Source organism: Amblyraja radiata, chromosome 22, assembly GCF_010909765.2.
Source record: "Amblyraja radiata isolate CabotCenter1 chromosome 22, sAmbRad1.1.pri, whole genome shotgun sequence".
In the NCBI taxonomy this organism is placed as follows: domain Eukaryota; kingdom Metazoa; phylum Chordata; class Chondrichthyes; order Rajiformes; family Rajidae; genus Amblyraja; species Amblyraja radiata.
In genome coordinates this window covers 33,962,015-34,022,962 of record NC_045977.1, presented here as the reverse complement: position 1 = coordinate 34,022,962, position 60,948 = coordinate 33,962,015, and the positions used below count along the sequence as shown (strand labels likewise).

The following is a 60,948-nucleotide window of genomic DNA, read 5'->3' as shown; positions in this document are numbered from 1 at the left end:
TGCTGTCGAGGGAGTGCAGCGTAGGTTCACGAGGTTAATTCCCGGGATGGCGGGATTACAATATGATGAAAGAATGGAACAACTGGTCTTGTATTCATTGGGATTTAGAATGATGCGATAGTATTAAGGGTTTGGACAAGCTTGATGCAAGAAACATGTTCCCGATGTTGTGGGAGGAGGTCCAGAACCAGGGGCCACAGTTTAAAAATAAGGGGTAGGCTATTTAGAACTGAGATGAGGACAAACTTTTTCACCCAGAGAGTTGTGAATTTGTGGAATTCTCTTCCTCAGTAGGCAGTGGAGGCCGATTCATTGGATGCATTCAAAAGAGAGTTAAATAGAGCTCTTAGGGCTAGCGGAATCAAGGGATATAGGGGAGAAAGCAGGAACGGGGTACTGATTGTGAATAATCAGCCATGATCACATTGAATGGCAGTTGCTGGCTCGAAGGGCCGAATGGCCTTCTCCTGCACCTATTTTTTTTAAAAGACCAGCTATGATTGAATGGTGGAGTATACTTGATGGGCCAAATGGCCCAATTCTTCTCCTATCACTTATGAACCATTACATAGTTCACCAGGCAATAGCTTACTACTCAAACTCTTTCTGCTTCTTTGCACACCCAAACAATGCCTCTATCCATTTAAGAATACGCTACTAACTGAAAGCACATGCATATTTCTGACAATGTTTTTAATGAAAGACAGATTGTGGATGGGCAGTTATATTTATCAGTTCTTTTGTTAATCTTGATGTGCGTTGTTTTTGAGGTCATGGTAACCTATCTCATTATGAGGGAGTGAAAAACAGTGCCTTTTTGACCTAAACCTTGACGTCCCAGCTTTTTTAAATTATTTCTCATTTAAACTTAAGCTCCTGTAGGTGGTATACTGGATTCAAGTGTCCCCAGGAGCCAAGTGATAAATCTCAACAGTCTAAATATACTGACATTTATTCCCGTCTGATGCTGTAGTTGTGACAGACCTCATGTTGCTGTAATACTTCCCATATTCTCGGGCTACCTTCGGTAAAGTAACCTGATACCTATTTCTGTACAGTTACCTGCCTGTGACAACTGATACTTTGCTAGATCATGTCAGATGACATGATAATTTTAAGTTCCCTAGGCAGTGGCTGTTTTGTTGCTCTCTGGTTAGTTAACATTAAGGCCTGGATAAGAGTGGATGTGGAGAGGATGTTTCCACTAGTGGGAGAGTCTAGGACTAGAGGTCATAGCCTCAGAATAAAAGGACGTCCCTTTAGGATGGAGATGAGGAGGAATTTCTTTAGTCAGAGGATGGTGAATCTGTGGAATTCATTGCTGCAGAAGGCTGTGGGAGACCAAGTCAATGGATATTTTTAAGGCAGAGATAGATAGATTCTTGATAATTATTGGTGTCAGGGGTTATGGGGAGAAGGCAGGAGAATAGGTTTGAGAAGGAAAGATAGATCAGCCTTGATTGAATGGCGGAGTAGACTTGATGGGCTGAATGGCCTAATTCTGCTCCTATCACTCATGAAGATCTTTGCAGAGAATTGAACTCAATTCAAGAAACTTAACTGCTTTAAATTTTTAAGTAATACCATCCAAATGCTATAGCTTTAGTACTGAATTGATTTCAATAATATTTTAAAAACATTTATGCATCTCTTGCTTGTGGTATATAAGATTTTCATCTCTCAAATTTCTCATGCAATCATAAATATAATATTTTAACAGTTAAATTGATCATTTTACGGCGAACCGTGATTTTATTCAGGAGTAATTTCTATAAAATTCTGATTCCTTACTAAATGTTCTTGAAACCTACTTTCTTCATCATTGTAATGAATGAAACTGTTTTAAATGATATATTGACATTTTATGTGCAAGGTTGTTTTATATGCAGAATAATAAATGGAAATGCAAGATTAATCTAATGGGCCTGTCCCACTTACACAACTTTTTCGGCGACTGCTGGCACCCGTCATAAGTTGTTACAGGTCGCCGAAATTTTTCAACATGTTGAAAATCCAGCGGTGACCAGAACAATCTATGACTCTTTGGGTGACTACTCACGACCATACAGCCTTCACCCCGCGACATGTCGCCAGGGTGTCGCCTGTATGGTCGTGAGTCGTCTCCTCAGTCGCCGACCTGCAACGATCTATGACGGGTGCCGGCAGTCGCCGAGAAAGTCGCGTAAGTGGGACAGGCCCATAAGCAATGACATAAAGCTACAAGATGACCAACATTCAAATGGGAGAAATTGAGTTCCTGAGGCAAATTTGTACAAATGTTGTCTGGGCTAATAACAGCACTTTGTGTAGATTTTGAATTGAGTAGAAAAGGGATATTACAGTCATTGAAAAGAAAGAAGGGGTTGAGGGATGGGGGAGATAGTGGTTGTGAAAAGAAGGAGAGATGTTTCTAAACCATCTTTCACAACATTAGGAAGCTCAAAGAGCTTTAGAGTCAAAAATGTACTTCTGAGAAAAACAGTTGCAATGTTGCCTTCACAATCTGATAATAGTCACCTGTTTTTGTGAGGATTTTGAAAAAGAAATAAGCATTATCCAGGATTACGTTGCTGCTTTTCTTTGAAATGGAGATAAGATTATTTTCTACCCGGAACCTCAGTTTAATAGTACTTTGGAAAGTTAGCCTCTCCAACAATGGTTCATGTTGTGAAAGGCCTGTGGATGTGGAGAGGATGTTTCCACAAGTGGGACCAGAGGTCACAGCCTCTGAATTAAAGGACCCGTTCCTTTAAGAAGGAGATGAGGAGGAATTTCTTTCGTCAGAGGGGGGGTGAATCTATGGAATTCTTTGCCACAGAAGGCTGTGGATGCCGTCAGTGGATATATCTAAGAGATAGGAAGGGGAGGAGACAGCAAGGGCTAACAAAATTGGGAGAATTCAATGTTCATGCCACCAGGATGCAGACTCCCCAAGTGAAATATGAGGTGCTGTTCCTCCAATTTCCGGTAGATAGATTCTTGATTAGTATGGGTGGCAGGGGTTATGGGGAGAAGGCAGGAGAATGGGGGTTTGGAGGGAGAGATAGATCAGCCATGATTGAATGGCGGAGTAGACTTGATTGGCCGAATGGCCTAATTCTGCTCCTATGACTAATAACCTTATGACCTTGACAGCAGCCGAGGCAGAGATCATTGTATCTCTTTATATATGAATCCAAAGAATATGTAAGTTACGTGGAGATCTTGAGTCAATCACATTAGTTGTGGAAAATTTTGGCTGGGATTCAGCTTGTGTGTATAGTCTATGGTATCTATCCATAATTACCTTCAAGATCATTCGGATCTGCATAATGCTGCTTAAACATTCTGGGTTTTCTTTTCCTGTTTTCAGTAATATTGTCTGTAATTGTTGTTTCTTTTAGACTGTGCTAACCAATTAAAGCAATAATACAACAGAAATAATATTGAAGCGTTAAAATAGTAATTTTAAATATTTTAAATAAAATTACATACAAATTAATCAAAAGTTAAAAAAACTGCAAAATAATCAACATTTTAATCAAAGAAATTGAGTACTCTATGCCAGTTAAAGCACGGTGGAGTTTTGGATTTTGGTCTAATGTTCAAAATATTACATTTTAAAATTTGTTTTCAGCAAAATGGCAGAGAAAGCTGATGAAATGTTCATTATCCCAAACTATGCTAGAAAGCAAGTAACCCATGCATTCCCTCTCTCCATCCCTCCCCCACCCAAGTCACACCATCTTCTCGATCTCACCTAGCAAACAGCTGACAATGGCCTGTTTCCTCTATCATCGATACTTTTTTGCATATCTCTCATTCATTTGTTCTACAGTATATCTCACTACATCGCCCGCCCGTCAATACCTCTCTCATTTCCCTTTCCACTGACTCTAGTCTGAAGAAGAGTCTCGACCTGAAACGTCACCCATTCCTTCTCTCCAGAAATGCTACCTCCAGAGTCCCGCTGAGTTACTCCAGCATTTTGTGTCTATCTTCTGGAAAGTTGACAACTTTGTTCTCTGTCCTGTTACAGATGGAGCTGTTCTTCTCAATCATCCTCCTTTCAGCAAACTTCAAATGTTCGCACTTCTCCAGTTCTGATAAGGATTTCTTGACATACATCATCGATTCTGCTTCTTCACCGCTCCCCTTTCCTTAGATGCTGCTTGACCTGTGTGAGTCCTTACAGCATCTAGTTTTTTTTTGTTTCATTTCTAAAATGTCTTCAGTGAGGTTTTGCCAAAAACCTCTTGTTGAAACTGAATCGTAAATCTACAATGAGTTCCTCATGTAGATGAGTTCCTCATGAATTACATCTTAATCTTCTACCTGTCTGCTTCAAAATTAGACGGTGGTGATTTCAACCAACTATAACGTGTTTGGTGATGGGCATTGCAGAATAAAGTAGTGGGATGCCAGCTATGGGGAAATCTGGAAGCTATGGGCTAGTCACTGGCTATCCAGTCTGAGAAAGTGGATTCCTAATATTTTCTTTCTTCCTCCAAACCCCACGTTGGAAAAGGGGAAGGGAAAAATGAACCTGTGTTCCTGGCTTCACACTCTGCTCCTTTGCCTAACTACTGAATAAGCCACAAAGACTTCCCCACTGCAGACTGTTCAGCATGCTTCAGTTAGCTTTGGGCAAGTGCTCATCAGGATTCACACGTCTTGAGGAATGATAATAACTTGAATTACTTTAATTGGCTACATACCAGAAATCCACCAAGTCAACCTGTATGTCCGCGACATGCTTGTGGTGCCAAACAGTTCAGCTGGCTTTCAGAGGGTGGCAGCCTAGACAGCGATGAATGATTCAGTCCGCACCACCTTCCCCAAAGCACTGGTAACAATGAAAAACAGGAGAGGACTTTGACACCGTTTCTATTGAAAACATTCCGTAAAATCCCTTGCCTATGACAAGCATTTCATGTGCTATTCTAGCAATTAATAATTTGATAAACTCTTTGAAGAGTGACATGCAGTTTAATTTGACATTGGAAATGTTTTCTTTAATTTAGTTTAGAGATACAGTGCGGAAACATACCCTTCGGCCCACCGAGTCCGCACCGACCAGCGATCCCCTCACGTTAACACTACCCTACACACATTAGGGACAGTTTTTACACTTTACTCAAAGCCAATTAACCTACAAACCTGCACGTCTTTGGAGTGGATGTCTAAATAAGGAAAAGATGCAAGATTAATAATAATGGCCTTTTATTTTCCTGTTTTGATAAACCACTGCAGACATGAAATGGCTTCTTGCAAGCACATGCATTTAGTTGCTTGTGACAATAGTGATATAAATGGCATTTTCTGCTTTCCCTGCGAAAGGAAGAAACAGTTTGCAAAATCTATTTGCATGCGGAATCTGCTTATTGGACCTGACATTTGGCCAATTTTAAAATTAGGGACCTCTTTATGGAATTTTGGAATCACCTACCAAGCTCAAAGGTAAAACTTTTGTGCTGTTGTATTGTATCAATGCTCCAGCTTGTGAAAGGGTTGCTGGAAATTGTAAAAGCACAGAAGGATATGTAGTTTATTATTAATTTATGTGAACATTTGCCATTTATCGCATTTTGACATTGCCACATAATAATAATAATAATAATAATAATGGATGGGATTTATATAGCGCCTTTCTAATACTCAAGGCGCTTTACATCGCATTATTCATTCACTCCTCAGTCACACTCGGTGGTGGTAAGCTACTTCTGTAGCCACAGCTGCCCTGGGGCAGACTGACGGAAGCATGGCTGCCAATCTGCGCCTACAGCCCCTCCGACCACCACCAATCACTCACACACATTCACACACATAATGGAAGGATGGAGATATAGGTAAATGGACCATATCCTTGGACATGGAAGAGTTGCCATTATTACATCCCTCTGAAAATTTGAGAGGGTTTGCCGGGTGAGGAGGGGGCTGTGGACCCCCAACAGGACCAAAAACAAGACCTGCCAATGGGCGGATGAGCTCCTAACGAGCCAATAGCCATCCACACTTCAGTAGAAGTTGCGATCATTGTCGTACATAGCATTGTAAGGAATGATGATAAAGCACACACACCAAAATCCTATACCTCCAGCGGCGGAAGTCCGCAGGAACTGGAGGACAGATGTGTGAGGCGTCCGTCACCGTTCCCGTTGGAAACCAGCACCACTGCGTCGCTAATGTTTTCAATGATGATGATGATGATGATGATGATGATGACGTAAATGGAGCCTACAAAGTACCCTTTTTTGCCCCAATAGTCCCCCCACACGCCACCCCCCCTTAGTTCTCTGCCCCCCCCCAACCGGGTCCCCCCTTTCTTCTATTGGTGAAATAGGTACACACACTATTAAACAATGTTTACCATTAACAAATGGTGAGCGATCCCCAATGCAAGTCTAACACTGTTGGATGGTCCGACTAGTTTCACTGATTCTATGCCTTCTTGTCACCTTCCCCTCAGCCAACAATCAACCCCGTTCTACATTTCCTTATCATCGTCTGCTTTGATCTGTCGTTTTCACACCTTTTTACCTTTCCATATCTCTAGACTCTCCCCTGACTCTTGGTCTGAAGAAGGGTTTCGACCTGAAACATCACCCATTCCTTCTCTCCAGTGATGCTACCTGTCCCGCTGAGTTACTCCAGCATTTTGTGTCTGTCTTCAGTATATTCATGAATGTGGGCCCGATCGTAATGGCTTACTTCAGTTTTCAGAACATTTTGCAAGTTGGAAACTTACAATTGACAAATGCTATGCGGGGTAAATTAATAATTGTAATAAATGAATAATACATCACCATGGAGGCTGAATTTGATGGCAGAGTGTGAATTAGTTTACATCAGGTAAGCCCACTTGCTAATATTGCTGGTTATTTAATTTTGTGTTTGTAATTTGATTTCAGGTGTAGTTAGTGAGTGGGAAGGTGCAGATTTGGGATGTGTAGTTTCTGTCTGAAGAAGGGGCTCGACCCGAAACTTCACCCATTCCTTTACTCCAGAGATGCTGCCTGACCCGCTGAGATACTCCATCACTTTGTGTCTATCTTCGGTGTAAACCAGCATCTGCAGTTCATTCCTTTAGAGAGTTTTTGAATGATTTTGGCTGGTATACATAGGTCATAGTTGATGACAAAAATACTGTAGCCTTCTGCTAGCGTGCAACTTTCTTCCTAAGAAAAACTTTCTTCAGAATAAAAAGATACAAAGCGAAAACTGCAAAAACAATTCACACGTGTTCAGTTTCTATGCATTGAGTAGTGCCTCACTCTAAAAGAGATACAGATTGCTGGAGGAACTCAGCAGGTCAGGCAGCATCTCTGGAGAACATAGATGGGTAACACTTCTGATCGGTTCCATACTCAGTAGTGTTCGTATCCATCACTAACCGAAACTCGTATGCTAATCTTTCCCCCCTAAAATAGGCCTTATTCAGAATAAAAAAACAACACCGTGGCACAGTGGAGCAGCGGTAACATTGCTGCCTCCCAGCGCCAGAGACCCGAGTTCGAACCTGACTACGGCAGTGTCTGTACGGAGTTTGTACAGTCTCCCTGTGTGACCATGTGATTTTTCTCCAGGTGCTCCGGTTCCCTACCACACTCCAAAAGAAGCGCAGGTGTATAGGTTGTTTAAGAAGGGACTGCAGATGCTGGAACATCGAAGGTACACAAAAATGCTGGAGAAACTCAGCGGGTGCAGCAGCATGCTGCACCGCTGAGTTTCTCCAGCATTTTTGTGTACCTTCAGGTTTATAGGTTAATTGTCTTAGTAAACATTGTAAATTGTTCCTAATGTGTGTAGGACAGTGCTAGTGTGCGGGTCAGAGCAGACTCGGTGGGCCGAAGGGTCTGTTTCCACGCTGTATCTCCAAGCTAAACTAAACTGTGCAAAGCTCTCCATACATTCCCAATATCTTTAATTGCAATAAGTACCGTTCGCACCTATTTTTACACAAAGCATCCTTGCCCCATACATGCAATCTCACCCTAAAGCACGTTGTATTCAGGATTAAAAAATAAATATTAAACAAAAACTCAGCAAAAACTTCCGATGCACTGTAGGTGTGTATGCATCCAATTCTGCCTCACTCAGTCGCGTTCGCACCTAAAATGCTGGAGTAACTCAGCGGGACAGGCAGCATCTCTGGAGGGAAAGGACTGGGTGATGTTTCAATCTGAAGAAACGTCACTCCTTCCTTCTTCTCTCCAGAGATGCTGCCTGTCCCGCTGAGTTACTCCAGCTTTGTGTGTCTAATCTTCGGTCAAACAATACTCCAGCATGTTGTGCCTATCCTCGGTCTAAACCAGATGGAAATAGGCGACGTTTCGGGCCGAAACCCTTCTTCAGACTGTCCTACACTTTATACGATTGGAGAAGTTTGGCTTGGTTAGGGGGAGCTATGCGGGTGAACGGGGGCAGGTTGGAGGACGGGGGGAGGGTGGGGTGTGGGATGGAGGGGGAGGTGGTGGGGGGCTGGGTCATTTGGAGACAGTCCCTGCCTTGCTGCTCCACCAGGCGTCAGCAGGAGTTATGAAAGGTGAAACCTGGACACGGGCGGCCAATGGGCTGGCCACGATGTGTTTAAAGGCGGATTAAAGTGCCCGGGCTGCCTGCCTGCCGTGTGGAAGCAGAGGTGACACTCCACCCCATCCTGCCTTTTATAACGCGCAAGCGGCGCAAATGTCAAAGCCCGTTGGATTCAACCTTTAGGGGCTCCAGGAGGCAGCTGTCTCTCTCTCTGCAACAAGCGACTTGATGCCAACAGCGCGCCAGGCACAGATAGCACTGCAGAGTATTTAAACTCGCACTTCGCCAGCTGGGGCAGTATTTGAGACACATCGCTAACAGGTGAGAGCGGTGCTTTTGTTCTTAAAAACGCAACAGGTTCTCGGAAATTTTAGAAGCATTTATAATTTAGAAAATTTAGAAGAACTTTAATAAGGATTCATTCCGAGACCCAAACTTCATGCTTTGTGAGTGTGTGTGTGTGTCTTTGCCTTTTAACACACTCCGACTTTTTTCGAGCCAACGTTAAAAGAAAGGTCTTAATACGGATCGTGTTCGAAGGCAGGCCATGAAATGCTAATTATATTTGATATAAACCTGGTTATTTTCTTACTCGCGGTTGTTTGTGGGCGCATGAGAGTCTGGTTGGTGTTCCCACTACTATTCACCGCCGTGCCAATCTTAACGTGAATTCGCTCTGAGCTTCAGCGGGTGATGTGACAGACACACAATTCTCATCGTTTTTCCTTTGGATTTTTTTCCCCCTTACAATCCGAGATTATTTTCTTCCTTGAAGATAGACGCAACAAAAAGATGCTGGTGTAACTCAGCGGGGCAAGGCAGCATCTCTGGAGAGAAGAAGGAATGGGCGACGTTTTGGGTCGAGACCCTGAAACATCAGCCCGTTCCTTCTCTCCAGAGATGCTGCCTGTCCCCCGCTGAGTTACTCCAGCACTTCGGTGTAAACCAGTACCAGCGGTTCCTTATTTTAGTGTTTGTTTTTTCCTTGCTGCCTCGTCTGGTTTACTGACCCTTGTCCGTCCTTTCGTTTTTCAGTTGCAGAGAGGGAGAGCGAGTGGGTTGACTCTCGCCAGCGCCGAGCCCGACGACCCCCCCCCTCGCCCACCCCAGACGATGCCTGTACTGACCACGCCAGAAATCGCCACCAAGTTCAAGGAGAATTGGATGATGCTGCACCCAGAGGATCAGGAGAACGTGAACGGCGCCGTCAACTTGGACGACAGCCTGACCAGCCTGCAGTGGCTCCAGGATTTCTCCATCCTCAACGCGAACCTGGAGAAGCCCCCCGCCGCCGCCGCCCACCTCCACCACCACCACCTCCTCCACCACCACCACCACCACCTCCTCAAGCAGCAGTTCCCCGGCTCGGATGGCCCCGCTTCGCCACCGGCCGGGGACACGGCCGCCACCGGCATGCCCTTCAGCCTGGGCAACCCCATCTCCGCGGCCACCGGAGCCAAGACTTTCATCCAGACCCACGCTCCTTCCCAGAGCCCGGTGGAGGACGTGGATTACAAGAGCAACCCGCATGTGAAACCGCCTTACTCCTACGCCACCCTCATTTGTATGGCCATGCAGGCCAGCAAGAAGAGTAAGATCACTTTGTCAGCCATTTACAACTGGATCACCGACAATTTCTGCTACTACCGCCACGCAGACCCTAGTTGGCAGGTAAGCGAGATCTCCAGCGGTCCCAATCCATCCACATGAACCTTCGATAATAGGTACCGCTCGACATAAAGATCACGCGTCTAGATTAATACCCGTGCAGAACAACTCGTACCTTTTGATAAGATCTCGGTGAATAGATTCCAGTTGGGGGGAAAAACAAAGTGCTGGAGGACACAGAATGCTGGAGTAACTCAGCGGGGCAGGCAGCATCTCTGGAGAGCGTGGATCTTTTAGGACCGAGATGAGAAAAACATTTTTCACACAGAGAGTGGCGAATCTCTGGAATTCTCTGCCACAGAAGGTAGTTGAGGCCAGTTTATTGGTTATATTTAAGAGGGAGTTAGATGTGGCCCTTGTGGCTAAAGGGATCAGGGGGTATGGAGAGAATGCAGGTACAGGATACTGAGTTGGATGATCAGCCATGATCGTATCGAATGGCGGTGCAGGCTCGAAGGGCCGAATGGCCTACTCCTGCACCTATTTTCTATGTTTCTATGTTTCGGGTCGAGACCCTTCTTCTGAAGAAGGGACTCAGTCTGAGACTTCACCCATCCACGTTCTCCAGAGATCGTCTTCAGAAGAAGGGTTCTCCAGAGATGCTGTCTGACCCGCTGAGTTCCTCCAGCACTTTGTTTCTGACTCGAATTTCCAGCGCCTGCAGTTCCCTTTGGCTCCTGCGTGGATTCCAGCGTTTAAAAAAAAGCCTGTATTTCGGTTCGTTGGCCGCCGCTGCAACAGGTGCTTTTATAAACATGGGTCTGTGGACAGTCCCAGAAGCTGATTAAGACCTCGCAACCCCCTGTTCCCCCTCCCTTCAAATCCACCTGAGCAGATTCAGCCGCGACTAGATCCAGGCTACACAAAAAATGCTGGAGAAACTCAGCGGGTGCAGCAGCATCTATGGAGCGAAGGAGATAGGCAACGTTTCGTACCGAAACGTTGCCTATCTCCTTCGCGCCATAGATGCTGCTGCACCCGCTGAGTTTCTCCAGCATTTTTTGTGTACCTTCGATTTTCCAGCATTTGCAGATATTGTAGACCGGGCTCCGGGCTCTGGGCCACAAAACTGCTGGAGTAACTCAGCGGGTAGGGCAGCATCTCTGGAGAAAGGGAATGGGTGATGTTTCGGGTCGGGACCCTTCTCCAGACTCAAAACCCCGACCCAAAGACTCGAGCAGAAACGTCGCCCATTCCTTCTCCTCGGAGATGCTGCCTGACCCGCTGAGTTAGTTACTCCAGCATTTTCCTGTCCGGCATCTTCGTTGTAAACCAGAAGTCTACAGCCCCTTCCTATAGACGAGATGTTGTCATTGTTTAAAATATCAATAAAACAGTACTTTCGTTTTCGAAATTGTGAAGATCGGCGCGGTCATATAATATACACGGGTTGTAGTAGCATTTCCCTCCAGGGGGTTCTATCGTATCGTATCGTAGGAGCCGATGCATGGATTAGCCCAGTATTAGAACAGTTCCCAGCTGCATTATCACTGAGTCTGCAGAAGGGTCCCGACCCGAAACATCACACACCCATGCCATATCCCTCAGAGATGCTGCCTGTCCCGCTGAGTTACTCCAGCAGTCTGTGCCCTTCAGGGTAAACCAGCATCTGCAGAAGCTTGTCGGCGAGTTACTCCAGCACTTTGTGTGTGTCTCTCTTTGGTGTAAACCAGCACCTGCAGTTCTTCGTTTCTACTCTGCATTCTTACATAAGTTCCAGGGGCAGAATTCGGCCCGTCAAGTCTACTCCGCCAATCAGTCGTGGCTGGTCTATCTGTCTCTCCCTCTCAACCCCACCCCCCCCCCCCCCCCCCCCCGCCTTCTCCCCATAACCCCCCCCCCCAGACACCCTTTACTAACATTGACACCAAATGCTGGGGTAACTCGGCGGGACGGGCAGCATCTCTGGAGAGAAGGAATGGGTGAGGTTTCGGGGTCGAGACCCTTCTTCTCCAAGGATGCTGCCTGTCCCGCTGAGTTGCTCCAACACTTTGTGTCTATCCTCGGCATAAACCGGCATCCGCAGTTCCTTCCTGCACCCTTTACAAAACATTATTGTTTCGTTTATAGCTACATCAATTGTTAAGGCTCGAAAACAAACAGGCTGCTTTAAACACAAACGTGGGCACAGCTTTTAACGCGGCGACGTGTGTCGTGATTTACTGTTAGCGCTTTGTTGGACAGTTTTCGCGCTGCTTATTTTGACTGGCGGCGAATGGGAAGGAATCGCGTTTTAAACACACACACAAAAAAAACCTGGCGGCCAGTTCTCAGGGAAGACAGAAGAAGAACAGTCTCTGAGTGCAATGAATGCCAAGACACCATGGCGGTAGTGTACACTGACACCTCGTCACCACAGCCGGTGGTCTAATGATGATGATGATACTTTATTGTCACTTAGGTCATAAGGAATAGGAGGAGAATTAGGCCATTCGGCCCATCAAGTTTACTCCGCCATTCAATCATGGCTGATCAATCTCTCCCTCCTAACCCTGTAGTAGACTCCTGCCTTCTCCCCATAACCCCTGACACCCATACTAATCAAGAATCTATCTATCTATATCTGCCTTAAAAATATCCAGTGACTTGGCCTCCACAGCTTTCTGTGACAAAGAATTCCACAGATTCACCACCCTCTGACTAAAGAAATTTCCCCCAATCGCCTTCCTAAAGGAACGTCCTTTAATTCCGAGGGTATGACCTCTAGTCCTAGACTCTCCCACTAGTGGAAACATCCTCTCCACATCCACTCCATCCAAGCCTTTCACTATTCTGTACGTTTCAATGAGGTCCCCCCTCAATCTTCTAAACTCCAGCGAGTGCAGGCCCAGTGCCGACAAACGCTCATCATAGGTTAACCTACTCATTCCTGGGATCATTCTAGTAAACCTCCTCTGGACCGTCTCCAGAGCCAGCACATCCTTCCTCCAATATGGTGCCCAAAATTGCTCACAATTTGTACCTAGGGGTCCAGTGAAATTCGTTGTTTTTGCGTACAAAGTACACAAAAGAGCGACCACGATGGCATTGGCAAAGTTACAAAAAGTTCTCATCCTTTCTTCGCTTCCCCCTCCCCCCCTTAGTTCTTGGCAACACCCCCCCCCCCCCCCCCCCCCACGCCTTGTCCGTCCTCAGTATTCCATCCACCTCGACCATAGCCTGACTCCGACCGCACAGTTTGGAATATCCTGCACTATATCCAAAAGGACACAAAGTGCTGGAGTAACTCAGCAGGTCATGTTGCATCTCTGGAGAACATCTCGACTGAAACATCGCCTGTCCATGTTCATCAGACACGCTGCCTGACCTGCTGAGTTACTCCAGCACTTCGTGTCCTTCTGTCTATCAACCAGCATCGGCAGGTTTTCTTATGTTTTGAATATAATATCCCACTGATTACAAAATGTAAGAGAAGCTTCATTCCTTTGGTCATCAGGAGACGGACATATCTCTGCAAACTAAGACCAGTGGTTAATGACCAGCAATTAGATGGTTACTAATTAATTTGATGAGAACAATATTTGGCAACAGAATTTTATCTCTACTAGAAAAATCATGGATGACGCCATCGGTAGGAAGCATTCAGTGATAGATACACACAAAGTCTGTATGTGTGTACCACACACGGTCAGGTAGCATCTCTGGAGAAAAAGGATGGATGAGGTTTCGGGTCTGAAGAAAGGTCCTGGCCCGAAACGTCACCCATCCTTTTTCTCCAGAGATGCTGCCTGACGCACTGACTTACTCCAGCATGTTGTGTCTCTGTCTTTGGTAAAAAAACAGAATAGTCATAGTGTCATATAGGGTGGAAACAGGCTCATTGGCCCAACTTGCACACACCGACCAACATGTCCCATCTACACTAGTCCCACCTGCCTGCGTTTGGCCCATATCCCTCTAAACCCGTTCTATCTACAGCATCTGCAGTTCTTTGTTTTTTAGCATTCAATGATAAATCGGTTTCAGAATTTAGATGAGTTTCCTTCATCCAAGATTGGTTAGGATGTAGGACTTGCTACTAGCAAGGAGGAGAGTGGATGAAGAGCACTAACTGAAGTAACCAAGTGTGATGGACAAAGGAGTAGGCAAGGGATGACATTACTCAGGAGGAAGCCCCCCAGCCTCAATGTCCTTCAGAAGAACCATTCCACGGAATTTCTTCTTATTCCAGCCTTCTTCCCCTTACGATTCTATTTCTCTTCAAATTTAAAAAAAAAAAAACTTATTTGAATCTTAAACCAGAGGTGAATTTGTGGAATTCATTGCCATAGAAGATGGTGGAGGCCAAGTCATCGAGTATGTTATAAAGCAGAGATTAGTAGGTTCTTGTTTAGCAAGGGCTTTATAAGCTTTATAAATTCATAAACATGTTATAGGTGCAGAATTAGGCCATTCGGCCCATCAAGTCTAATCCGCCATTCAAATTATGGCTGATCTATATTTCCTTCTCGTCCCCATTCTCCTGTCTTCTCCCCATTCAAAGGTTACGGGTAAAAGGCAGGAGAATGGGGTTGAGAGGGTAAAATAGATCGGCCATGATTGAATGGCAGAACATTCTCGTAAGGCCAAATGGTCAAATTCTACTCCTATGTCTATGAACTTGTAATCTGCTCTCAATGTCCTTTTTGGTGGTATATTCCAAATCACAATTGATTGCTTTTTGTTTCCCTAATGTCACATGTTTATCTGCCAGTCTGTGCACTCTGGTTGTCAACTTTGCTACCAAGTAAAACTCACATTATTTACTCTGTTAGTAAATGATGAGAATGGATGATTTTGAATGGAGGTATCATCTCTACCCTTCACCTTTTCTACCCATAAGTAGGAGAACCCCCGTTCAAGGCCCTTCATCCCTGGTCTTGCATTCATTATTCTCAACTGCATCTTCTCCAAGATTTTGCCACCTGTGGATCACGATCCAGAATATCCATGACATTCCAACCGGGGCCAAACATGTATTTGTACTCGCTGTTGTAACTTGCACTCCTGTTTGTGAGGCAAAAGATTCTGGCTACCTTTCCAACTAATCTTCTTACCCTGACTTGCTGCTTTCAGTTATTTGAACATACAGTACACACCCTGAAACACCTTTCCCATGCAACCCCCTCTTAAAAGTGTGCCCTTTAGTTTGCATTGCCTCAGCCTAATTTCCACCTAACATGAATCACTTTACACTTATCTATTACATTTCATATCCCATGGGTGTAGGTTTTTGCAATTCTGTACTGCTTTACCCCATCTCGCCTGCATTGAATTTATGGTGTGTGTACCAGGTCCAAGTCATCAATGTGGACATTTAGCGATACATTTAGGAAACTGGCCAGATTTAGGGTCAGTTTCTCCCCTGCTGTTATCAGGCAACTGAACCGTCCTCTCACCAGCAAGAGTGCGGTCCTGACCTCCCATCTATCTCATTGGGGACCTTTGAACTATCTTTAATCTACCGATCGGCCTTTATCTTGCACTAAATCTTGTACCCTTTATCTTTCTGTACGTTGTGAACGGCTTGATTGAAATTATGTATAATCTATTATTTGACTGGATAGAAGAAACAGAAGCTTTTCACTGTACCTCGGTACACATGACAATAAACGTAACTACATCACAAAGACTATGAGCATGATCCCAACATGACTCCACTGCGCACTTCTCTTCTGACTGAGAACTAACTGTAGACATTCTCCTTTCATCCGTCCCTTAACTAACTTTGTTTTAATAATATCTCTGCGGGTTTATCCCATGGGGATCTTATGGACTTTATCCAATGTCTTTGGAATGTTGACGCTTACTGTGTCAACCACATCATTATCATCTTTGGCTTATTTAGTCAAAGTATTGTCAAAACTGGGAATGAAAATGCAGTTGTGCAGTGGTAGAGTTGCTGCCTCACAGTGCCAGAGACCCGGGTTTCATCCTGACTACGTGTGCTGTCTCTACGGAGTTTGTACGTTCTCCCTGTGACCGCATGCTCTGTTTCCTCCTACATACCACAAAGCTACTGCAAATTGCTCTTGGTGTGTAGGATACTAACATAGAACTAGTGTATGGGTGATCCATGGTCAGCGTGGTCTCGGGGGCGAGGTGGGGGGGGGGGGCTGTTTACAGTCATATCTCTAAAACTAAAACCAAAATGGATATGGTGATGGGGTTGAGGTGAATAGAGGCGGTAAGAGGTTTGTGTGGAGCATAAACACTGAAGAAGGGTCTTGACCCGAAACGTCACCCATTCCTTCTCTCCAGAGATGCTGCCTGTCCCACTGAGTTGCTTCACCACTCTGACTCTATCATCAGCATTGAAAAGTTGACCTGAGTTGTTATAGTTTGTCTTGTATATTCTAGATAATACCCGTGACTTTTCATGCTAAAACTGCCTTTGGTCAAATTCGGTCTTTGCTCCTGCAACCAGTTGTAATCTTGCTGTATATTCCATTTACAAATACATTTTACATATCTTTAGATAGTTCAGATTAATCCTCCCCCCCACGACTCCCACCCCTCCACACTTGTTGAGTTGGTCATGTTGTTTCTGAGTTGCCAAATATCTAATAATGACTGGACAAACATCAGATAAATATCATAGTTCATGTGTCGGCAGATCAGTATCTACTGGCACGAGCAGTAATGGTGTTTGCGTGGAATGAAAATCACATGATCATCTCAATTAGCACAGTATCTAGGAGTTAACAACAGATGTAAATAGTGATGAAAACTGTAAGCTAATCACGCTATTCTAACACGTGGGTATTAACTTTTCATGATTCCGTCCTGCCATACTTAATTATATTTTCTAACACTCTCCAGTCACACAATGGTAACTGAGACCATGGTATGTAACATGATATGGAAGAAGATGCTTCTTATACACCGTGGAAGGCTGCTCACTCTTAGAACGAACTTGCAGTTGATGGTCGTTTGAGGTGAAGGATAAACAAAACGATTCACGCTTCAAATTATTAATTTCTTTCTTTCCCCTCCAGAATATAACATGTCTCTTTTAATTCTGAATCTTCTCATGGCACTTAGGATTCTTGCAACTAAAAGGCCATTCTCCAGCATAATGCCCCTGTCCCACTTAGGAAACCTGAACGGAAACCTCTGGCGACTTTGCGCCCCACCCAAGGTTTCTGTGCGGTTCCCGGAGGTTGCAGGTGGTTGCCGGAGGTTGCAGGTAGTGGAAGCAGGTAGGGAGACTGACAAAAACCTCCGGGAACCGCACGGAAACCTTGGGTGGGGCGCAAAGTCTCCATAGGTTTCCGTTCAGGTTTCCTAAGTGGGACAGGGGCTTAACCCTTTAGCTGACCATTTAAAAAAAAACGTTTCCAAATTATTGATTAGTACGGGTGTCAGGGGTTATGGGGAGACGGCAGGAGAATGGGGTTCAGAGGGAAAGATCAATCAGCCATGATTGAATGACGGAATAGACTTGATGGGCTGAATGGCCTAATTCTGCTCCTATCCTATGTGCACATGAACTGATGAACAAAGAATGCTTCCCAGCTTCTGATAATCCAAATTAGGAAGGAACCTCCAGCCAGGAGAATTCTGCCATCTTTAGATAAAATTACATAAGCTGAAACAAACAAGGCTTAAATAAGCTTCAACCTAAAGATGTTAATCTTAAATCTTAGCTCTATCACTTAATAATGTTTGGACTCAAGAGTTTTTGTTACTAAATGTAGCAGTTTGAATTTGACACAGTGATGTAGTCATAGGGTCGTACAACATGGAAACATGCCCTTCGGCCCAACTTGCCCACACCAACCAGGATGCCCCATATCTACACTAGTCCTACCTGCCCGCGTTTGGCCCAGATCCCTCTAAACCTTTCATACCCATGTACATGTCCAAATTTCTTATATTGATTTATGTTAAAATATTATTCTAATATTTTTTAATGATTTATGTAATATTTTAAGCTGATTCTTAATTGCGAGGCCCTATTTTTTTAACCAAGGGCTGGCTTCTATGAAATGGAAAAAAAAGACAGAAAATGCCAATAGGATTCAACAATTTTTTTAATTTCTGATTTCAGTAGCACTGCTCACCTGCTGACTGATGGCTAGATCTATCGACAAAAAGCTGGAGTAACTCAGCGGGTCAGGCAGCATCTCTGGAGGAAAGGAATAGGTGATGTTTTTGTGTCTGAACCCTTCTTCGGGCTGAAAGATAGAGAAGGCCAGAACAAAGCAGGACAGGCAACAGATGACCTCAGGATGGGTGGAGTCCACAACCCAAACTGATGCCCAGTTTGGTTTTGTGCAGAAACACTTGGCTCAGACCTCATCACTGCCTTGGTCCAAACATGGGACAAAGAGCTGAATTCAAGGAGGGGAGAAGGGAATGAATGTCTTGGATATCAAGCCAGCATTTGCCTGAGTGTGACATCAAGCAATCCTGGTAATACTAAAATGTAATGGAAGTCAAGGGAAACAAGTCAACAACTGTGGCACAGTAGCGCAGCCGGAGAGTTGCTGCCTGACAGCGCTAGAGACCCGGGTTCGATCCTGTCTACGGGAGCTGTCTGTACGGAGTATGTACGTTCTCCCCGTGACCTACGTGGGTTTTCTCCGGGTTCTCGGATTACCTCCCACACTCGGAAGACGTACTGGTTTGTAGGTTAATCGGCTTGGTATCATTGTGAATTGTCCCTAGTGTGTGTAGGATAGTGCTGGTGTGCGGGAATCGCTGGTAGGCGGGGACACAGTGGGCCGAAGGGCCTGTTTTCACGCTGTATCTATAAACTAAGAAAACGAAACTAGACTGGATTTATACATCTTCTGAAGGGAAGTTATCGCGGTTATTGGAGATTAATTATCTCAGTTCCAGGAACTCCTCAGAGCCATGTCCTTGGCCTAACTAACTTCTTCAATGACCTCCCTTCAATCAAAAGATCAGAAGTGGGGGTATGGGCTGATGAATGCACAATATTACATTCTATTCACAACACATCAGATCAGTCTGAAGTCGGGTCTTGACCTGAAACTTCACCCGTCCCTTCTCTCCAGAGATGCTGCCTGTCCCACTGAGTTACTCCAGCATTTTGTGTCTTTCTTCGATTTAAACCAGCATCTGCAGTTCCTTCCCAGGCAACAGGTAACGAACCCATGCATTCCCTCTCGGACCATCCCTCCCCCACACAAGTCGCACCAGCTTCTCGTTCTCATCTAGCAAACAGCTAACAATGGCCTGTTTCCTTTATCATAGTTGCTTTTTTGCATTTCTTTCATTGATTTATTCTCTATCCCTCTACATCACCATCTATAATCTCTCATTTCCCTTTGCCCTGACTCTAGTCTGAGGAAGGGTCTTGACCCAATACGTCACCCATTCCTTCTCTCCAGAGATGCCGCCTGGCCCGGTGAGTTGCTCCAGCATTTTGTGTCTAACACCAGGAAATGACGCAACTGGGCGACTTTCAAGCACAGGCTGGTAAAGGGCGAATAACCTTCACACTGTCTAAATGCCAGAAAATTACCCACTTCAACAACAAGAAAAACGGAAAATACTGCAAACACTCAGCACGTCGGGCAGCATCTGTGGGTAGATGCACAACTAACATTTCAGGCCATGGAGCCTTCATCAGAACTGAGAAAGAGCCAACCTAGCTGACACTGCCCTGCTGTTCACAATGTCATTCCCCCTCCAGATTCCTTTAGGAGATTTTTATTGTTTAGTTTATAAGATACAGCGCAGAAACAGGCCCTTCGGCCCACCGGGTCCGCGCCAATCAGCGATCCCCGCACAGTTACACCGTCCCCCCCCCACACACTCGGGACCATTTTTACATTTACAAAGCCAATTTACCTACATACCTGCACGTCTTTGGAGTGTGGGAGGAAACCGAACAAAGATCTCGGAGAAAACTCACGCAGGTCACGGGGAGAACGTACAAACTCCGTACACCCATGGTCGGGATCGAACCCGGGTCTCCGGCAATGTAAGGCAGCAACTCTACCGCTGCGCCAACGTGCCGCCCATTAACAGATGACCCATTACTTGCAGTGAGTGAACGGTGATGTGTCAATAATGTTCGGAAGATGGTGATCGATTACATTGAGCAGACCAATAGAATTGTCATTAAAGTCGGACAAACACACCAATCATGGGAAAATTAGGGAATAAACTTTGAACAAAACATGTACTTCAGACATATTAATCATCTAATTTGCATGAATAATATTAGGATTAAATTAATATTGTTCTTTAGCAAATTAATCTATATTTAAGATAAACGATTTTGAAATTCATTCCTTAACATTTGTAAAATTACACACGATCTATCAGGATGATCTGAATTATATATATATACACATACGTATATTTATATTTGTGTGTGTGTGTATTAGATGATTAATATGTCTGAATTACAACTTAAAGGTTTTGTTCAAAGCTTATTCCCTAATTTTCCCATAATTGTCGTGTTTGTTTGAGTTTAACGACAATTTTATTGGCCTGCTCAATGTATTAGAACACCATATATATATATATATATATTTTATATATATATACACGTGTGAGTGATAGAGATATTTTTACATAGAAATATGAAAAGATTGCCAAATCAAAGGAAGCTGTCTACTGTCCTATTTTACTCATTTAAATTTCTATGCAAGAAATTTATTCACTTACAAAGAAATTGTGCTGCTCTTTGGCCTTGCTGCCATGAAGTTATTCTTCCTTTGTTATCTAACTCCATTTATCTATTCTTCCATTCCTTTTTCATTGATATATTTATCTTCCTTTTAGATATACTTTGCCTACTCATCTTAACTTCTCTTTCTGGTAACTGATTGCACAATCTCACTATCTGGAAACATGCATCCCCAACTGCATTTATTTTATTATAGTTTAGTTTAGTGTCACATGCATCGAGGTACACCAAAGAGCTTTTTTGTTGATTGCTATCCAGTCAGCGGGAAGACTATACATGATTACAATCAAGTCGACCACAGTGTACAGATACAGGATAAAGGGAATAACACTTGGTGCAAGGTAAAGTCAATAGACAACAGGTGCAGGAGTAGGCCATTCGGCCCTTCGAGCCAGCACCGCCGTTCAATGTGATCATGGCTGATCATCCACAATCAGTACCCCGTTCCTGCCTTCTCTCCATATCCCTGAATTCCACTATCCCTAAGATCTCTAAATAGACAATAGACAATAGTCTAAGAAACTCAGATTAAAGAACAGTCCGAGAATCTCCAATGAGGTCGATGGCAGGTCAGTTGGGGATGGGATGGTTTTGATTTTGTGGGGAATTACAGGGGAGAAGTGAACCCATTTAATATCTCTCTTCGATTGGTTCTCCCAAATAGAAACATCTTTTTTCTGTTTGCTGTTGCTAATTCGTAGATCATTGTGAAGAAACTTGTGAATTATTTCGGAAAGGAGTCCTTTCAGTCCACTTCCCCTCATTCTTTTTTCCACAGTATACCACCCGGCCCTTCTACAACCAATGTAACATTTATTCAATAAGGAATACAGTTTAAACATAAGTATGTTAAAATAAAAAATAATTTTGCAAAAACATTTTTGCAATTAATAGATGGGGTGGAACAGTGGGGCAGCTAAATAGAGTTGCTGCCTCACAGCTCCAGAGACCCGGGTTCAAACCTGACTGCAGGTACTGTCCGTACGGAGTTTGTACGTTCTCCCTGTGACTGTGTGGGTTTTCTCTGGGTACTCCGGTTTCCTCCCACACCCCAACGCCGTACAGGTTTGTAGGTTATTTGGCTTAAGTATGAATTGTAAGTTGTCCATAGTTTTGTAGGATAATGCTAGCTGATCACTGCTTGGCGCAGACTCAGTGGGCTGAAGGACCTGCTTCCACACTATACCTAAAGACCAGTGATGGTAAAAAATCTGGAGCATTACACCAGAGGAGGTGGTAGAAGAGAAAATAATGGCGGATTTTATAAACTACTCAGGCGTCCAGAATGTAGACTCAAGGAACTGCAGATGCTGGGTTACCAAAAAAGACACAAAGTGCTGGAGTAACTCAGCAGTCGGGCAGCGTCTCTGAGAGCAGACAGATCATGTTGCTTGAATCACTGAGTTACTTCAGCACTTTGTGTCTTTTCAAGAGTCAAGAATGTTTAATTGCCATAGATATCAACAATGGAACAATGAAATTCATATTTACACAACAGGTCGGTAACACAAAACACATATGCAATATACAATAAACAAGATTCAATAAATTAATAACCTCAATACTCAATTCAATTCATTTAAATCTAGTGCAAAACAATACCCGATGTCCTTAGTTCGACCAAAAACTGTCCACAGTTTGCAGGTTAGTGTTGTGTAGCGCCCAAGAGCCTGATGGTTGTTGGGAAGAAGCTATTCTTGAACCTGGTGCTAATTGTTTTCAGACCTCCTTCCTGTGAAATAAAAGCATAGATAGGTTGGTGCGGGTCATCGATGAAGCCGGCTCCATCTTTGAGGCAGCTCCTCCTGTCGATCCCTTCGATGGTGGGGAAGTCAGGACGTGTGATGGACCGGGCAGTGTCTATCACTCTTTGTAATCTCCGTCATTCCTAGGCATTCGAGTTGCCGGACCAGGCCATGATGCGGGCAGTCAGTGTGCTCTCTGCACAAGCCCACGAGAATATTCATCAACATAACTGTTTGTCCTGGCTCTCCTAAAACTTCTAAGAAAGTAAAGGCATGGTTGGGCTTGCTTCATGTTTGCATCAATGCGCTGAATTTGTTCCGATTATCAAAGTGTGTACAAGATTTCAGAATTGTAGGAAGGTTGTTTTTAAGGGATAGACTGGATAGCCTGTGGATTCTACCTTCTCCAAAATATTGGTGTATCTATTATTATGTACTACATATTTCCTTACTCTCAAGAATGGTCATGTCAAGCCTGTTGATATGAATAGATCTCATATGGGGCGAGCATGTGTTTCTGAGGTACTCTCTCATAGTTTTAGCATCAATATATTTCTCCGTGTTGAAGAATGCTTCAGTAAAAGGTGCTAAAGGAATCCATTAAAGGGAATCGATATGCGTTTAAAGAAGAAATAATGCTTGACTTTGACATCTATACTACTTTTCATTTTAATGAGAAAAGGAAACCATTTTAGAAAGTTGACAGCAGAAAAAAAAACGAGGATGATCCAAACTTCATGAATGTATTGAAGATGGACACAAAGTGCTGGAGTAACTCAGGGGGTCGGGCTGCATCTCTGGAGATAAAGGATGGGTGACGTTTCGGGTCGGGACCCTTCTTCAGACTCAAAACCCAACCCAAAGGCTTGTGCAGAAACGTCACCCAACGTTCTCCAGAGATGTTGCCTGACCTGCAGAGTGACTCCAGCACTTTGTGTCTATCTTTGGTATAAACCAGTGTCTGCTTTTCCTTTCTACACACTTTATGATTGCGTTGATGAAGCAGTGATGATCATCAGCTGCACAACTCACTGGTCTGGTTATGTCCAACAGGGCAGCAGATTAACAGGGAAAGTCTTAAGTCCTTACACTGAAGCTCGGCTATTGTGGTAGTGTTGTATGTTGAGAATCATCGTGACCAGAAGCAGCCACTTTGCCGCCAATTGGTACACTTCATCAGATTTCCCCGGGAATAATTCCCTTGGGAATGACCCCGGGTATCCACCAGAGATTTTGTCTGGGATTTGGTGATCCTTGGTGATCTCACTGAAGCGTTCAAAATCCTTACAGGTTGTGACAGGGTAGATGAGGTTTGATGTTTAACTCACCCGGGGTTTCCAGAACCAGGGGTCTAAAGTGTCCAAATGTTTATATACAAAGGGGGCGGCACAGCAGTAGAGTTGCTGCCTTACCGAGCCAGAGACCCAGATCCGATCCTGACTACGGGTGTTGTCTGTACGGAGTTTGTACGTTCACCCAGACATGCCGATGAGTAGGTTAAATTGGCCTTGGTAACATTGTAAATTGCCCCTAGTGTGTAGGATACATGCACGGGGTGATCGCTGGTTGGCATGGACTCAGTGGGCCGAAGGGCCTAGGTCCATGCAGTATCTCTAAAGGGTCACAGGGTTATAATAAGGGGTCGAGCATTCAGCACAGGTAAGAAAAAGTTCTTTCTCCAGAGAGAGTTGAGTCTCAGGAGGGACATGGAGGTTAAGTTACTAAATAAGCATTTGTGGAGGTTTACGGATATTTTTTATGTTAAAGGGTTCAAGACATATGGGGTTAACGCAGGAATTAGTTAAAAGATCAGCCCTGATCTTGTGTAAAGATGGTAATCCGGACATGAGGGGCCAAATGGCCGACTCCCACCCTTGCTTCTCAGACTTTATTCAGAGCATGCTGTCCATTTCTCAGCCACATTGACTGATCTCCTACAGGAGAATATACCAGGCTCCAGTCTCCTTCTTCTTAAGGATAGCTGCCGGTAATCATGTCATTGAACTAAGTGTAGGGCAGACAACCACACAGTCTGCAGAAGGATCTCGATCCAAAACAATACCTTTTCTCCAGAGATGCTGCCTGACCGCTGAGTTACTTCAGCAGTTTGTGTCCATCATCGGTTTAAACCAGCATCTGCAGTTCCTTCCTACACATCTCAGGGATCCTGTTTCTATCCAATAATCTGCCCATCAGGGAACCCCCTGGCTACAGGTCATCTGTTGCAGGCTGTGCTTTGTCTGCCATCCTGTTAACTCCCATTCTTTGGTCTCCGCTCCCCCCTGCAATCAGTCTGAAGGAGGGTCCCGTACCTATCCATTTCCTCCAGAGATGCTGCTTGACCCGCTGAGTTACTCTAGAATTTTGAGTTTATCTTCAGTATGTCTCTCTTCATCTCGGGTACCCACTCACTCGTTGGATCTGCTAGCTGTAACCGCTTATCAAAAGTCCCTACATGTAAATATCTGTTACCTTTTATGACTCTCAATGTTTCCACCAGCAAGTTGGCGTTAATTAGCAAGATAAACATGCACGGAGCTAATGAGTACAAAATCGCCTCGGTGCATCACAGTCATTCCATTCAGTTTTCAAGTCTTTAAACCAGAGAAGGGCCCAAACAAAAGACCTCTCGCCCCAGGCTCCAGCACCAGCCCATGTGAGTTAATTCCCTTAATATCCACAAATGTAGCATTCTCTGTCATAAACATTCTGTTCAGTGTTCTCCCCGCAAACATTAACCAGAGTTCATGTTCTGAAGACAGACACAAAGTGCTGGAGTAAATCAGTGGGTCAGGCAGCATCTCCGGAAAAATGAACAGGTGAAGTTCAGTTTAGTTTAGAGATACAGTGTGGATTACTTCCGCTCTACAAGTCCGCGCCGACCAGCGATCGATCCCCCCGTACACTAGTTCTATCCAACACACTAGGGACAATTTACGGCAAGCCAATTAATTTACAAACCTTCATGGCTTTGGAATGTGGCAGGAAACCAGAGCACCCGGAGAAAACCCACGCTTTCACGGGGAGAACATTGGAAACTCCACACAGGCAGCACCCGTAGTCAGGATCGAACCCGGGTCTCTGGTGCTGTATGGCAGCAACTCTACTGCTGCGCCACCGTGCCGCCTCTAAGTAACGTAGCAGAGGGCTAACATTAATTTAAAACAAAGCACAATGTAAACGTATCAAACACCTATGATTTATTCTTCTCTTATATAAACAACATCAGAACATTAACTTTGATTCCCTTCCTCTGGTTTTGCAAGGTCAGCCTGAGATCCTTTGCTTTTCTCTGCTCCTTTAAGATGCCCATGGCTAGTCGAAGCTGGTCTTCAACATAGTCGAAGCTGGTCTTCAACATAGTCGAAGGAGGTCTTCAACATGTCATTTTTTCAAACTCTTCTAAACTCGTCAATTAGGTCTCCCAAGTGGGACAGCCCCTTTAGGCACTCAATAATTTAATTTCCAATTTGTGCAATATTACATAATGTGCGGTGTAATGCCTGGTCATTTAAATGTCATTATTATTATATTGGCACGTGACGCTCTCCATGCTTTGCAACTGCATCTTTTGACTGGTGGCAGACCAATTTCCCTCTGGGATAGATAAACTTGTATCGTATTGTATGGAGGATTTCTGCGCCTATTGTGGTTAGCGTGATTGGAGTGTGGAGATCTTACGGAGATCACACATTCTTTTGTTTGGGGAGGAACTGCGGATGCTGGTTTATACTGAAGATAGACACAAAATGCCGGAGTAACTCAGTGGGACAGGCAGCATCTCTGGAGAGAAGGAATGGGTGGTGTATGGAGAGTCTTTCTGAAGAAGGGCCTCGACCTGAAATGTCACCCATTCCCTCGCTCCAGAGATGCTGCCTGTCCCGCTGAGTTACTCCAGCATTTTGTGTCTACCTTTGGTTCACACAGTCTTATGTTGAGAAAAAAGTTAATAATGCACAGTTAGGGAAGTTAACTGCAAAGAGAAGCCAGCATGCCAGACTGGTGCTTAAGAAGGAACTGCAGATGCTGGAAAATCGAAGGTAGACAAAAGTGCTGGAGAAACTCAGCGGGTGCAGCAGCATCTATGGAGCGAAGGAAGTCTGAGGAAGGGTTTCAGCCCGAAACGTTGCCTATTTCCTTAGATGCTGCTGTACCCTCTGAGTTTCTCCAGCACTTTTGTCTATGCCAGAGTGGTGCAGTGTTAGAGTTGCTGTCTTACAGCACCAGAGACCAGGGTTTGAACGTGACAATGGGTGTTCTCCCTGTGACAGTGTGGGTTTTCTCCGGGTGCTCCGGTTACCTCCCACATTCTAAAGACATACACGTTTGCAGGTTAATTGACTTGGGTAAAATTGTCCCTTGTGTGTAGGTTAGTGCTCGTGTATGGAGATCACTGGTCGGCACGGACTCGGTGGGCCAAACGGCCTGTTTCCGTGCTGTATCTTGCCAGAATATAAAACAAGATATTGACGAAAATTTGTGCACTGGTATGCTTCATTAAAAAACCAAGGAAAAGAAGTGTGTAGAAAGGAACAGTAGATTCTGGTTTATACTGAAGATAGACACAAAGTGCTAGAGTAAGTGGGCTCTAGTGAGACCACACCTGGAGTATTGTGTGCAGTTTTGTTCTCCAAATTTGAGGAAGGACATTCTTGCTATTGAGGAAGTGCAGCATAGGTCCACGAGGTTAATTCCCGGGATGGCGGGACTGTCATATATTGAAAGAATGGAGCGACTGGGGTTGTACACTCTGGAATTTAGAAGGATGAGAGGGTATCCTATTGAAACATAAGATTTTTAAGGGATTGGACATGCTAGATACAGGACAACATGTTCCCGATGTTGGGGGAGTCCAGAACCAGGGGCCACAGTTTAAGAATAAGCGGTAGGCCATGTAGAACGCAGATGAGGAAAAAAGTTTTCACCCAGAGTTGTGAATCTGTGGAATTCTCTGTCTCAGAAGGTAGTGGAGGCCAATTCTCTTGATGCTTTCAAGAGAGAGTTAGATAGAGCTCTTAAAGATAGCGGAGTCAGGGTATATGGGGAGAAGGCAGGAACGGGGTACTGATTGTGGATGATCAGCCATGATCACAGTAAATGGCGGTGCTGGCTCGAAGGGTCGAATGGCCTACTCCTGCACCTATTGTCTATTGTAACTCAGCGGGTTAAATAAACACATCAGAATAGAAGTGTTTACTTAACGGAAAACCGAAGCGATGAATATACGGGGATTGGAATATCGGGCTGGCGTGTAGATAACAGATTAGAACCACCTTCTGCATTTGGGATTGTGTTAAACAGGGACATAAAAAACAACGATCAAGTGATATAGACCATGGACACTGTTAGAAATCTGTCCCCTACTGAATCTCATTCTGAAAGGAAGATTGTATCTAGAAAGGTTAAAGCCAAGGAAGGGGGCTACTATTAATAGTGGAGTATTATGTTCACTGTTCTGGGAATCTGGGGCAAGGAGGTGCAACTTACAAATTATTCCCATAAAATGGCACTACAAGGCAAGGAGAAATTTATTCACACAGATTGGAACATGGAATGCTTTTGCAGTTTGGAGTTGTATTGAAGCATAGAAAGGTGCAAGGATATACTAGATAGGATTGCTGTTGCTAAAAGATACTGATCCAGTTGACCTCATGAGTGCTTTAAATGTCTAACGTTAGCTTGGATATAACAGAATATTTAAGATCAGATGATTCCTGCAAAAGTATGAAACAAAATACTGGAAAGAAAAAAGAAAAAAAATGTGTATAAAATCATGAGAGGAATAGATCGGGTAGTCAGTCGCACAGTCTCTTGCCCTGAGTTGGGGAATCATGAACCAGAGGACATACGTTCAAGGTGAAGGGGGAAAATTTAATAGGAATCTGAGGGATAACTTTTTCACACAAAGGGTGCTGGGTGTATGGAACAAGCTGCCAGAGGAGGTAGGTGAGGCTGTGGGACTATTGCAACATTTAAGAAATAATTAGACAGGTCCATGGATAAGATGGGTTTGGAGGGATATGGACTAAATGCAGGCAGGTGGGGACTAGTGCAGTTGGTTGGTATGGGCATGTAGGGCTGAAGGGCCTGTTTCCAAGCTGTATGACCTATGACTCTAAGCATAGCTTTTAATTCTAATGTACCTTTATTAATGCACATTGAGCATTGCTTTTTTAAACCCATTTTGAAATTGCTGTCGTTTCTTTCACACTTATACGTTTTGCAAGTTTTGTGGCATTAATGTCTTCTCTTTTCTCCATCTCTTTGGTATTTGCAGAACTCCATTCGTCACAATCTTTCCTTGAATAAATGTTTCATGAAAGTGCCAAGGCAGAAAGATGAGCCTGGGAAAGGAGGGTTCTGGCAGATCGACCCGCAATACGCGGACATGTTTGTCAACGGCGTGTTTAAAAGGAGACGGATGCCCGCCACTCACTTCAGCACCCTGAAGCCGACCAAGCTGCCCCCTGTATCGGCAAGTGAAGCCTCGCTGAACCCAGCGACTCAGACCTTTCTGTCTTATTCTGGGCCCGAACACCCATCCACACGGTACCTGGAAAATACTCACGGCAACCCGATTTTCAACTCCCTTGACAGCCAGCGAACTGCAAGCAAACGCAAACAAGCCTTGCCAAAGCGGACCATGAAGATGGGCAGAACTTCTCAGTCCCCTCTGCTAGCTCACGACGAAAGAGAATCGGAGTCCCTCAAGGGAGACTTTGACTGGGCGTCAGTCTTTGACGACGTGTTTAACGTGAACGGGAGTAACTTTGAGGACCTAGACATCAACGCTGCGTTGAACTCTCTGGGGACAGAGCTGGACCTTACTGTCCAAGGAAGGCACATTAGCCCACAGTCCAAATGGTGTTCCATGGGCATGGACCAAGTTCTCGCGGAAACCACCAGCCAAACTTCGCAGTTTGAAGATTTTACTTTTTTCTCTGACCCTCAAAGACATCCGTGGGAGGAGATGAAAGAAGAGTTCCAAGTGACCCCTTTGAATGTAGATCAAGGCTTCAACTTCTATGAAGGATTCTTCAATGAGATACATCAATGGGAAAGAGGAGATACCTTTCTGTGACCAGACTAATATTGATCAATCTTGAACCATTTGCTACATTAGCATTAATGCCTTGATGATTGGATTTGTACAGCTTATATGAAGTTCCTTTATACTGTTGAAAAAATTACCTGTTTGTTATTTTTTATTGTTCATAATTTTTACACTGGAATACCATTTAATAGAGATTCCTGTCATGGTTGAGAGAAAACAGTCTGAAATTCTTAATAGTTTTAAGATCGTACCCTCTGATCACAAACCAGATTGTACTACTAACAGGTGCACAGTGCTGCGACATTTTGAAAGGATGTGTTGTCAAAGCTATTTGTCATTTCAGATTCTTTACCTTTTTTGTTTTGCAAAACCGAAAATTGCTCAATCGCACTTGACACTTTGGAAGGCCATGTTGCTGAACTGAACAGATGGAGCCAATAGTCAAGTCAAGCAAGCTTGCATTAAACGGAACTGTGATAATACTACACACACACAGTCAATTCGGAGGAAGCTAATCGTTTTCCCAAATGGTTTCTTTGAGCGTTTCACCACTATTCTTGCTACTTGATCCAATAATTCCACAACGACCAATATTGCACTTATAAAAAAAAAAACCTTAATCCTCAAAAAGATGATCTCAATGGTACTGCATTTCAACTGATTTTCATTTTTTTAGAAGCTTGCTGGTGCAGTTTTTTATGCCATATGGACTTGAATTAGAAATACAGGGCTTAACTTGAGGTCATTTCAAGTTATTTTATTTTTTACTTTTCCTTGACTTGACTACTGAATGAATGTTAGATTTTGGTTCAATGACTTCGCTGAATTGACACAGAAACTTGTAGGATGCAAGGCATAGGTCCGACCATATATTTTTCCATACAGAAGTTATTTTACTCCGATGTACTAGTGTTATAAATGTAGTTCTGTGGAATTGATTTGGTGACTAACCTGAGCGGAAATTCTCAAGCGGAGAGAGGACATGGGTAAGATTGGATGCAACTATATTTGGAACTGCCCTAAATCATGACAAACTTGAGGTGGAACTGATTGACACTAAAAAGGGCAAATGTCACTTGCTAAAGTGAAGCAAGCATCTTGAGCTGGATTATATATATATAAATATAAATATATATATTAAATAAAACACGCAATCAATTCATCATGATTCTATGCAGAACTCTGTTCCTCATTGTCTTGGACCTGCTGCCTTAGCAATGAAGTAATGGAGGGTTCCCATCCTGTGACTTTTGCAACGAGCTGCTATGTATTCGGGAAGATGAAGTAGGACATCGTCCACTATACTGTAACTATGCCAATCTCTTTAATTCACTGAAGGCAGAGTAGAGGAAAAAAAAAACTCATCGATCTTTGAGCGGAATGGATAAGTAGTCACTGTTAGATGCTTGTTTTGTTTCGAGAAGAGTGTGTTTGCCTGGATCTGTCTCTCTGTTAGCTGACCAATGGACAAATTACCCTTGTGTGCAATCTCCCATTTTCTATTCTGGTTAAATGCTATTTGCCTCACTGCAATAAAAATTGTGGGGTTTAAAGCACAAAATTCTGTAGTTTTGTTTTCTAATGAATGCCCGTGTGCCACTTGATTAGACACAAGCACGAATTATTAATATTTCTAATATGAAAAGTATTCTGAATTTGCACCAAAATGTTGGTTAAACCTTAACACCGAAAAATAATTATTTTAATATATATCTGCAGGATGTGTGAATGGAAATATAAAGCTATTTAAAATGAAATGGAATGGCTCTTATTGGGATCAATGTTAGTGGAAGTGTTCGACACTGTAAGTTTAGTTTCGTTGAGTTTACAACAGATAATAGACAATAGGTGCAGGAGTAGGCCATTCGGCCCTTTGAGCCAGTGCCGCCATTCAATGTGATCATGGCTGATCATCCCCAATCGGTACCCCGTTCCTGCCTTCTCCCCATATCCCCTGGCTCTGCTATTTTTAAGACCCTATCTAGCTCTCTCTTGAAAGTGTTCAGAGAACCTGCCTCCACTGCCCTCTGAGGCAGAGAATTCCACAGACTCACCGCTCTCTGTGAGGAAAAGTGTTTCCTCGTCTCTGTTCTAAATGGCTTACTCCTTATTCTTAAACTGTGGCCCCTGGTTCTGGACTCCCCCAACATCGGGAACATGAGTTTAAAGATACAGGGCGGAAACAGGCTTGTTTGGCCCACCGGGTCCGCGCCGACCAGCGACCTCCTCACATTTACACTATCCCACACACACACACACGGGGAACAATTTTTACATTTACCAAGCCAATTTACCTAAATACCTGTACATCTTTGGAGTGTGGGAGGAAACCAAAGATCTCGGAGAAAACCCACACACTCACGGGGAGAACGTACAAACTCTGTACAGACAGCAGCTGTAGTCGGGATAAAACCCGGGTTTCTGGCGCTGTAAGGCAGTAGCTCTAACGCTGCACCACCGTGTCATGTAATACTAATAGACACATCAAATGATCAAAAGCTTATTCTGTTCTCAGATGCAGTAGTGTTAAGAATATAGCTTTGTCCAATTGATTAGTTCACCGATAAGACACGGAAAGTTTCTGAACAGAAAGAGCAGGAATCTGAACTGAAAAAGAATATGTTTTGAGCTGAATAACCAAAATATAAATGATTGGATGTAAGAAATCGCTGAACAAACAATTTGAGTTGTCCACCATATGTGATGGGAAGTTTGTTGCAAGACCCCAACATGTTAGTTCTGATCAGATATTACCTGCCGCTTTGAATTCCATTATGAATGGTTGGATTTGAGAATATAGACTCCTTTTTTTAGTAGAAGCTTCTGCTACGAAGTGATGGAAATGACTGGAATTATGTGTTGTTACCCTAAATCACCAGCAATATTAAGGGTGGCAAAGAGGCGCAGCGGTAGGGTTGCTGCCTTACAGCACCAGAGACCCGGGTTCCATCCTGACTGCGGGTGCTGTCTGCTCGGAGTTTGTACCTTCTAACCGCGTGGGTTTTCACCGGGAAGCTCCGGTTTCCGAAGACGTACTGGTTTGTAGGTTAATTGGCTGTGGTAAGAATTGTAAATTGTCCCTAGCGTGCAGGATAGTGCTAGTGTACGGGGATTGCTGGTCGGCGTGGACTTGGAGGGCCCGAGCTGTATCTCTAAACTAAACGAAATATCACCCATCTGGCGTTTTTGAAGAGCTGGCAAATTTGTTTATTTGATAACTCATTATTGACAGCTGAGGTGTTCTCATGGAAAATTGGAAACCAGGTTAGTGCTACCTGATGTCTTAAATAATGCAACAACCCTGTGGTCTTGCACTGACTCTGACTCCAATACTCTTTTCATCATTATGAACATTGGCTGGGTGCATGGGACGAATTTATGAATCTTACAAAAAAATGAAGTGGGTGCTAGTCTCACTTTTTCATTACAGAATTTAACCTCTTCGGTATTAAAAGTAGCTGGCTTGAGGGTCAATGCACAATTTTTCAATTCACTAATATGTGTTTGGAAGACTAGTGTTAGATCCCCTTTTGAAGAACAGCCTTTCAAACTAAAGTGAAATGAGGAGTTTGAGAATGAAATGTACAACCATGCAAATGAAATCCAATATCTTGCCCACATGCGAGGTATTGAAACTGGAACTTTCTTTACCTGTATATCTGTTACCTATAAGACATGGCATTTTCCACTGAGCCATTTGGAGAGGAAGATTTAGAATTTCCTCACCCTTTTGGAATCACATTTTTTAATCATTTAAAAAAAAAAAATTGCCAGACTTTACCACTTACTCTCTTTCAAAAATCAAAATGCTGGAAGAACTCAACAGGGGTCTCAGGCAGCAACTGCTGCCTTACAGCACCAGACCCCTGATTCGATCCTGACCGAGGGTGACGTCTGTATGGAGTTTGTACATTCTCTCTGTGACCGCGTGGGTTTCCCCCGGGTGCTCTGGTTTCCTCCCACATTCCAAAGACGTACCAGGTTAATTGGCTTCAATAAAAAAAATTGTAACTTGTCCCTATTGTGTAGGATAGTGCTAGTGTACGAGGATCGCTGGTCGGTGTGGGCTCGGTGGACCTGTATATCTAAAGTCTAAAATTCAAACTCTGTGGAGGAAATGGGCAGATGACGTTTTGGGGCGGGATTCTTCTTCAGAACAAAGCATTGTCTGTCCATTCCCTCCACCGATGCAGCCTGGTCCATTGTTCCTCCAGCACTTTGCTTCTTGCTCAAGATTCTAGCACCTGCAGTTTCTTGTGTCTCCATTCTCACTTTCAGCGCATGCATAATTAGTTCCATTCATTGAAGAAATTATCCCTGGTTATTAAAATATTCAATAAACTGGTGATTGCTAAAAGCTATAAACCATATGGAAACCCAAACTCAAAATATTACCCCAGATCCTTCAGGTTATAGAAATATTGTGTTCAACCTTAGAAACCTCTTAGATATAGATTGAATTAATTAATGATCTAACTATTGGAAAATGTACTGGCAGATAAAGGTTTGAGTACTTCTCAATTGTGATTGTTCTTTTATCTTTATTTACTTTAATGTGAAGAATATAAATGGTATTGAATTTAATTATATGCTAGTTCCATAATGTAGAATAGGAAGTAACGAGATGGAAAAGATAGAACCAAGTTATCAATAGAACTGGGAAAACTAATTTAATTTTATTTGGCAGCGGAAATTGTTTTAATTGTATTACTAGATTAGTTATTTAATTAAGATATTTCAGGGAAGATGAAGTTGGTCTGGTAGGCAGTAATAATCAAAAGTAATAAGAAGATGAAGTTATGTTAGGTTATTTAACTCATTTAGAGTCCTAGAGTGATACAGTGTAGAATGAGGCCCTTCGGCCCAACTTGCCCATAACATGTCCCAGCTACACTAGTCCCACCTGCCCAGGTTTGTTCCATATCCCTCCAAACCTGTCCTATCCATGTACCTGTCTAAATGTTTCTTAAACATCGAAGTAGCCCCAGCCTCAACTACCTCCTCTGGCAGCTTGTTCCATACACCCACCACCCTTTCTGTGAAAAAGTTCCCCCTCAGATTCCTATTAAATCTTTTCCCCTTCACCTCAAACCTCTGTCCTCTGGTCCACGATTCCCGTACTCTGGGCAAGAGACTCTGTGCATCTACCCGATCTATTCCTCTCCTGTTTTTTATGCACTTCTATAAGAAAACCTCTCATCCTCCTGCAGATTTCGAACATTTATTTTCAGGTCGATGTACCATAAACTGGCTATTGGAAATATTGGGTCTGCCTGTTCAGATTCAGTAGCTCCAGACATTCAAGTAAGTGGATTAAATGAGTTTGTAGTGTGTTGAACCTTAAATAAACTAATCTCCTCCGCCTGCACATGATCTATATTCCTCAATGCTCAGCATATCCATGCATCTATCTAAAAGTCTCTCAAATGCCACTATCGTATCTGCCTCCAGGCACCCACGCCCCCTCCGATCTTAAAAACACCTGCCGTGCACATTTCCTTTCAACGTTGCCCCTCTCACCTTAAAGCCAAGCCCACTGATCTTTGATAAATATTTCCTTTGGAAATATTTGTTATCCTAATATATGATAATATTAATATAATATCCCTTTGTTGCTGGTCAGTAACAGAATGAATGGATCGCCATTAGTAAGCAAAAATATTTCATTAAGTGCTTTAAAAAACTTTAAAGTGAAAATATTGTATCTCTAAAGAACAATTCACATGGAACGAGAACAATATTTTCGAGGTAGTGATTAACCTGTGCATTCTTATCATTTTTTTGTTTTGTTATTGATATGGCTGGTTGTGTGATCACATCGTGCAGTGCACATTGATTCATCCAGTCTCCCTAACATGTTTTTACACTTTAACCAAATGGTCTTCGTTTCTCAGACTATATTGGAACTTGTGGAACGCAAGGCGTTTAAGGGCGGCACGGTGGCACAGCGGTAGAGTCGCTGCCTTACAGCCCCAGAGACCCGGGTTCAATCCTGACTATGGGTGCTGTCTGTACGGAGTTTGCATGTTCTCCCCATGACCGTGTGCGTTTCCCCGGGTGCTCCGGTTTCTTCCCGCACTCCAAATACATGCAAGTTTGGTTTTGGTTACAATTGTAAGTCCTCCCTAGTATGTAGGATAGTGTTAGTGTACGGGGATCGCTGGTCGGCATGGACTCAGTGGGACGAAGTACCTGATTCCGTGCTGTGTCTCTAAACTAAACTAAACTAAACTATGAGAAGGAGTAGCGGGAACTGGAGTGAAAGCAGGGAAGAGGGACACTTGGGGCGTCTTGCCTTCACCTACTGCCTGCTCGAATAGGGTGCTTCATCCTACCAAACCTCCTACTATACTAGAAGCAACTTAGTTCATATCCAAGTATCTTCTGTTTTTAACATCCATTTAGCACCATTCACACTTTTCCTGCTCTTAAAGTGTTTTATTTACAATCTGTTGCATGCAACATAAATAAAATGTTAATACTGTATCACTTTAAGAAATGATTTCCTGACAACTCTTGCCAATTGGTGTCGATGGTGATAAGCAAACTCAACCTCTTAAGATTCACTGTTAAATGATTTACAGAAGCAGAGGACTTTCAAGGCTCGGATTGCTTCAGATTGGTCAGGTTCATCAACCAATTTCGCCAGGGATGTCTGGATAATGGTTTAGAGATACAGTGTGGAGAGAGGCCCTTCAGCCCACCGAGTCCATGCCGACCATCGATCACATGTACAACAGTTCTATGTAATCTCATTTTTTGATTCCTGCACACTAGGGGGCAATTTACAGAAGTCAATTAACCTACAAAACCCTTTGGGATATGGTAGGAAACCGGAGCACCCGGAGAAAACCCACACGGTCCCAGGGAGAATGTACAAACTCCGCACAGACAGCATCTGTAGGAATGATGTGAATTTGTGGAAGAGGTGGGGGTGGGTGGGGGTGGGGGGGAGGAGGGATGAGATGGAGAGGCTGTGGCCACCCTGTTGAGAGATGTAGAGGGAGACAGGATGTCCTTAATCCCCCCCCCCCCCCCCCCCACTGGTCTGGGGTCTTTATCTGGTTTCTCACCAGATCCAATGGTTTTGTGAGCGGCGGCTGTATTGTCATGCTCAATGCACAGCAGTTGTACAAACAGGTCATCATTATTCATATATGCCACCGAAAGGAAGTCTTTAAAACAGGAAGAAACTTTTACTGGGAGCTGCAAATCTTCATTTGGAGATGTTGATTTAAGGCCACAGTGGTGATAACCTCCCTATAATGATCACTCAGCAGGCCATCATGTATATTCCGCCTCTCCCTGCTCGCTTAGTGTCACAGTCACCAGACACTGAAGATACACACAAAATGCCGGAGTAACTCAGCGGGACAGGCAGCATCTCTGGAGAGAATGAATGGGTGACAATAGACAATAGGTGCAGGAGTAGGCCATTTGGCCCTTCGAGCCAGCACCGCCATTCAATGTGATCATGGCTGATCATCCCCAATCAGTACCCCGTTCCTGCCTTCTCCCCATATCCCCTGACTCCGCTATTTTTAAGAGCCCTATCTAGCTTCGGATCGGATCCCTTGTTCAGTTTATCTCCAGCGTCTCCAGTTCTTTGTGTGTCAGTATAAATGTCCTTAAAGATTTGTTTACATTTATATAATAGCTTTCTAAGGATGACGAGTCTGAAGAAGGGTCTCGACCCAAAACATCGCCCATTCCTGCTCTCCAGAGTTACTTCAGCATTTTGTGTCTTTCTCCAGAGACGCTGCCTGTTCATTAAGTTATCCCAGCATTTTGTGTCTATCTTCGGTGTAAACCAGTGTCTGCAGTTCCGTCCTATTCAACAGACACTGACCTGTGAAGTTTGCCACATAAAGCCTCTCCGCTTTGCTAGCTCTCTCAAGGTCAACAATCTCCTGAAAGTGACCCATATTGACGACAGGTTCAGATATTTCCATCTCACTCTCAATATATCTTGCACACGGATGGCAGACTGCTATCCGTGAAGAGCAAAAGCAATGAATTCACTTAGACCATCAGTGAGCAACTATCAGACATAAAACACACGCGGGGAACACAAGAACTGTGGCTCAGATGCTGGTCAACAAAAACACAAAATGCTGAAGCAACTCAGCGGGTTGGGCAGCATCTCTGGAAAAAAGAAATAGGTGACGTTTCGGATCGTAATCCTTGCTCAGATTAAGAGTCAGGGGAGAGGGAAACTAGAAGTATGAAAAGGTATAGAAGAAATCAGAGCCAATTCCAATGACCAATGACCAATGACACACAGAGAGTGGTGAATCTGTGGAATTCTCTGCCACAGAAGGTAGTTGAGGCCACAGTTCATTGGCTATATTTAAGAGGGAGTTAGATGTGGCCCTTGTGGCTAAAGGTATCAGGGGATATGGAGGGAAGGCAGGTACAGGATACTGAGTTGGATGATCAGCCATGATCATATTGAATGGCGGTGCAGGCTCGAAGGGCTGAATGACCTACTCCTGCACTTATTTTCCATGTTTCTATGAAAGGTGGAGCTCACTATGGTCCATTGTTGGCTGTGGAAGAGGTGATAATGAAGGGATATGTAGATGCGAACAGTGGAACTGGCAGGATGACTAGGGTGGGGGAGAGACGGAGGGAGAGGGAAAGCCGGGGTTACTTGCAATTAGAGAAATCAAAACTCATACCGCTGGTTTGTAAGCTGCCCAAGCGAAATATGTGCTGTTCCTCCAATTTGTGTGTTGCACCACTCTGACAGAGATCTCTGGTGAACATGGATAGGCGAGGTTTCAGGTCGGGGCCCTTTCTTCATACTCTGGTGGTAGGGAGAGAAAGCTGGAAGAGAGGAGGTAGGAGCAGGCCAAAGCCTGGCAGGTGAGGGGGGAGGGAGTTTGATAAGCAGATGGCTGGACAAAGGCCAAAGATAGAAAGGCGAAAAACATGAGAGATCAGGAGATAAGGAAATAAGAGGCACAAATTGTGTATCTCTCTGCTTTGCAAGCTGTCTCTCACGGCCAACAATCTCCTGAAAATATACCGTTTTGACAACACTTTCAGATATTTCCGTCTCACTCACTGTACATCATCCATTTGGATGAGAGACTGTTTTTCATGAAGAACAAAAGAAAGGAACTCACTTAATCATATGTCTGAAGAAGGGTTTCGCCCCGAAACGTTGCCTATTTCCTTCGCTCCAAAGATGCTGCCTCACCCGCTGAGTTTCTCCAGCATTTTTGTCTACCTTCGATTTTTCCAGCATCTGCAGTTATCTCTTAATAATAATAATAATAAATTTTATTTATGGGCGCCTTTCAAGAGTCTCAAGGACACCTTACAAAAATTGAGCATGTAGAGGAAAAACATGTAAGGGGAATGAAATAAATAGTAGAGACATGACTAGTTCACAAAGTAAAGACAGAATTCAATACAAAACACAGTATGAGGCAATTAATGCACAGATGAAAAGGGACGGGGACGTGGGGCTAAGGATAGGCAGAGGTGAAGAGATCATATAGTGGCCATCTATCTGACATAAATCACAAGCGAAGGCACAAAGTACTGGAGTAACTCAACGGGACAGGCAGCATCCCTGGAGGACACGGATAGGTGACGTTTCAGGTCAGGACCCTTCTTCAGGTTGACCTTTCTCTTAGCTCTTAGGGCTAATTGACTCAAGGAATATGGGGAGTAAGCAGGAACGGGCTACTAATTTTGGATGATCAGCCACGATCATATTGAATGGCGGTGCTGGCTCGAAGGGCTGAATGGTCTCCTCCTGCACCTAGTTTCTAGTTTCTAACCAAGAGTCTAAAGAAGAGTCTCGACCTATCCATATTCTCCAAAGATGTAGCCTGACCCACTGAAATACTCCAGCACGTTGTGTCTTTTTTTTTGTTGTAAACCAGCATCTGCAGTTCCTTGTTTCTACATAGATCACAAGCGACCCAGTCGTTCAATACTGCCAGCAAACAGAACCCAAACATGCACTACTTCGTTGAGTTGAATGAATCCAGTGCAGTTGAATCTTCCTACACTCCCAGTACGATAATTCACATTTTGTCCTTGGTTTACAACTATCCTTATTTAGCTTTATTTGCCTTTAAATTGTGATGGATTACCATGATGAATGTTTAACATTTACAAACATATTGGGGTTAATCATTAAGCAAAACAAATTAGAGTTTACTATCTTTCTCCTCAGTCCAAACCTATTAGTACCACATTATATAACTGCTTTGTTCTGATTGAGCATTTGGTTGAAGTAATCGTGACGTTATTATGAAAGAAAAACCAAATACACACGTTTTAGCTTGGGTTGAGCCCAGTTAGTTACTGCTTATTCAAATATATCATTGAACATAATATTCATAGAACAGGTAGGCTCATGAATACGACAGTATATTCCTGAAACAGGGAGGTGAAGTGTTATCACTAGACTGAGTTTCTATCCGTAAGCAGTTATATAATGTGGTGTTAATCGCTTTGGACTGAAGAGGAAGATAGGAAACTAATTTGTTTGGTTTAATGATTAAAGGAAATATTAATATTAATCTTCTCAGCATAGAGGGCAAACAACGAAATGATGATAAAAGTGGTAGTGCAGAAAAACAAGCTGAAGCTAATAGAAGATCGACACAAAAAGCTGGAGTAACTCAGCAGGACAGGCAGCATCTCTGGACAGAAGGAATGGGTGACATTTCGGGTCAGGACCCTTCTTCAGACTCATTAAGGAAAAGAGAAATGAAAGATATAGATGATGATGTAAGTAGAGAGATAAAGATAATGAACAGTGAATGAAAGATATGCTGTAATAAGAGTTTGGACATTTGTCATACACAACAATAACTATCTTGTTTACTACCTTCACTTAGTTTAGTTTAGTGATACAACGTGAAAACAGGCCCTTCGGCCCACCGAGTCCGCACCGACCAGCGATCCCCGCACGTTTACGCTATCCTATACATACTTGGGACTATTTTTTTACATTAATACCAAGCCAATTAAGCTACAATCCTCTACGTCTTTGGAGTGTGGGAGGAAACCGAAGATCTTAGAGAAAACCCAGGCTGGTGATGGGGAGAATGTACAAACTCCGTACAGACAGCACCCGCAGTTGGCCTCTTCAGACAAGATGGCGCGGCCGGGTCCAGTGTCCGACGTGGTAGCTCCGCGGAGATTGTGCGTTTTTCTTCCTAGTATGTTTTTATAAAATATATTTCTTACTACTAACACATCAGCACCAACTTAAAAAAAAATGTAAATACTGTTTCTGTTGTTCTGTTGTTTTGCAGAATCCTGCAGGCATTGCCACTTTCATTTCACTGCACATCTTGTATGTGTATATGACAAATAAAGTTGACTTGACTTGACCCGGGTCTCTCGCGCTGTAAGGCAGCAGCTCTACCGCTGCCATCCAATTAAAATAAATAAACTTAATTTAGATGTAATAAACTTAAACCATGATATCTTTCCCAAGCATTTAATTAAATAATCATCTCACAAGACATATTTAAATTTTAGTTTTAGAGATAAAGGATGGAAATAGGTCTTCTGGCCCAGCATGTCCATGCCGACCAGGTGATCGCTGGTTGACACGCACTCGGTGGGCCGAAGGGCCTGTTTCCACCCTTTATCTCTAAAAATAAAACGAGCGGGGCCGTACATCGCCCGGCGCGGCCTAAAATGGCCGTGGGACTTAACATCGCCTGCCTGGGCTTCGACATCGGGGGGAAATGCTGCAGGGGAGAGAAAATACTTTCCCTTCCATCACAGTGAGGAGGAGATTCACTGTGATGGATGTTTGTGTAAATCGAATTGTGTGTGTGTGTCTTGTAAGAATTGTCTCTGGTTGTATGGCTGTGGAAACAAAGTTTCGCTTGAGCCTCACTGAGGTTCAAATGACATGTAATGTAATAAATATTCAAATAAATATCTCTAAAGACTAAAGAAAAGTCTAAAGAACTGAAAAGAAAAAGATTCTGTCAGAGCATAGAATCAGGGTCATTCAGTATCAGAATGGGAAAAGGTGCCATACCTCACTGGCACTGCCTTTCCGGGCAAGAGACTCTGTGCATCCACCCTATTTATTCCTCTTGTGATTTTATACACCTCTATAAGATCACCGCTCATCCGCCTGCGCCCTGTGCAGTGACATAAAATGCTGCCCAGTACTTCAATGCAATAGATTACGTTGTTTGGGACTAAAACTGTGAAAGGAAGACTGGATTATATTTCAACTATTTCCCATGAGATTCCTTAATACAATTTAGCTGCACGTAAACCAACTGTTAGCATGGAGTTTCAATTTATTTATTCAGCAGGGTATGGAATAACAAGAGAGGAGGATTCCTTGTGTGTGCAGCATGTGGCAAATCTATAAAAGTATTTTTGGTCAATTTTATAAAGACTGCCTATGTCATATTACTCCCGTGAGGAAATTAACAGCTAAAATTTAAAAGGTGCACAAAAAAGCTGGAGAAACTCAGCGGGTGCAGCAGCATCTATGGAGCGAAGGAAATAGGCAACGTTTCGGGCCGAAACGTTGCCTATTTCCTTCGCTCCATAGATGCTGCTGCACCCGCTGAGTTTCTCCAGCTTTTTTGTGTACCTTCGATTTTCCAGCAACTGCGGTTCCTTCTTAAGCACCTAAAATTTAACATCCCTATTAAATTTGCCAAAGGTCCAACATCATATGCTGCAGGTAGATACAAAATGCTGGAGTAACAACGGCACAGGCAGGACAGAAGAAATGGGTGACGTTTTGGGTCGAGACCTTTCTTCATTTGCTGCATTCAGCAGATTGATACTTCATTGTTAAACTAGAAAGACAAAGTCACACATTCTCTTAGAACTAGCAGGCCAATTGAGCTTGAAAGTTCTGATAATTATATTGCGTAGGAAGGAACTGCAGATGCTGGTTTAAACCGAAGATAGATACAAAAAGCTGGAGTAACTCAGCGGGACAGGCAGCACCTCTGGAGGGAAGGGATGGGTGATCTTTCAGGTTGAGACCCTTCTTCAGATAGAAACATAGAAACATAGAAAATAGGTGCACGAGTAGGCCATTCGGCCCTTCGAGCCTGCTCCGCCATTCAATATGATCATGGCTGATCATCCAACTCAGTATCCTGTACTCGCCTTCTCTCCATACCCCCTGATCCCTTTAGCTACAAGGGCCACGTCTAACTCCCTCTTAAATATAGCCAATGAACTGGCCTCAACTACCTTCTGTGGCAGAGAATTCCAGAGATTCACCACTCTCTGTGTGAAAAATGTTTTTCTCATCTCGGTCCTAAAATATTTCCCCTTTATCCTTAAACTGTGACCCCTTGTTCTGGACTTCCCCAACATCGGGAACAATCTTCCTGCATCTTGCCTGTCCAACCCCTTAAGAATTTTGTAAGTTTTTATAAGATCCCCTCTCAACCCTTGTTAGGGGTGAGGGAAACGAGAGATATAGATGATGATGTAGATAGATGATGATGTAGATAGATGATGATGTAGATAGATGATGATGTAGATAGATGATGATGTATAGACGATGATGTAGATAGATGATGATGTATAGATGATGATGTAGATAGATGATGATGTAGATAGATGATGATGTAAAGATGATGATGTAGATAGATGATGATGTAGATAGATGATGATGTATAGATGATGATGTAGATAGATGATGATGTATAGATGATGATGTAGATAGATGATGATGTAGATAGATGATGATGTATAGATGATGATGTATAGATGATGATGTATAGATGATGATGTATAGATGATGATGTATAGATGATGATGTATAGATGATGATGTATAGATGATGATGTATAGATGATGATGTATAGATGATGATGTATAGATGATGATGTATAGATGATGATGTAGATAGATGATGATGTAGATAGATGATGATGTAGAGAACAATGAATGAAGTATCTGCACAAAAGTAACAATGACAAAGGAAAGGCTATTGTTAGCTGTTTGTTGGGTGAAAACGACTTGGGTGGGGGAGGGATAGAGAGAGAGAGGAAATGCGGGGATAGTTGAAGTTAGGGAAGTAAAGAGTTAATTATATTGTTCCACATTTATTTTTACAGCTCTTAACAAAAAAATTGAACAAATCTATTGGAATTGAAAATTATTTCTCCCTGTGACCATGTGGGTTTCCTCCGGATTCCTTCCACAACGCAAAGATGTGCAGTCTATAGGTTAATTAGCTTCTGCTCAATTGCCCCTGGTGTGTAGGGAATGGATGTGAAAGTGGGATAATATAGAATAACATTTGCACAGTGGCGCAGCGGTAGAGTCGCTGCCTTTCTGCGCCAGAGACCCGGGTTCGATCCTACACGCTAGGGACAATTTACAATTTTTACTGAAGCCAATTAACCTACAAAGCAGCATGTCTATGGAGTGTGGGAGGAAACCGGAGCACCCCGGGAAAACCCACGCAGGTCACGGGGAGAACGTACAAACTCCGTACAGACAGCACCCGTGGTCAGGATCGAACCCGGGTCTCTGGCGCTGTAAGGCAGCAACTCTAATGTGCACTGGGATGAACGTGAACAATTATGAATAAAATGTAGAAATACATTTAAGAGAAGATTGCCCCAAAATGCTGGAGATCTCAGCGAGACAGGCAGCATCTCTGGAGACAAGGAATATGTGGGTTCGGGTCGAGACCCTTCTTCATATAAATAATCTTACATAAATTTAAGAGTTTTGGAAACACATTGGCAGGTGAGGACAAAGATGTGGTAACATGCGTTTCAATACCTCTTACCACTTAGCTGGTTTTTATCTCTATTTTAGCTCTAATGTATCGTCAAATGTGCTCATGAGACCCATTATTTATTTGGCATCGAATCAATATGTGAATTTGCAATAAGAGTTTTATTCATTTACTTCTTCCAATCAATGTGGCTTCAGTCGAACAGATATTTGATGATTTATGTACAGATAGTCTATAATAAACTGATAACAACATTAAATCAACATTTGGCTTGGGAGCCTCTCAGAACAAAAAAAATATATTAGATTCTGCCACAATAATATAGATAGAGTAACGTATTCTCAACAGATGCTGAAACATTGTTGTATATTAATCAATCAGCGATTTCTCCTCTTTAATCTTGATTTGTTACAGCTTATTCAATGTTATTATTTATTAGATTTCCGTCAAACCGCAGCCGTGAGCTGAGTGCTCCTTGTAGGAGATAGCAGTGTGGAGCTGGAAAGTACAGAGACAGAGACGAGGCTTTAAGGGGCTGTCCCACTTGGCCGGCATTCGCGCGTCACGCAGATGGCGAGCGAAGATTTTGTACATCCCAAAATCCTGGGACACCGCGCACAACCGCACGTCACTGCCTATGTCACCACGCACCATGCGCGCATCACGTGCGTCATGACGGGTAAATGATGTCGTGTAAATTACGCGCAAATGACGGCCAAGTGGGACAGGCCCTTTATAGGCCTTTCTCACGGGGCGACTTGACGCAAGAGGTAACCAGAGTTGAACATCGTGGGAACCTCGTACGATAACCGTACGGCATTCGTGGACCACCGTGGACCACCGTGGCGCTAACGCAAGGTAATCGTGTAACTTGTTGACTCGGGAGAAAATTCAAGCAAGCTTGAATTTCTCCAAGAGTGACTTGTACACTTGTGGTTGAAGATTGCAACATTATATGGACGTAGTGGCCAGTGCGATATCCGTAATAACTCTTGCGTTTACCGTGGGAACTCCTGCGAACGGTGAACCCGGAAGCTGGACAGAGGGGACAGAAGGTGAGTAAAAATTGTCTTCTGTGGGATTGAATTTAAAAAATAAAGATTTGCATCCGCATATGGACATCAACTTATTCATGAGTTATGTTAATGAGATTCAAGAAAATAACTATAATCTTTAAAAGGGACTTTAAAAGGGACTTTACTGAAAGGCCCCGCATTTTTATGGTCCGTGAGAAATTTTTCACATGTACTTCTTTGAGAGATACAGCTCGGAGTCCTCGCCGACTAGCAATCGATGCCTTTCCGAAGCAGGGTCCGGAACGCTACCAATCAATGTTCTCCAGAGACCCGTGTAAATGAGTGAACTGCACATGCTGGTTTAAACCGAAGACAGACACAAAAAGCTGGAGTAACTCAGCGAGTCAAGCAGCATCTCTGGAGAAAAATAGGTGATGTTTCGGGACGAGACACATCTTCAGACTCAATTCCGATTAGGATGTCTGAAGAAGGGTTCCGATTCGAATCGCCACCTATTCTTTTTCTCCAGAGATGCTGCCTGAGCCGCTGACTTACTCCAGCTTTTTATGTTTTTTTTCCCAGATCTGACTTGCCTGCTGAGTTACACCAACATTTTGTATCCTTTTGTGCGTATTAACCAGCATCTGCAGTTCCTTTAGACATTACCTAACTTCAGATTTTAGAGATATAGCGCGGAAACAGGCCCTTCGGCCCACTGAGTCCGCGCCGACCACCTATTCTTATACACTCCAGGGACAATTTTACAATGTTACCGAAGCCGATTAACTTACAAACCTGTAATCTCTGGAGTGTGAGAGGAAACCGGTGCACTCGGAGAAAACCCACGCGGTCACAGGGAGAACATACAAACTCCATACAGACTGCACCCATGTTCAGGATCGAACCCCGGTCTCTGGGGCTGTGAGGCAGCAACTCTACCACTGTGCCGCATGTAGTCAGATTTAATAAATTGCTGGTGTTGCTTCCAAAGACAGAGGCATTGATAATATTAGATCAGAATTGCATCTTTCTGCTAATAGAGTCAATTATTAGAATTAATAATAGAATCAATTATTGTTGGTGACATTTCACCTACGAATATCAGACTATTTTCGCAGAGGTAAGGGCCAATTAGGCATAGCAAAAGGTATGAACACTTTTAAACATTGTTTTCCGACTATTTTGTCAAATGCAAATACAGGGAGAATGATCAAAGTGCTCACATGGCTCACTCTGTTAGAAGCGTTCTGAGTTTAAATGTTCCGTGTATTCCTTCTTAAAGTATAAATTTTTGTGTGGCCAGGGGTGCGATTGAGAACAGCTGGGAAAGGGCGGAGGGGGCATCACGGATAACAGCGTTTCCCTGGCCATATTTTGGCCCATTCCCCAACCGTAACATTAATCAAGCTCTGTCTAACTCCGCCTTCACATCATCCCCCTGTGACATGGGTTAGTCATCGCTGGGCGGGCTGTGGGCCGAATGGCCTGCCAACGGGAGTCAGAGACTGACACTGAGATCCATTGTGCAGGAAGGAACTGCGGATGCTGGTTTTTACCGAAGATAGACACAAACGCCACCTGTTCATTTTCTCCAGATATGTTGCCTGACCCATTGAGTTACTCCAACATTTTGTGTCTGTGTTCACTATAAACATTGAATTATTTAATTTTAGGTAACTTACACTCTCTCTCTCTCCCCCGCCCACCCCCTCCTGCCCCCCCCCCCCTCCCCCATGTCGGTTAACCAGTCCAAGGTTTGCAACGATGGTTCCCTCTTGGGATCACACTATCCCTAGCCAACAATTGGCCTATCAGGGAACCAAATATAGACATAAAGTGCTGGAGTGACTCAGTGGGTCAGGCAGCATCTCTGGAGGAAAGGGTTAGGCGACATTTCGGGTCGGGACCCCTCTTCAAAATACCCTGCTGAGGTCATCTGTTGTTGGCCCTGATTTGTCCCGGTCTTTTCTTGCTTCCAGTTCCCCCCTACAATCATCCCGAAGAAGGGTCCCGACCAAAAATGGAATCTATTCCTTTTCTCCAGAGATGCTGCTTGGCCCGCTGAGTTACTCCAGCATTTTGTGTCTAACTTGCTGATTCAGACAGTTTTTGATTATCAAGGATTCTGCGCTGACTCTTTACTCTGAAACACACGTTGGAAATTTAAACTTGGGCGCAACTAACATCGTCTAAGTAATGTGGCATCTTCCTGCAGTTAAGTCACGGCATTAGTACAGGCATGTCTCCAAATGAGCCAATTCAACCAAGGGAGGATATTTATAGTGTGTGAAAAAAAAAGTGACATTATTTGTGCCACGTGATGATTTAACAACACTTCACAGTTCACAATGTTCATTCAAGATTTAACGGGAAAGCTCGGGAGACGGACAAGTCACTCGCACAAATAACAGAAATGCCGAGTACCGTGGGAACTCTTTATCTACCCCCCCGTTATATCGTGTGATATCGTGCTAGACCACGACCACTTCACTCTGGTTACCTCTTGCGTCAAGTCGCCCCGTGAGAAAGGCCTATTACCTTGCACTGAATGTTATTCTAAGATCGTGTATCCTATACATTGTAAATGGATACACTATGTATCGATTGTAATCATGTTTTGTCTTTCTGCTGACTGGTTAGCACGCAACAGAAAGCTTTTCATTGTACCTCGGCACACGTGACAGTGAACTAAACTGAACTAATAAACTAAACTAAACATATAGAGCTTGTGTTCATTATTACAAGAAATAGAAAGTTATCCTAATACCGTGGAATTCACTACAAACCCCCTCAACGCCTCCGCTTTCTCTCCCACATTCCCTTTCATCCCCCCTCTTTCCCCTGTGCCTCACCTAGACTCGCACTTATTTCTCCCCTCCCCCTCCCCTTGCACCGACATTCCTTCCTCTAGCTTCACAATTCGCATCTCTTCAATCCTTTTGTCTCATACCTCTGGCCTTTGACTCAACCCACTGCCTTTCAAAAGCGCTCCTCACCTGCGTCAACGTATTACCTGCCCCTCCTCTCTTCTAGCTTTCTTCCCCCCCTCCCTCCCCCCCCCCCCCCCTCAATCGGCCTGAAGAAGCGTCCCGACCCGAAATGTCACTCATTTTTTTTCTCCAGAGATGCTGCTGAATTACTCCAGCACTTAGTATCTGACTTTGGTATAAATCTGCAGTTCCTGGTTTCTACCTGCTGCCCGACCCACTGAGTTACTCCAGAACTCTAACTCTTTGTTTTGCAAACCAGCATTTGCAGTTCCTTGTTTCTAATATGATGTTCAATGACCTCTCAACCAATCAATTTTTTCCAAGAAACATTTGGTAAATGGATACAACTTTTCATTTTACTACACTATTATACTATAGTATTCATTTTACAATATAAATCCTGATTCGTGTTTGATATTACAGCTCGCATTATATTGACCTCTTGCATTTCACAGAACTTGCTCTTACACCCAATGCATTGCTTTGGAAGTGTAATCACCGGCAACATCCGGCAGGTAGTGCAGATGCCTGGCTACCCGAGTTCAGATCTAGGACCAGAGGTCACAGCCTCAGAATTACAGGGGACTCTTTTAGAAAGGAGGTGAGGGGGAACTTCTTTAATCAGAGGGTCGTTAGTCTGTGGAACTCATTGCCACAGAGGGCTGTGGAGGCCAAGTCAGTGGATATTTTTAAGGCAGAGATAAACAAATTCTTGATTAGTGTCAAGGGTTATGGGGAGAAGGCAGGAAAATCGGATTAGGAGGCAGAGATCAGCCACGATTGGATGGTGGAGTGGACCCGATGGGCTGAATGGCCTAATGCTACCCCTATAACTTGTGAGCTTGTGAATTCTGGCGCTGGTGCAGAGGTGTTTAATTTCTCAGAAGGAATGAAAAGAAGTCTTGGTGCTGCCTCTGAGGACTGGTAGCCTGAGGGGACGGTAGAAGTGAGCGTTGGATTCTGATGCCAAGGACCGAGTGCCAAAATAAATCTCAACGGCCTCACGAGTTCAGGAAAGGTCAGCACATGTTCTTCTTTATGCGTCTCTATCAGTGCACCTGCTTTCTCTTCATTGTTCCTCCACATCCTTTCGCACCTGGCTCATTGTGTTCACCACCGTCTGCAACGGCTCTCTCTGCCGTTTGTCGCTCCCGGCACCAGAAAACGCTGACCTCCCACGAGCACTAACCCTGCCTCCACCTCCTCTCTCCAAGTGACTCGGCCAGAACCTCCAGGCGTCCAACCTTCCCCTCTTTCACTTCTCGGCAAACGCACCACCCCCCATAAACTATCACGCCCCCCCTGACAGGCGCAGGAAGGAACTGCAGGTGCTGGTTTACACTGAAGATAGAACACAAAACGCATCTCCAGCGTCTCTGGATGGAAGAAATGGGTGATGTTTCGGGTCCAGACCTGTCTTCAGAGTCTGAAGAAACAACCCTAAACGTCACCCATTTCTTCCATCCAGAGATGCTGCCCGTCCCGCTGAGTTACTCTGGCTTTTTGTGTCTATATTCCATTTTATGAGTTATATCTAGAGAATGCAGATCATATGTTTGTTGGTCGTTCTGTGCACTGTCCTCCCATTTTTGTAGGAACAGTGAACACGGAACTACTTAAGGAGAGCCAGGACCCTAGGGAGGAAAGGGGTTAGGAGGGTGAGATACATCAGCCACGATTGAATGGCGGAGTAGACTTGATGGGCCGAATGGCCTGATTCTACTCCTATCACTTATGACCTTATGACCTCATGGCCGTTGGAAAACGAAAGTGATCCTGAACCACAGGACTTGCTGGAGATAAGTGGAACATGTAATGCTGCCAATCTCAGTGACTACATTGTGTTAACTAATCCAAAGAAGTCACGGTGACTTTGTGTAGGGAGGAACTGCAGATGCTGGTTTACACCGAGGAAAGATACAAAAAGCTGGAGTAACTCAGCGGGCCAGGCAGCATCTCTGGAGAAAAGGAATAGGCGACGTTTCGGGTCGAGACCCTTCTTCATACTGAGAGTCAGGGGAGAGGGGAAGGAGAGATATAGACTTTGTGTTGCATTCAAGAGAAAAGTCCATTTATGCTTCCTTATCTTGAAGCCATTAGAACATGGAAGTGTACACCAGAAGAACAGGCCCTTCAGCCTGCAATGTCTGTGCTGAACATGATGCCAGGACAATCACTTATTTAACTGCACATAACCCATATCCTTCCATTCCCTGTTTATCCATGCATCTATCCAAAAGTATTTTCAATGCCATTAATGTATTTTCTGCAACCACCACTCCGTGTTCACATTCCAGCCACTCACCACCCTCTGAGTAATAAATTTGCCCCATGCATTTATTTACATCTTTGCCCCTCTCACCTTAAAGCGATGCCCTCCAGTAATTGATTGTTTTTCCATTCTGGGAGAAAGGTTCTGACTGTCTACCCTATCTATGCCTCTGATAATGTTATATACATCTGCCAGGTCTCCTCACAGCCTCCGGCATTCCGGAGGAAACAATCTATTGTTTGGGGCAGAAGCCAGCAATAACACCTAGGTGGCATCTCGGGAGAGAAGGAATGGGTGACGTTTTGGGTCTTCAGTGTCTGAAGAATCGACCCGAAACGTCACCCATTCCTTCTCTCCAGAGACGCTGCCTGACCTGCTGAGTTACTCCAGTATTTTGTGTCTATCCTCGATTTAAACTAGCATCTGCAGTTCTTTCCTACACATAACACCTTGGTGGTCAGCCATTTAGCATCATTGACTAACATATCAGGTCACCGAAAAATTTGCGGCGTGACGCGGCGTGATGACGTATGACGCGCGGTGTTTTGTCAAGTGGGACGACAGATGGCACAATGGGCTAAGTGTTCAGCTGGCAACCGGAAGGTAGCTGGTTCGAATCCCGCTTGGAGTGCATACTGTCGTTGTGTCCTTGGACAAGACACTTCACCCACCTTTGCCTGTGTGTGTCCTTGGGCAAGACACTTCACCCACCTTTGCCTGTGTGTGTGGATGCAATTATGTGAAGCATTTTGGGGTCAATGCAAGTTGACTAAAAATGTGCTATATAAATAAAGAAATTTAATTTAAATTTTAAAAATTTAAGTGTCGCAACTATTTTTTTGTCACCGCTGGATTTTGAAATGTTCAAAATCTTTTGACGACCCTGATATGATGCCAGCAGTCGCCAAAAAAATCGCCAAGTGGGACAGGCCCTTAACTGTTTCTTAAATGTTAGGATAGTCCCTGCCTCTGCTACCTCCTCTGGCAGCTCATTCTATACACCCACCACCCTTTGTGAAAAAGCTACCCCTCAGATTCCTATTGTCTTTTCCCCTTCATCTTAAATGTATATGCTATTCATGTATAGTATTTTCTGATTTAATTGGATAGCATGCAGACACAATCTATTCACTGTATCTTGGTTCATGTGATGATAATAAATGAATACCAACACCAGTCACACACTTTCCATAAGACATTGGAACAGGATTAGGCCATTCGACCGATCAAGTCTACTCTGCCATTCAGTCATGGCTGATTGATTTTTCCCTGTCAACCTGCCTTTTCCCCATAACCCTTGACATCCTTACTAATCAAGAACCCATCAATCTCAGCTTTGGAAATACACAATGACGGTCTCCATAGCTGTCTGTGGCGATGAATTCCACAGATTCACCACCTTCTGGTTGAAGAAATTCCACCTCATCCCCATTCCTTTGCACAGTAATGCGAGGTGCAGGTTAGTTCTGCTCCAGTCTATTAATGAATCATTTATTCAGAGTCATGCCTTGATCGGAGATAAATTAGACGAGGTTGGATTCCGTTTGAATTCTTTACCTTGTGAAGAGGAACATGCCTCTCCCAGACACTGCTCCACGCTTGTGTGGAAATCCCAGGACTTGCACGCCTCATGAATGTAGAAACACCCAGAGCAATGTGCTGGGGCAAATGTCTAGCCTCCAGTCCGGCACGGTGGTGCAGCGGAGGAGTTGCTGCATTACAGCGCCAAAGACCCCCTCCCGGGTTCGATCCCGACTGCGGGTGCTGTCTGTACAAAGTTTGTACGTTCTCCCCATGATCTGCGTGGGTTTTCTCCGGGTTCTCTGGTTTCCTCCCACAATCCAAAGACGTACAGGTTTGTAGGTTAATTGGCTTCTGTAAATTGTCTCTAGTGTGTAGACAATAGACAACAGACAATAGATGAAAGGAGCAGGAGTAGGCCATTCAGCCCTTCGAGCCAGCACCGCCATTCAATATGATCATGGCTGATCATCCCCAATCAGTACCCTGTAGCAGCCTTCTCCCCATATTCCCTGACTCCACTATCTCTAAGAGCCCTATCTAGCTCTCTCTTGAAAGTATCCAGAGAACCGGCCTCCATCACCCTCTGAGGCAGAGGATTCCACAGATTCACCACTCTCTGTGAGTAAAAGTGTTTCCTCGTCTCCGTTCTAAATGGCTCACCCCTTATTCTTAAAATGTGACCCCTGGTTCTGGACTCCCCCAACATCGGCAACATGTTTCCTGCCTCTAGCGTGTCCAAACCCTTAACAATCTTATATGTTTCAATAAGATATCCTCCCATCCTTCTAAATTCCAGAGTACACAAGCCCAGCCGCTCCATTCTTTGACCTGTGTACAGAGTGATCGTTGGTTGGCGTGGACACGGTGGGCTGAAGGGCCTGTTTCTGCATTGTATCTCTAAACTAAGTCAAACTAAACTGAACCAAACTCATATTTCGCTTGGACAGCTTACAAACTAGCAGTGTGAATGTGAATTCTCTAATTTCAAGTAACCCTTGCATTCCCCCTCTCTCTCCGTCCCTCCCCCACCCTAGTTGTCTTGCTAGTTTCACTGTTTGTACCCCTTCGTTTTCACCTCTTTCACAGCCACCAATGGACCATTGTGGGCTCCACCTTTCCTCGGTTATCGGTTCCAGCTCTGACTTGTTCTGCACCTTTTCAAACCTCTAGTTTCCCACCCCTTTGACTCTCAGTCTAAAGAAGGGTCGCGCCCCGAAACCTCACCTGTTCATTTTTCTCCAGAGATGCTGCCTGACCTGCTGAGTTTTACTTCAGCATTTTGTGTCCATCTAAAAGTTACTAAAACTGTAACACACGGCAACACACTGTTTATTCTTTGAGAACTTGGATGCAGCTTAAAATTAAGGCTTTTTGACATGCCAAGCAAGGACGTGTTTTAAGGGTCAAACAAGATTTGGTTGGGGTTAATAAGGCTGTGGTTGATTCACAGGGTTCTGCACCGCGCCACATAAATACCTTATCTTTTCACCGCAGGGGCCTTGTACATTTGGAGTGCCATGGGTCTTGGTTGGGGAACTAAGTGTTCCCCAGACTCCAGCATCAGGACAAAGGGCCAAAGGATTAGATGACTGGCTTCTTTCTTACCTGTTTAATGCTATTCGAGGCTTCCCAAGTCTGCGTTGTTGAGGTGAGAGAGGTGGGGTGGGGCGGGGGGTGGGGGTGGGGGGGGGGGGGGGGGGGGGGGGGCTCTATATATGACATAACATGGAGCAGAGCAATATCTCAGGTAATTCACAAAAAGACCACAGAGTTTGATGATGATATGTTGATATATTGAATGCAAAATCAATGGCATGAACAGCTCACTAGATGCTGAACTATTTCAAATATTGAAGGTCGCATGGTGGTACAGCGGTAGAGTTGCTGTCTTAAGGCGCCAGAGACCCGGCCACAATCCTGTCTACGGGTGCTGTCTGTACGGAGTTTGTACGTTCTTCCTGTGACCATATGGGTTTTCTCCGGGTGCTCTGGTTTCCTACCGCACTCCAAAGACGTGCAGGTTTGTAGACTAATTGGCTTTGATAAAATTGTAAAATTGTCCCTAGTGTGTAGGATAGTGTTAGTTTAGTTTAGTTTAGAGATGCAGCGTGGAAACAGGCCATTCGGCCCATCGGGTCTGCGCTGACCAGCAATCCGCGCACATTAACACTATCCTACACCCACTGGGGACGATTTTGACATTTACCAAGCCATTTAACCTACATACCTGCACGTCTTTGGAGTGTGGGAGGAAACCGAAGATCTCGGAGAAAACCCACGCAGGTCACGGAGAGAACGTCTAAACTCCGTACAGACAGCACCCGTAGACAGGATCGAACCGGGGTCTCCGGCGCTGCATTCGCTGTAAGGCAGCAACTCTACCGCTGCTGCTGACCAATTGACGAAAGTTTACTTTTAGTTTAGAGTTACACTAAACTTTTAGTTTAGTTTAGTTTAGATATACAGTGCGGAAAAAGGCCCTTCGGCCCACCGAGTCTGAGCCGACCAGCAATCACCCTGTACATCAGCACTATCCTACACACTAGCGGCAATATACAATCTTTACCAAAGCCAAATAACCTGCGAACCTGTGTGTTTTTGGAATGCGGAAGGAAACCGGAGCACCCGGAAAAAATCCACACAATAACTGGGAGAACGTACAAACTCAGTACTGGCAGCACCGGTAGTCAGGATCGAACCCGGGTCTCTGGCGCTGTAAGGCAGCAACTCTACCGCTGCACCACCGTGCTGCCCTACTTGAAGATACTTGTACATTAACTTCAAATTTGCTTCTGGTAGTGGAAGTTTTAGAAGGATAAGGCATCCTTCTCTTTCACACAGCAGGGGAAGGCAAGGTTCCCCAAGTGTTGTAACTGGTTTGCACACTCAAAGGTTCTTCTGCATTTTCCGTGACTTAGTCTCACGAATGCCCTGCAGTGTTATTGAAGATAAACCTTTTAGTTGAAATTATTTCCTTGTTGGGTTTACTAAATTGAGTTGTCATAACCAAATACATGACAAAAAATTTCAAATGTTAAATTCTTGCAAGTAGACAGAGGGAACTGCAGGTGCAGGTTTCCGATAAAAGACACAAAGTGCTGGAGTAACTCAGCGGATCAGGCAGCATCTTTGGAGAGCATGGATAGCGTGTAGGAGAAAGAACAAGACAGTCGTGAGAGTGTGAGATTGTGTGTGTGAGATTATGTGTGTGTGTGTGTGTGTATATATAAGGGAGAGTGTGTGTGTGTGATTGTGTGTGTGTAAGAGAGTGTATGTGTGTGTAAGAGAGCGAGAGAGAGAGTGTGTAAGAGACAGTGTGTGTGAATGTGTGTGTGTAAGAGACAGAGTGTGTGTGTGAGTGTGTGTACAGTTATGTGTAGGTGGGGTAGTAGGAGGGGGGTGTGGGATTGGATTGGGTGTGTGAGCAAATCAGGTGGACTAGACATGCCTAAACTTGCTCAGAGTATCAAGCCTCCTGTGTTCTTTTGAAGAACTAATATAAAAAGGGCAAAAGAGTGAAAACCAGTGGGATCAGTGAACACAAAGCTGATTCTGGCTGCCAGCCCAGTCTGAGGCAGTTAGCAGCATTGTGCCTTGTGCTGATGTAGATGACCAGCCTCTCCCCACCCCCAACAAAACTCAACAGCCGCAGCGAAACAAAGCAGCTAGAGCATCCAGTGGTAAATAATTAATGTTTTATTCGTAAAATTAGACCTCCACTGGCACTACGCACACAGAGATTAGACAACCAGAGCAAATCTATGATGAAAGAAATGGGGCTGTTCTGACAGTGTTTCAGCAGATCCAGTCGGTGCTAATTTCATTTTATATTGACTAATCTCTTTCATTATTTCTCATACTAAGCAATAGATCTTCTTAAATTGTTAAAATGTTCATGATTTATTCACTTCGAGATATAGGATCTGCGGGACTATTTTAAGATCGTTTTTTGCATTTGCATGTGTGCATGTGCGTGTGTGTGTGTGTGTGTGCATGTGTGTGAATCTACATGTGTGCGTATTTTGTATATTTGTCTCCTTATGTGTGTGTCATGTGCGTGTATCTGTATGTGTGTGTGTGTGCCTGCATGTGTGTTTGTGTGTTTACATGTGTGTTTGTGTGTGTCTGCGTGCATGTTTGTTTGTATTGATGTGTGTGTGTGTGTGTGTTTGCATGTGTTTTTGTGTGTAGGCATGTGGTGTGTATGTGTCTGTGTCTGTGTGGGTGTGGTGTGTGTGTCTGTCTGTGTGTCTGCATGTGTGTGTGTGTGCATGTGTGTTTGTGTGTATGTATGTGGTGTGTATGTGTCTGTGTGGGTCTGTGATGCGTGTGTATGTGTTTGTGTCTGCATGTGTGTTTTTCTGTGTATGTGTGTGTGTGTGCCTGTATGAGTAAGTGTGTGCATGTATGTGTGTGGTGTGTGTGTGTCTGCATGTGTATGTATTTGTCTGTCCGTGATGTGCCTACACATGTGTACGCGTGTATGTGCATGTGCCAAGTGTGTGTGAGTATTGGGGAGGTTGCTTGTGGGGGTATCGGGGGATAATGGTCACTAGTTATTGGAGAGGGTATTAGACAGGACGACTTGTTGCCCTATGAGACGTTGGAGGTCACTATCTCACCCAGCATCCATATGGAACTTTGTGATCTAGACTGTATATGTGAATTTGAATACTACAAAACTATATGGAGCCAAAAGCAACATTTAAGCCGGTACTTCTAATTCTAACATTTCAAACAGGTTTTCTGGGTTTTGAAGTGCGATTTTCAGCTTCAGATCAAAATCCCCATTCTATTTGCTGCCTGTACAGAGTTTGTACGTTCTCTCTGTGACCTGCGTGGGTTTTCACTGGGATCTCTCATTTCCTCCCACATTCCAAAGACTTACATGTTTGTAGGTTAATTGGCTTTGGTAAAATTGTAAATTGTTCCTAGTGTGTGTAGTCGGTCGGCGCGGAATCGGTGGGCCAAAGTCATAGAGAGTCATAGAGTGATGCAGTGTGGAAAGGGGCCCTTCGGCCCATCTTGCCCATGCCGGCCAACATGTCCCAGCTACACTAGTCCCACCTGCCTGCGATTGGCTCATATCCCTCTAAACCTGTCCTATCCATTTACCTGTCTAACATTTCTTATCTCTGACTGTATTTGTAAACTAAACTGAACTATACTGATCTGAAACTAAAACTAAACTAAACTTAAAACTAAACTAAACTGAAATAAACGACAAAATTTGACCCTGACTTCAGCAGCTAGTTAGAGAATGGAAGTATCTCAGACTGGGCATGACATAATCGGCAGCAGCACGAGGTCACATCACCCTGACAAGGAATTGAATTAAATGCAATAAAGCACCTCCTACTCCACTGCACCTCGATGGCGTGTCCATTCTGTACTTACACAGAATGGGGCGCCTTGCCAAAGAACTGGAGATTAGAAAATTTGGCCTCACGTACAGCATGATTGTTTTAGTTTAGAGATACAGCATGGAAACAGACCCTTCAGCCCACCGAGTCCATGCTGACCATCAATCACTCATTCACCTTTTCCCATGCTATCCCACTTGGTGCATCCTATACACTAGGGGCAATTTACAGAAGCCAATTAACCTACAGACCTGCACGTCTTTGGGTTGTGAGAGGAAACTGGAGCAGCCGGAGAAAACCCACGCGGTCACAGGGAAAACGTGCAAACTCCACACAGACAGCACCCGAGGACAGAATCGAACCAAGGTCTCCAGTGCTGTGAGGCAGCAGCTCTACTGAATGCTGTAGTAGACAAAAAATGCTGGAGAAACTCTGTGGGTGAGGCAGCATCTATGGAGAAAAGTAGTAGGTGACGTTTCAGGTCGAGACCCTTCTTCAGACGCTGACTAATATGAGGTTTAATTCATTTTGCAATTCATCAGAAAGGCCAGAATCCTTCACATTTTTAAGATTCATTTCCTACCCATCATTTACCAAAGTGCCCTAAAGTAATTCACTGACGTCTCCAATACATGTCCTCCGGTTCTCGATTCCCCAATTCTGGGCAAGAGACTCTGTGTGTTTACCCAGGTCTATTCATGCCACGATTTTGTACACCTCTAAAAGATCACCCCTCATCCGTTCATGTTCGACATAATCTGCAATATCTACAGAAGCAACACTTTACTTTTCTTTTCTGCAGTCCTCATGCCTGGGTGGTCAATCCTATTTAGAACAGGGTGGCACAGTGGCGCAGCAGAAGAGTTGCTGCCTTACAGCGCCAGAGACCCGGGTTCTGTCCTGACTACTGTTGTATCAGCTGCACTATTGTTGCCATCTACATTTTCCTAAAAATCATCTTCCGTCATGAAGATACCGGATTCAATGTTTTCATTTTGTTTGTGTTCCTACATAATTAGATAACCCTTGCATATTGTAATTTTTGGGGGTAAAATTCACCACATGGTCTTGGAGAATAACAGCGCGACTTGCTGACAATTGGTCTCCATTGATAAACCCCTGGAGTTCAGGATGACAGGAACCAGTTTTAATAGCAGGCGGGCTCCGTTGGGGGATGAATGTAGTAGGATGTTTGCTGACCTGGGAGAGTTTATATGAAAAAGCACAAAAGTAAAAGGCAGTGTTTCACCACACTGTAAAAATCTTTAAATCCTTTTCACTTTGGCTATTTAAATGTTAAACATATGCAGGAGGAAGCTTGCTCAGTGATTGTGAATGAGCAGGGACTGCAGCGGTAATCAGGTGTCAAAGACCAACACACTTGGCCGTTGCTCTTTGGTTGCTACTGACTGGAACTATTCACAATCGTGTACAACAACCAGAGTCCCTCTTCAAGTGTGAGAATACTCAAAATGAACGTTCAGTAAACAATCAATTAAAGTAGCGATTGATTTACCAAGGGAAGTCAAAAAATGCTGGAGTAACTCAGTGGGTCAGCCAGCATCTCTGGAGAAATTGGATAGGTGACGTTTCGGGTCGGGACCCTTCTTCAGACTGATTGTAGAGGGGGGGGCGAAATGGAAGCAAGGAAAGACCTGGACAAATCAGGGCCAGCAACAGATGATCTCAAGCAGCATGGTTCCAAACATTTTGTGTCTACAATTTTACTTTAGTTTAGTTTAGTTTAGAGATACAACGTGGAAACCGAGTCTGCTCCGACCAGCGATCCCCGTACACTAACATTACCCTACACACACACTAGGAACAATTTTACAATTTTACCAAGCCAATTAACCTACAAACCAGTGCGTGTTTGGAGTGTGGGAGGAAACTGAAGCTCCTGGAGAAAACGCATGCAGGTCACGGGAAGAACTCCATGCAGACAGCACCCGTAGTCAGGATCGAGCCCGGGTCTCTGATGCTGTAAGGCAGCATCTCTACTTAGAAACATAGAAACATAGAAAATAGGTGCAGGAGTAGGCCATTCGGCCCTTCGAGCCTGCACCGCCATTCAATATGATCATGGCTGATCATCCAACTCAGTATCCTGTACCTACCTTCTCTCCATACCCCCTGATCCCTTTAGCCACAAGGGCCACATCTAACTCCCTCTTAAATATAGCCAATGAACTGGCCTCAACTACCTTCTGCGGGAGAGAATTCCACAGATGCGCTGCCTGAAATAGCACCAAGATTAACTGAAATTACAGAGAATTCTCTACTTTTATATACATCTAACTAAATAATGTTTACATGCGTAACTCAGTTACATAAAAATAAACGACTCCATGTTAAATGATGCAACATGAACTACAGGGGTCAAATTAATGGTTCACATTTACTGAATACCACAACAATTGTGTTGTAACCCTGTGATCAGGACTAGAATGACATTACTATGAAATTTATTTGGACCTACCCTAGTCTGCTAACATATTAGTTTACAATTCTTGACCTGAGTTCGGTACAATTCACCCCTCGTACGCAATCTGTTACACAGTGCTGGTTTATTTAAAACATCACTTGAGTTTTACCCTGGGTGAACATATTATCAATATTCCACATTTTCCACAATTGTGTAACTGCAGCCTGTGTTCACCTAGGACCTGCCAGGCTTTGTCAGAAGGTAATAAGGAATAGGAGTAGAATTAGGCTATTCGGCCCGTCAAGTCTATACCGCCATTCAAATCTGGCTGATCTATCTCTCCCTCCTAACCCCATTCTCCTGCCTTCTCCACATAACCTCTGACACCTGTACTAATCAAGAAATCAAATCAAGCCGTGCCCCTCCTCTCTTTCTTTCCCCTCACCCATGTAATCAGTCTGAAGAATGGTCTCGACACAGAACGTCACTTATCCATGTTCTCCAGGGATGCTGCCTGACCCGCTGAGTTACTCCAGCATTTTGTCTTTCCTTGGTAAACCAGCATTCGGCAAGTTCCTTGGCTCTGCTTCCAATACCTCATCATATTTATTATCCTAGCAATTATTTATTGCCTCCCCATGGGATTAGTTTATTTAGTTTAGTTTGGAGATACAACAAGGAAACAGGCTCTATGGCCCACCGAGTCCGCACAGACCAGCGACCCCCACATACTAACACTAGCCTACACACTAGGGACGTTTTATACAAGCCAATTAACCTACAAACCTGTACGTCTTTGGAGTGTGGGAGGAAACCGGAGATCTCGAGGAAAACCCACGCAGGTCACGGGGAGAACGTACAAACTCCGGACAGACAATCACCCACAGTCAGGAGAGATTCCAGGTCTCTGATGTTGTAAGGCAGCAACTCTACTGCTGCGCCACCATGCCACCCTTCATATCATGAAACTATAAATTGCGCTGGTGATCCACAGCAGTGTA

The 60,948-nt window shown here is 44.0% G+C and overlaps 1 protein-coding gene across 1 annotated transcript; it reads left to right on the top strand.

Annotated features, from left to right (window-relative positions):
- The first annotated feature begins 9,501 nt into the window (after positions 1–9,501).
- Positions 9,502–31,188, top strand: foxj1 (forkhead box J1). Its single transcript, XM_033040993.1, has 2 exons — positions 9,502–10,185; positions 28,856–31,188. Exons 1-2 carry the CDS (start codon positions 9,628–9,630, stop codon positions 29,657–29,659), a joined length of 1,362 nt encoding a protein of 453 aa, XP_032896884.1. The 5' UTR covers positions 9,502–9,627; the 3' UTR covers positions 29,660–31,188.
- Positions 31,189–60,948: the final 29,760 nt, after the last annotated feature.

What these genes read in the sequence shown, in the direction of transcription:
- foxj1 (XM_033040993.1), top strand. Translation starts at nt 9,628, where the DNA reads ATGCCTGTACTGACCACGCCAGAAATCGCCACCAAGTTCAAGGAGAAT. An exon ending in ACGCAGACCCTAGTTGGCAG is followed by an intron (nt 10,186 to 28,855) that starts GTAAGCGAGATC and finishes TGGTATTTGCAG; the next exon opens with AACTCCATTCGTCACAATCT.